This window comes from Ammospiza caudacuta, chromosome Z (assembly GCF_027887145.1).
Source record: "Ammospiza caudacuta isolate bAmmCau1 chromosome Z, bAmmCau1.pri, whole genome shotgun sequence".
In the NCBI taxonomy this organism is placed as follows: domain Eukaryota; kingdom Metazoa; phylum Chordata; class Aves; order Passeriformes; family Passerellidae; genus Ammospiza; species Ammospiza caudacuta.
The window spans coordinates 72,643,722-72,713,679 of record NC_080632.1 but is presented as its reverse complement, the minus strand read 5'-3'; the positions used below and the strand labels follow the sequence as shown (position 1 = coordinate 72,713,679).

General features: G+C 49.7%; 2 protein-coding genes across 2 annotated transcripts; both read right to left on the bottom strand.

Annotated features, from left to right (window-relative positions):
- Positions 1–23,768: 23,768 nt before the first annotated feature.
- LOC131571684 (serine/threonine-protein kinase PAK 3-like) lies at positions 23,769–38,116 on the bottom strand. The gene is made up of 16 exons (XM_058824467.1): positions 38,086–38,116; positions 37,337–37,400; positions 36,655–36,703; positions 36,233–36,345; positions 35,857–35,974; positions 30,587–30,755; positions 28,672–28,769; positions 27,938–27,974; positions 27,189–27,252; positions 26,507–26,555; positions 26,085–26,197; positions 25,709–25,826; positions 24,823–24,922; positions 24,355–24,551; positions 24,117–24,257; positions 23,769–23,870 (listed from the first exon to the last, which is right to left on the bottom strand). The coding sequence occupies exons 1-16, from the start codon at positions 38,114–38,116 to the stop codon at positions 23,769–23,771; spliced, it is 1,563 nt and encodes a 520-aa protein (XP_058680450.1).
- Positions 38,117–54,252: 16,136 nt separating this feature from the next.
- LOC131571424 (serine/threonine-protein kinase PAK 3-like) lies at positions 54,253–61,142 on the bottom strand. The gene is made up of 13 exons (XM_058824135.1): positions 61,064–61,142; positions 60,085–60,122; positions 59,520–59,646; positions 59,449–59,460; positions 58,415–58,549; positions 57,666–57,729; positions 56,984–57,032; positions 56,562–56,674; positions 56,186–56,303; positions 55,303–55,402; positions 54,835–55,031; positions 54,600–54,737; positions 54,253–54,354 (listed from the first exon to the last, which is right to left on the bottom strand). The coding sequence occupies exons 1-13, from the start codon at positions 61,140–61,142 to the stop codon at positions 54,253–54,255; spliced, it is 1,272 nt and encodes a 423-aa protein (XP_058680118.1).
- Between the last annotated feature and the right edge of the window lie 8,816 nt (positions 61,143–69,958).

Genomic DNA, 69,958 nt, shown 5'->3' with positions numbered 1-69,958 from the left:
GCTCACATTGCTCTGGTGCCTCCCAAAATGTTGCAAGGCATCTGTAGTTTTCTTTTCAAACTCATCCTGCACACTAGTCAGGTGTATCTGGCCTGGGATCCATCCTTGGCACAAACTGTTGTCCGTCCTGGGACTGAACTTCATCCTGTTGAGGATTTACTGCTTGTAAATATTAATCTCAGGATGGTTTGAATTATTTATTCCCATGTGAAAGGTGTTTTTGTCGTCCAAAAAGAACAAGAACTTCAGGCCCAGAGGAGCAGAAGTATTGGTGTGAGAGTGTTGGGAAGTGGCATCAATTCTTCGCATTGCCATTTCAATTGGATTTGTATCTTGAGTTTGATAAACCTCACGCCTGTTGATTTGAGGGAGAAGGGATTGAAGAGTATTTGACTCCCATCAGTGGCTGTAAGCAATAATGAATTTTCCCTCTTTAGCAGCAGATGATGTTTGGATAGTAGTTGTAGCTTCAGACTGATCTAGAGATTGTTTTTGTGGCTGTGTTACCAATGCCTCAGTTCCATGGTCAGTGATGCAACTGCTGTCCACTAGAAGAATCAAATATTATCATTAACACTGCTTTGGTGTTAGACAGTAAAGAATGTAGCTCAAAAGTCCAACTCTGTGCACTCAACTCCATAAATACATTCCCTGACAAATATGTTTTAGAGATGTATTGTCACAAGTAAATGTAACTAATTTAAGCTTTTCCTACAGAGGAAGAGATAATAATTTAGTAATGTATCTCCTCTTCCTGAGGCTGCTGGGTTTGTTTGTCCTTTGACATTTGAAATTAAAGGAAATGTTTTCTAAGTGTGCTCCACTTACTAATGAAGAAAACCTCCACAATGTAAACTATTAGTAACTAAGTGTCATAGAAATGTGGCAGATTCCTAGAGTTACCTGACTACATTCCCTTGAAGCACATGAGCTTGAAAGTAGAAACTGTCAGTCCCAGAGCATCAGACTCAAAGCTTGGGTGTCTGTGTTGGACATTACCCTGTGCTTGGTGTAATATTACACATGTGTTTTATGGACTAGAAACATACTGGAATGTTCTCTTAGAGTTCACTCATAGAAAAACGGTCTCATTTTTTTTCCCTTAGAAAATATGTAGCCATTGTCTCCTTGGAGCAACATAAGCGCTACAAGGATGACTTCAATGCAGAGTATGAGGAATACCGGAATTTACATTCTCTGATTGACAAGACCACAAAGAAATTCAGACAGTTTCAGGAGCAATGGAAGTCTCTGACTCCAGGCTCTGAAGCCTATCAGGTAAAGAAGGACAAAACCATGAAGACTGTGGTTCATCATCACGGCAGTGTTTTGGATCCCCTGGAGCTGCTCAGAGACACAAAGAGAACTGGTGGGATTGGCATATATGCTCAGACACTGCTTGGGCTGGGTCTGATTTTTGCAAGGCCCTGCCCAAAATGCCTATTTTGAGCTGTCTATGATGAAACAGAAAGGGAAGAGGCATCCCAAGCAGAGTCTTAGAGCATGGGCTCCTTCTGTTGCCTATTGAGAGGCTTAATTGCAGATCTTGGGTGATGCTGGTTGAGGGAGATTTGTTCTTGCAAATGTCCCAGAAGAATGGTGGCTGACAGAGAAGAAAATGTCTAGAGTCAGACAGAGTGACCTTTTAGTGTTTTACCTAAGTTTGCATTTTATGCTGGTGGAGAAAAATTCCTCATGTTTATTTTCTTGTAGAGGCTGCATCATCAAATCCTAGCAGATTATCAGCAGTTACAACAGGTACGTGTGACACCAGAGCTGCAGGGTCACAGTAACTGCTGAGTCTGCCTCAAGGCTTTTTTAAAGCAAAGGACATCAGACTCTAGACTCTGCAGAAGTGTTTGCATGCCCTAATTTTTCTTTCTCCTTCACAGGGTAGCCCCAGCTACTCTGAAATGAAGAGCAGGTGCCTGTACCTCCACAAAAAGCTGGCCCATATTCAGAGCCGCATTTCTGAATATGACCAGCAGTGAGTGGAGTACTGGCACCAGATATCTGCTTCAGCCTCATGACATCTGAAGACCCTGGATTTTTTATTTCAACTAGAAGATTAGGTTTTAGGATTTTTTAAGTTAGTATTGAACAGTAGGTTATATAAGCACTGAGCCGTAGAATATTTTTTAAAATGTTGGATTAGTTCAAAGAAGTTTAGTAAGTTTAAGAAGTTGAAAGATGATAGTGTTGAATGTTAACAATAAAGAAATCTCACTATTTATAAGTCCTTCTCTCATTGTTGATTCTATGATATTTGGAGTGGATTTCTTCTGTCAATTCTGTTCTTCAAGTCTTAAGTTTGTCCACTAGAGGGTGGAAGCCCACTACCTGTACTATGAAGTTATGCACATTTTAAGAATCGATTTTGGCTGATGGAAATTCTTTATAAGTTTTGGTGTGTTTTTTGAACTTTTTCTTGTTTATGCAAAATCTTTGCCTAAGTGGTGAAAGACATTGATATTTGGACAAGTCTGTCAGCAAATCCCTTTGGTTTGGAGGGTTACAGAGGAGTGCACATGAACTGCTCTCAGCTGTCATCTGAAGCAGCTCTCAAAACAGATTTTAAGTCATAGCCTTCCCTTGTCAGTGAGCCAAGGAATATCCAGATCTTTGCAAGAGTTTGGTAAAATACGTGGAGTGGTTTGGAGTCAAGGCACTTCAATGGGTTTTAAAGAGAAATTGGGTTCGAGTGGCCCTATGGAAATGCTGTCCATTTCTTTGCATATTTAAACCAGTCTGTCTCAACCAGCCTTTCTAGAGAGACACAGATCTTGATTCCTTTACAGATCTCTGGGAACTTGGAATAAAGACCTTTTCCTAAGTTTTTTGCCATTTATGTATTTAGCTTAAACGGTAGACTTGTTACCAGAAAAACCTTAACCTTCTTTTGGGGAAAAATATGAAATTGTCTGAGGCAGGAAAATGTTTGGGAACACTCACAGGGGGCTTTGAATGCCCCTTTCTTCCTTAGAGAGGATTCTACAAATTCTCAATTGTCTCCATGCAATGATGTTAATTCCCTACCTGAGAGATTTTCGAGTGTTTTCTGATTGAACACCTGAGCCATCGTTGCCTTTCTGTTCTCCATCAAGTGAAGTTCATTAAAATGTCACCTCTTAAGCTCTGAAATTTGGGTCCATTTTTGCCTGGGTCAGGTGTTGCTGCTGCAGCTCTGCAGTGCAGCAGCCCCAGGAACGCTGCTGTGGGGGTCATGGGGTGAATTGTGCTGGGGAGCCTCCTCATGGCCTGGTGGCTATTGCTGCATAACAGAGCATGCAGGAATGCTGTGGGTGAGGGTGGGCTGAGAGTGAGGATTTTTAATAGTTACCCCTTCATGACCTATCTTGCTTTTTATGGAATTTCTTCTAACTAATTTTACACTGCATAAAGAAGTTATATTTCCATGCTTTTACAAGTCTAATCTTCATATTCCCGGCTGACTCTATTTTCCCTTCCAGTTTCTTGTGTGTTGGGGCAGGCTGCCCTTGGGGGAAGACATATGAATGCACTGGTCCCATCCCCTTTTACTGCTGGAACAGTGTTTAGGAGTACTTGAAATGGTCCTTTCTACTTTTCTTTAAGTGCCTTGTTGTTGTGCTTTATGACATAAGACAGTCCCCAGGTTGCTTAGGATATACCCTGAGCATCCAAAGTCCTCAGGGATGCTCATACCCAAAATTTCTGCAGAGATGAGAGTACTTTTTGCAAGGAAGGTAAAAAGGGACCTAAATTCATATTTCCTATCACACAACTTTCTCTAGAAAGGATTGTAATTTGGAATTGTGTTCCATAGAGCATTTCATGTGGCATGACTTTTTCTTTAAAAGCCACTGGAATTCTGATTCTCAACAGTGGCAGGGAAAGCACTTTTGGCCACTTTAGTGAGGTTTCCTGGAAAATGTTACTCATTTGTCTTTGTAGGCTCTGATTTGCTCTGTCAATCTTGCTGCTAGGGTAAGACCTCCATGGGCTGAATAAGTTTCAATTAACTTGGACTTTTTTCATAAATTTTGTACAGTTTCAGCTATGAAATGAGAATCTCTATCCACTGGCAACCCAAAAGGAATCCTTAATCTTAGTAGTATTTTTATTTTTAACTGGAGGTATTTCTCTAGCTTTGTTGGTGTGACAAGGAAAAGCCTCAGGCCATGCAGAAAATGTGTCCATTAAACCCAATAAGTATTTAAATGTACTTCTTGTTAACTCAGAAAAATGTCCTTGTCATTAATATCTGGTACTACTTCCCTGTTTTGGGATCCAAAAAGGCAGTCTTTTGTAAAACGGTGCATTGATCTGTAAGCAGATTTTACATTTCAGTTGTCACAGTCCCTGTCAACCTAACACTAAGTAGCTGCCTTAACAAATTGTGTACTGAACCTTCAATACCCCAATGGGTTTCTTTATGTTTGTCTTCTCCAGTTTGTGTCATTATTGCTTGAGGAACTGTAACTTGTTGATTTCATGATACCACCACAATTCAGGATCAAATCAGACATGTAAGGATTTTGCTGAATGATTGTTTTCATCATGGTGTTCTGTGTGTGATTTGGAAAGGTTCACAACTTTGGAAACAATTGCCAACAAGATGCTTTGTTCTGCCACCTCTCTAGCAGTTTTGTCTGCTCATCAGTCTCCTGGGCTTTTGTGAACCTGTGAGCTTTGCAGTGCATTATTGCTACTTCAGCAGGAGACTGGATGCTCCCCAAGCTGTCCCAACTTGATTTGAGATGCTGATTCCTTACAGAAGGATTGAGGAAGACAGCAGAGTTCAAGGCAGTAGCTGTCCTTTGCACCATGTCTTTTTTTCCAGGAGTGCCAACTGGTTACTTAAGGAATACCAGAGTGCTCCCTCAGGCCTTGTTTTACACAGCTGCAGCTACTGGAGTTGGTGGGGTGCTCCTTTCTGCACTTGGAAATGAGCAGAGTCAGTGATGGGACAGGGCGGGGCATTCCCTACCTGTGCCCATTGTGAAATCCCTCTGTCCCAACTGTGTCGTGTCCCACTCCTCAGCGACATCCTGGCCAGCCTGGCACATGGAACTCCCCATTTCCAAGGACACGTGGCCATTGTCAGCAGCCTTTGGTTCTGCTGGCCTTGAGGTTCAGCTCTTGTGGACCATTTTGTCAGCTGATATCCTTCCTTACAGCAGAGGCCCTGCAATGGCATTAGGCAAGTGAGAACAGACGGATCCGACGTGCTTCATGTTGTGGGGTTAAAAATCCCCAAGGCTGGTGTTAAAACTTCTCACTGGTGTCAGTGGTGACTCTGCTTTCACCACTCAATGATGCCATGTATACTGAGAGTGGGAGGTGCCTGTGGCTGCTTGAGTAGTTTGGAACACTTATTTTATAGTAAACAGGAGTCTTGTTTTTCCATCTGTTCTTCTGTGATACAAAAGTGTACAGATATTGCAAGCTACTATTTTAGGATAACTTTTGTAATTGCTGTTTTGTTATGATGCCATGCTCCCAGTGTAGCTTATGCTTCCATAGTACACCTCTCAGCTGGCTTCTATATGTAAATGTCTTTGGAGAGGAACCACAGGTGCCTCCTGTCACTGTAGACAAGGTGGATGCAGCATGGGCTCATGTGGACAGGATGTGCTTTTTCTTCCCGTGACCAGAAGCGAGAAGAGTTGAAGAAGGGGGCTCAAGAGCAAGATTCTGCAAGGAAGCTGCTGTACTAGATCTTTTTGCCTTAATCTGACAGAAAAGCTGCCTTTTGCTAGCTGGTGTGATCTCACAAAGCAGTGACAATCTCTTGCTGTAGCCTGTTAAAAGGGAGAAGGAGTCCCTCCTCTCTCACAGGGGGAATGTCGCTTCTGGCTCACGTGTTCTGAATAAGTTATCTGTGTTTGGATTGTGTCCTAGCAAGTATACCATTACTCCCTGAATGTGTTTGCCTTTTTCCTTTCTGTCTCCATTTCTTCCTCCAGCTTTTTTTAATACATGCATTAAAAAAGATACTTTTTTTTTAAACTTAGGTTTGATTGAAGCATCATCTGTGGGTGTTTGCCTCAAGCACTTCCTAGAAATAAGTTGTGTCTTTTCACAAGAAATGAGAACACTTCAAAGATTTCTAGTCAGATCAGAACTACTGTGTTGGGCTATAGTTGAATAATATTTTGGTTTTGTTCCAGTTGTCCAGTTTGTATGCATTTGATTTCTACTTCACTCAGTGTTTTGAAAACAGTCATGCTTCTGAGAGAAGAAGAGTAGATCTTAACTCAAAAGCAGCTGTTACTCTGACAGCACAAACATCTTGTTTGTTGCCTTGAAAAAACCCAAGCAACTTGACACTGCCTCAGTTTTTGCTTGGTTAGCTGTGTTTTGTTCTACCTACTCCAGAAAGAGTGCTTAGACTTTCAGAAGACGTTTTAATTCCTGACTCAGGTCTGCAGAGATCCTCCTAAAGACGGTTTGTGCGTGCAAAATACTGTTAGTCCTTTCTAAGATGAAACATTTTTCCACTATCAGCTGAGAATTAAAGTATTCCAGGTGCATCTAGTTTGCTTTGCATTCATTATTCCTGTAGTCTGTTGCTTTGGAAGCGCCGCTAGTAAGCTTGTCCAGTCAGTAATTAAGTAGTGATGGTTTTTGTTCTTCCTCCCCTAGAAATCCAAGCACTTAATTATACTGCACTGCCTTCTTGTGGGCACTGATCTTCTCCAGAATACTATTCAGGATGCCACCACATGTAGGTAACTTAAAATAATATCCTTAGACTTTAAAAAGATGGAAAACTAAATGAGGCTTTAAGTTTAGGGCAAGATAATTGTCAGGTTAAATAACTTTGTGGTTATGACGTGCACAGTAGTAATTCTCTTCAGATTTATGTTTGCATTGCTTTCTGTTTTTCTTTAGGATAGCACTGGTTGCAGTGATCTTTAGTTCTACTACCTGGCTGTCTTAGCATGGAGAAAGTTCCCTTCTGAGAATACTTGCTCATTCTGTTTTGAGTATAATATCCTCACTGAAATTTTTACACTGATTCCTGTCTCTCCCAGGTCACTGGTAATGCTTAACACAGTCAGTACTTCCAAAGCTTATCATTGTATTTTAGCAGTCTCATCAGTAAGGTGTCATTTAGCAGGTGTAACAATATTTTGGTCAATTAAAATACAGTCAGACACAATGTAAGCAGAGAACACTTGAATATTTATTCCAGTTTCAATTCCAACCAATCTGACCACAAGGCAGTTGATTCAAGCAGTCAGCAAATATTTTTAGGAGCTTGCTTTGACATTTTCAAACTACCATAATGAACAGGAATCAAAATTCAGCTTTGTTTTGACAGGTGTTGCATTAATGCTGGACCACACTTTTGCTTTCTGCTAAAAGAGAGAATGGATCTGAATTAATCATTTATCAACAGATTCTGTAGCTTGATGTCATTTTCATGAAGACACTATGGTTAGTTAATGGAACTATTAGAAACAAAATCAGGAGTTCAAAAACTGCGCCATTTTATTTCAGAGGTCTTTGCTTATATTTGTACAATACATTGAATAGCTCTCCATTTTCTGCAAAACCTAATATATCTTTCATTACTTTTTTCTATAAACTTGTATAAGGTCACATTCTCTTGAAGCCTTCTAGAAGCTCAAAATAAGCATTACAAATGAAATATTTGTTGTTTTCACAGGAAAACAGTTACAAGAAAATACAAAAATATACCTATTTAATTCATTATGAAAAAATACTTCAAGCAGATTGAATGCAATCTTCATACATCAGTACTTAATACTGATACTTAATATTTTAGCTGTTTTCTTTTTTTTAATAATGTATTTAAACAAAATTTAAAACTACATTTAAATGCAGCAAAATACTGCAGTTTTATCCCAATAATGGGTTTTCAAAACCCAGAGTAACTTTTTAAAATCTAATTGAAACCTATAAATATTAGTCAGTATTTGGTTTGGGTCGTTGGTTGGTTTTGTGTGCTTCTTTTAATGGATCCTCATATTTTGTTTTCAGTACTGATTAAAAAGAGTGGCCTGCAGCAGCCATTAAGTGCAAAGGGATTTGGCAAGTCCTCCTGTCACCTGCATTCCCCTGGCATTCCATTTGGTGAAGAACTTGATGTGGCAGCAGCCCCTGCACAGGAAGAAGAAAACACAAGTTATAAGGATTTATAAATAAGCAGTTAAAATGTTTTTCCATTCAGTAAGCACTGGTGTATTGTCATGATTTAGGAATGTTACTCCTCAGTTCAGTGCCCCACTGAGGCTCTCCCAAACTGTGCACAGTTTTTTGACCATACCAGAGGCTGATGCACAGTAAGAAATATGACACCTACTCAATACTACAGTGCTCTCTGGTCCAGGGGTCTATGAGACTACTTTTGCAATTAATTCCATTGTCTTGTCTGACTCAGCTTTTTCTGGGGCTCCACATCATCACAGGCCTTGCTTTTCAAGGCCCAAGATGGTGTTTGGGCACAGGGTACATCTCCAGTCACCCCATGGTGGATTCCACCCCTGTCAGCACATAGCGCTTGCCTTCACTGGTTTGGGGAAGTGCAGTCTAACTAGCCAGGGCTCCCCATATTTGTCTTTTGGGCATTGTTGCCCATACCACAGAGGCTTTAGTTGGCCTGCTTGATTGCAGTGCATGTTTCACAGCTAAGGGTAATCTGGGAGATAGTGTCCATGGTTAAGTCCACCCCTCAGTCCTGAGCCCATCTGTATTGTTACATCTCTTCTCTGATGACCTGAAGCATCATGGGCCCAATGAGCCAGAAATAATTCACCCTTATGTTCCCAGTTCAGATCCACCTGAGACACTTTGATCTTGGCAACCCAATCCACCTGTCCATTGCTGTGATGTTTTTCAGTAGCCCAGCTCACAGCTGCATGTAAAAGCACATCTATGTGATGTGCTTTTACAGCCAGCTTTTCTCTCCAAGCAGTGATGTCTTTCGGCAGCCCAGACGGGTTAACCTCTGTTCTACTAAAGTTTCTATTTTTCCATTGATCCACCCACCCCTACATAGTGTTCAGTAGTCAGTGTAGAGGAAGGGCACTGACCATTTCTCATGTTTAGTGATATCTAAAGCCATCTGGATGGCTTTCAGGTCTGCAAATTTACTTGATCCACCTTGTTGTGTAGTAGCTTCTGCAACTTGCCATGTAGTACTCCATATAGCAGCTTCCTATTTTTGATTTATACCCAAGATATGGTATTGGAATAATAATACCAATATAACCGAATGGGACCTGGCTGACCTTGTCTGGCCCTTGCTGCTTGACCAAAAGGCAGCAACTGTGGTGCTTTCACCTCACAGACACCTTTGGCTAGCTGGATGCTGCAGCTGAGCACTTGAAGGCAAGTCCAGGCTTGCAGGAGCTCAGGTTTACCTTTGGCAGAGAAGCTTCAAGGCGACGGTGAAGGAAAAGGAGTCGGGTTCTGTTGGAGGGCTTTGATCCAGAGCTTTATTCCTGGCCCACAGGCCTCTGAACCCAGCAACAGCTCCAACAGAACTCCTTGAATTGTGTCGCTGCTGTTCCTTTTAACCCCGGGGAGAAGGGGTGGGAAGGGGTAGGGATCCCACCAACCAGGTAGGGGGGGAAGTCTTAAGGGACAAATGGCACCTGGATGGCCCAATGTCCTCCAGGGGTGGAGGCATCTTTTGAACTCTGCTGATCACTGGACGCCCTTTCTGGAATGCCAAGATTGACAGACAGCACTCAGCAGGGGTCATGGTGTGGAAAGGAGGGATGATTGACACACCTGGCAGGGAATTATCAGGGAGGAACCTGGGGTATCTGAGGCAAACCATGACATCACACTGCAACAATACGGCAGGAGCTGTCAATGGTGAGGCCGTTTTCCTTTTTCTGGTAGCTGATTATATGATGGAGCCTCCTCAGTACGTCACCTTTTCATCCTCCTCTGATGATGATAGTCCAAAATGTTTGTCTTCCTTGATTTCCAACATTCCTAGGTGGCTGGTATTTCCTATTGAGCTTGCTGAGTGATCATCACAACTCACTTACTCCATGTAGCATCACTGCCATGATGTGTGGCAGTGGCAGGGACTTTCTTTTTAACATCCAGCCCAGCACTGGCAGTCACGGTGCCAGGAGGAGCTGTGCTTGGGTGCCAATCACTTCCAAAGCACCTCAAAACCCTTCATAAGCTGCCAGGATCTCTTTTTCATGTGGGGTATAACATGCCTTAGATCTCTTGTATCTCTGAGTCCCGAACCCCGCTGGTCATCCTGAAGTCTCCCTGGGTACTTTTTGCCAGAGACTCCAGGAAAGACCATTCTCCCTATCTGCAGTGTAGAGCAAATTTTTCGCATGTGCTCCTATCCTGACTGGCCCAAAGGTTACTGCATGAAGAATCTCCTGTGTAGATCACTCAAAAGCCTGTTATTTTTCAGAACCCCCCGTTAAATTATTCTTCTTCCATGTCACATAATATTGAGAGGGCTTACAATCTGATTGTAATCTATAACATGCATCCTCCAGAAACCTGTAGGGGCTAGGAAAACCTGTGCTTGCTTTCTGCTGGTTGGTGGGTACATAGCTGCTTTTTTGTTTACCACATCCATTGTAATCTGATGACATCCCTCTTGCCATTTTACTTCTAAAAGCTGAATTTCCTCGGCAGATCCATTGAGTTTACTTTGTTTTATGGCAAAACCATCCTTCAGGAGGATCTGGATTTTCTTCTCCCCTTTCTCAAGAACCTCCTTTGCTGTGTTGCCCCATATAATATCATTGATGCACTGCAAGTGTTCTGGAGCCTTGCCTTTTTCTAGTGCAGCCTGGATCAGCCCATGGCAAATAGTGGGGCTGTGTTTCCACCCCTGGGGCAACAGTCTATTGTCAGTCTCCACTCTCCATTGAGCTTACACATTGGCCTTATAGGACTAGTAAAGGGCCAGCGAATCTCGCTGGCTCTCCAGCTCTCAAATCATCTCCTGGATGGGGGTCACAGAGTCCTGGTTGGTGTGGTATTGCCAACAATGCACTGTTGTAGTAGCCATCAGTACCTGTTGTTCTTCAACCCTCAGCAATCCCACAGCAAAGGGTCATCTGAGAGACCAGGTAAGATCATCCTTGAGAGAATAGCTTTCCCTCACACTTGACACAAACTGTCTCCAGTGGCTGAGAGTTTCTGTGCTCTTCCCAATCATCTTGTCAATGCCCATATTCCAAGACAGAGATCCCAGCTGCTTGGCTTCACCGCCATCCAGTTTCATATCAAGGGCCATGGCATTCCAGAATTAGAGCAGCCAGGTCACCAGGGGCTCTCCTGACTAGAGGCTGAAATCTATTTGTATATCTCATAGCTCACCTGAGGACTGGGATTGGGTGATTATCTCTGGCCCTGCCTCTTCCTCTTGTTTTGAGGGCTCTGCTTCCTCTTCATCCCTCATGCAGTCAACTGATTATATGTTGGATTTCTTTTTCTGTATAGAGTTGACTGCTACTGGCTGTTCCTCTGGTTCAGCAGCAGTTTGTGTGGCCATGGTGCCTGCTGGTCTGCTTCCTTTCTCCACCCCTGGGAATGATGTCTGTTGTTGAGCAGTGTCCAGTAAACAGTAGCCAGGACAGAATGCATTGTGTAAGTTCGTGCCTCTCTGGAGCTTTGACACATTTCACCACTTTATCAGGTTGTTAAAGTGATAACCTAAACTACCCATGTAGTTGTTCATGGATGAACTGCTAAACTATTGGAGAAGTCCTCCCAAAACTGGCTTGTGTCCTCCTACATTCCATGCCCCTCATTACCATCCTACTTCAGGGCAGATCTCTGAATAACCTCCCTAGAAATCTTTCTTGGCTCTAAATATGGTGTGCACTGCACTGAGGAGACCTAGCAGACCTAGCAATAAGAACATACTTTCCTTAACATCTAAAGGGAATTCAGAATTCCTAAAAGCTGTTATAATAGGCGTGAAGGGGTAAAAGGAGGCAAAAGGTTGGGGAAAATCATCCTCCTCTTTCCTCTCTTTGGATGCTTTTAATAATTGGCTCCCAAGGGTAGCACCTTAGTTAAGGGTAGGAGAGCAATACTGAATTCACATCCCAAATGACCCTTGATATTATCATGTTATGAGCTAATATCAGAGAGTGCAACGGAGCAATCCTGATCCCTCTCCATGCATTGAAAAAGAAACACAATGGGCACACAGTACATATATGGAAACGTATTTAGTTTCTATTTTGGTACTGGGAGGGATACAGGGATGGCTTCTGTGAGAGGCTGCTGGAACCTTCCTTGCTGTCTGGCAGAGACAATTCCAGCTAGATCCAGGACAGGTGTGTCACTAGGCAAGGCTGGGCCAATCATAAATCACGGTAATGACTCTGCAAAAACATATTCAAGAAGAAGGAAAAAAAAAACTTTTTGCACAGATGCAACTGTGGCCAGAGAAGAGCAGAAGAATATTTGAGAGGAACAACTCTGCAGACACCAAGGTAAACAGGGAAGGAGGTGGGGAGCAGTGATCCACCTGCAGTCTGCGGAGGAGCGTCAGGCTCAGGTGAATGCCAAGAAGAGGCTGTGAATTCACAGGAGGCCTCTGCTGAAGCAGGTTCCTGGAAGGGACCCACAGACCCATGGAGAGAGGAACCCATGCTGGAGCAGATTTCCTGGTAGGACTTGTGACCCTTTGGAGGATCCATGTTAGAGCAGCCTGTTCTTGAAGTACGCAGTGGAAGAGTAATCCCTGTTGCAGCAGTTTGTGAAGAGCTGTTGTTGACGGGATAGTGTCGCATTGGAGGAGTTCATGGAGAACTGTCTCCAGTGGGAGGGACCTCATGCTGGAGCAGAAGAAGGATGCCTCTCCCTGAGCAGCAGCAGAAACACACAATGAACTAACTGAACTGTCCATTCCCTGTCTCCCTGTCATGCTGAAGGGAAGGACATAGAGCTGGGAAGGTGGAAGAGGTGGGAGGCAGGTGTTTTTGTTTTATTTCTTATTATCCTTCTCTGATTTTGTTAGTAATAAATTCCATTAATATCCCTAATTCTAGCTGGTTTTGCCTGTGACAGTATTTGGTGAGTGATCTCTCCTGGTCCTCAGTTCATGAACCTTTTGTTATATTTTCTCTCTCCTGTGTAGCTGCAGAGGGGATGATAGAGAGGCTTTGGCGGCACCCAGTCATGCTCCACCCACCATGGAGTTAGGTAGCACACGCACATGAGTAGGCGCAGCAGCATTGTGACCACTGGCTCTGTACCTAATACAACTAATGCTTAGATCAAATCGTTTCCAGCTCACACTGGCCAGATCTGTTATTATCTCAACCCTTCAAGCCCTACACTGGGAGACAAATAAGGCTTTTGTGGTTTAGGAATGATACTCTCCAGTTCAGTGCCCCCACTGAGACTTTACCAAACTACACACTGTTCTCTCTTGCTCCCCCATGCTGCTGCAGCATGCTGGAGAGGAGTATTGGAGGCATGAAAGGCAATGGTTATTGGTTAAGATAAGAACAACTTACTTGAAACAGCAATGAGATACAAAACCAAATGGTAACAGCAACAATAGTAATGTCAGAGGGTATATGAAAAAAAGAAATTCCATGGGAAAAAAAACAACCTGGATAATAAACAATATTAGACAGCTCCCTTTGCCACATTTTCTTGACTGGACAAACTCCTTCTCTCCAGAATAGAGTCCCTTTTCCTTGCTCCTGGTGTAAAATACAAAGTTGTGTTTTGTGTCAGGTACAAACAGGCAACGTGTGTATTTGTGAATGCGAAATGTGTGGGCCCTGACAATGGGAGAGCAGTGAATTCTAATAATAACTGAGGGAAATAAAGCATGGAAAAAGAACCTATATTTTGAATCTATCTCTTGTTTGCAATTAACCCTGGTTGATTTAGGAGCATTGGAACTAAAGTGTTAAGGATGTTGCTTTTTGCTTGCATTTAATCCATAAAAAGCTCTGCAATAATAACCTTTTGAAGTATAATTTTAGAATATTACTTGTATCATTGAAACTATAGCTTTGGAATATATATATAAAGGAAACATGCTTATCTCACACCTTATTGAAGCAGAGAAAAACAGCTTGAGAAAGGAAGATGAACATCACCTCAAGGATTTATGGTTTTGACCAAAGGGAAGCTGGACATCACTGTTATGAGATTTATAGTCTCTGCAATTAAAAGGTGGACCCACATCTGGGTCCATCTGGGTGGAGCTGGACTCCACCAGATGGGATTTGTCTTTCTTCTTTTGGAAACTGGACCATCACCATCTGGGGATACTCTTTTTGAGATACATCCCAAGAAACTAAGATCACAATAGTGTATAGAATTTTGATGTAATAATTTGGAATGAAAATTCCTGATGAGTAAGAATTGGAAATAGAAAGTACTGAAAAAGCTGATGAGTACCCCTATAAATACCTGTAACCCTCAACTATTGGTGTGCAGTTGGAGGGAAAACTTCCGCCACTGTACCCAGCACTGTATTGCTCATACTTTACCATATTAAATAATAATTGATTGCTGCTTGAATATTGGCCTAGTCAAGCTTCTTATTCATAACACTGGCAGTGATGTGAGGCAGTAGGGAATAACCTAGCCATGCTTTCTCCTGGCTACTGCAAAAGATGAACCCTCTCCTGGCTAAAATGTACTGACTTCAGTATTTAATGCCTAGTGATGAAAAAAAAAGCCTCTTTCCCCAATTTTGGCACTGTTGCCCCTTAAAGCCCTGACTGACCGGCCGTGCAGGTCAAGAGTCCAGCCAGAGGATGCCAGAACCTATTCCTGACCCACCAGCAAGTCAACTATTCTCATTCTTTCCTCTGGGAGTCGGCATAGATAGGACCCTGTCCCACCACTGATTCTGTACCTCCTCTGGCAACCAAGTAGCAACTGCAGTTCCCTTGCAATGACTGCAGCCATGAAATTGTACTATGATTTCACTCGTTCTTCATGTACTCATGGACTCTTAAATGCATGCATGAACAAGGCATGGAGAAAATTATCCTTTTAACACTCTTGGCACAAGGCACACTAGAACATTTCCTGCAGTAAGATATGTGGCAGCCTGAGAAAAATTAGACATTTTATTGATTGTGTATCTTACACTCTTGAAATAAATCCCTAATCCTTAGTGGAAAGCACTAAGTAAGCACACAGGCAATGCTACAGGAAATGTATCTAACTTGACAAAAAATGAGAAGTTATTAAAACCCATTCTTTCTTTGCTGCTTAGAAAAGTTTTTTTCCTGTATATTGTTTCCTGTATAAAATAGTTCTGCCTTAACAGAATTAACTAGAATGACTGCCTTGTTCATGTTTCTCCCCTTACATCATCATTGGGTATCTGATCTGGACCTTCTAAAGGTCATAAATAACTGTATCCACTGTTTTCAGAAAAACAGTAATCATAAACATACTAACAGCAGTTATCTCCCTAAAGATTACCCAACTCTTGTTAAAACCTTAGTAAGATGACATGCAAGTTAGCTCTCTAAAGATGTATTTTAGTACCCAGCACTTACTTTCCAGCTCTTTTTTTTTCTTTAAACGCTTTGTCCGGTCAATGGCAGCCAACTCAGCTTTCAGCAGCCGGTAGCGTTTCCGGATTTCCTGCATTTTTGCTTGGAGAACTGTTATGCGCTCGGTGCTGCTCAAATTTTGCAAGTCAGCTGCAAGTTAAACAATTTCTGTTAATTATTGCATTGCAGTAGTTCCCAAGACTTCTGAGGCTTTGATGAAGGGGAAGGTACTCAAATCTTAGTGATGTGCTTTGAGGTAGCAGGCAGCAAAGCTGAGAAACAGAAACTGCTGTTTATTATCGCTATCTTGCCTGACACAAACACACTGAAACTTCTTCTTACAAGAAACACGAAACAAGTCTTGGTTCATTATGGCAAAATGGAAGAGGAAGATTTAAACATTTAAAATCTTAGAGGCAGAGCAAGAAACAGAGAACAAGGAGTAAAACAGCAAGAAAGGAAAACTATCAGGATGTATGGCAAAATTAAGCAAACTGGGGATGGAGTGATTTTAGAAGTAAAAAATGCTCAAAACCAGAAAATTCCAAAAGCCTTCTTATAGTATACCACAAGACCACAAGAGGCATGCTTCAAAAAAGATACTTACATACTTGAAAACTCCATTTGCAACCTTTGGGCAAATGACTATCATGTTCTTTTAGATCAGACTTCCTCTCTCCACTTTGCCCACATTTTCCTGTGGGAAGGTAGATTGTTACAAAACAACTTTCCCACCCAACCCAAAGCTTACCAGGAGCTGTCTTACTCTAACATGACAGAATCCATCCTGGTGTAGCAGCTTGGCACACAGCTCTCTGCACCATGGGTGCCCAGGTACAGGACCTCAAACCAGGTCTGTAATGGGACCCCACTAATTCTGGCATGCTGGGAAAGGGAAACCTTGCACTGGAAACACCGGCCAGTTAGTTGTTGTGCACATAGACTCAGATCTGTTCTGTGGATTTATGGGAACCATAGTCCTACAGACCTAGAAGGCTGATAAAAGTAGGAGACTGTGGCTCCACAATCCATCCCAAAAACTGGCAGGTGTTTAACTGAATGTGTGTGTGGGTGAACATAGGGAGGTAGGGTAGGGACACACTTCCTGGAAGGAGATTCTTGAATACGATCCAGCTGCTCAAGGTTCGTATAGCCATAGTCCACTCTACTCTCCAACTGGATCACGACAGCAGTGCACTTATTGCTTTAGAATCACAGCCATAAATAAATTGCCTGCATCAGAAAATAAGGCAAAGAGGCACTGTAATGTGTTCATGTAGGTGCCAAAATTATCCACATGTTTCTACTTATGGAGCTATATAGTCTTTAAAAGACTTTGCAAGACTGATTATTACGTCCTAGCTCCTATTCACCTTTTTTAATATTAATTTCAAACAACTTTCACACATTTTATTTCACACTGAGCTGCTGTACTTACTACTTTTGTTCTTCTTTTTGTTCACAGATGTTTTGAGGCTTGTTTTCTGCTTTTTGGAGGAGCTGTCTCTTCCCTGAGCATTTTGAAGGGTTTTTTGTCCTCTAAACACTATAAAGGAGGAAAAAGACCCCAAAAAGTAGACAGAAATAGAAATAACAACAACAACAATTTTAAAAAAGCCTGCATTTCTCTGCATTTTTCTCAAAGTATGTACATCTACAATTAACAAATCGATAGAGATATATTTTTTGATGGCTGCCTATTGACCTTGTTCAAACTCTTGCCTTTGTTGAACGAAACACATTTTATTGCATTCTTTTAGAACAACATTTCCAGATGAATTATAGTAACACACCTTAAGGGCATTTTGAGGAAATTCAGTTAATTGTTAACTTAAGTCTGTTGCAATGAAAAAAACAAGGAGTATAGTCAGGCAACCATTATCTTCCTCAGTGTTTTTCAGGCACTACATCACAGTCAACACATCTTTGTTGATGTATTTTTGATGAACAGCAAAAGAGCCAGTCACTTTCACAAAAAAGCTTTTGAATCCAGCCTTGCCAGCAGTTAAAATGCAGGCAGCAATACACTGACATCATGTGCACAAGTGTTGGTTGTGTTTATTGTCCTCTTCTCTCTGGTGGTCTCAGGATGAATCTCAAAATCACACAAATGTGAAACCCAGCTAAGAAGGTCAATGTTTGATATCAGCTTGACTTCCATTTTTCAAAACATTAACTTCACAAGGGGCAATGGTTTCCCAAACATGCAATAACGGCACTTTCTCCCACAAATTAAATAGCTTACAGAGAATCAGGTTTTGTGCAAGAAACAGCATCTTCTACTTATAAGCAGGGCACTCAAAATGCTTTCATCTTGCTACAAGAAATATTCCTTACACACTGTATTACAGATTGTTTTGGGCCTTTCTTTTCAAGTCCAGTATAAAACATCATTCTTATATACTTTTTTCCTCATTGAAACCATCACAATTCCTAACAAAAGGCCAAGAAACTTCCTGGCAGTTGTATTTTTTTTTTCACTAGATGATTGCACCTTTTCCACACATTTGAAGTAGACAGTAGGCTACTATTTCCTACAAAAATTCACTTCCCAGCAGCAGAACTATAACAGAATGAAGATACATGCGCAATGGTAAAATGAAAGTAGCTTAGGTTGAAGACAGTTCTTTTTACCCTTTCCTTTACCATTTTCAGCATGCTCTGGCTCTGATTGATTACCACTACTGGAGCTGACCCTGGCATCAAAATCTTTTGAAGAAATATTTTGGTGAGACTGGAGATCTTGCATCTGCCCTGCAGTATTCTGTGCCTCTGCCGTGCCATGCATTTCATTTGTGGTGCTTTGTTTCCCTTCTTGATTTGGTGGCAGACTCCCAGAGACAATGACAGTGGATTGATGGTTACTGTGCTCTGCTACAGCTACAACGGAAGGTGACTCAAGAGTTGGAGCACTGTTTTCCACTAAAAACTCCTCTTCCTTTTCTCCATCACTTTTATTCTAGGTGAAAGAAGAAATGAAAAACTTTTCTCATTTGAGCAATTACAAGATTGCCATCTTAAAATTATGCAGTGCTTGCATTTGTTAAACATTCAATGTGTAGAGGAAAGCTCTCCTCTTTACTTAAAAGTCTACAAGTACCTTCCTATGGTCCATGCTGAGACCTTTCTGTTGGAGACACAAACTTTTTCAACACCCAGAGAGATGTGAGAACAAACACAGCCCTAGAGTGCTGTAGGAGCAGTGGGGCCGCAGGGTGACAGGCACAGCACTGCAGCCGTTGGGCAGTTGGGCAGTTTGTGGCCGTTGGGCAGTTGGGCTCTTCCTTGGCACAGCGGTTCCAGAGGTTCCACCATGCTGCAGGGAAAGTAGAGGGGGAAGGTGAGGCAGCAGGAGCACTGACTCCTGTGGCAGAAGGAAATTCTTCCTTGTAGCCCACCACCTGAGGAACCTAACCTATGCCTAAATATCAGTTAAAAAAAAAGAAATAATTTTGAAGAAAAGGCTCTGAAATAAAATTATATGGATACACATGAGTCCTGTTTGCTCTCCAGAATCAGCCAAGGGAACTCCCAGATTTCACCCCATCAAGTTGGCTTCCAACACCGATGAAATGGATTCTTCTCATTGGTTTTCCATTAAGTCATGCATAACGAAAAGAAAAAGAAAAAGAAAAAGAAAAAGAAAAAGAAAAAGAAAAAGAAAAAGAAAAAGAAAAAGAAAAAGAAAAAGAAAAAGAAAAAGAAAAAGAAAAAGAAAAAGAAAAAGAAAAAGAAAAAGAAAAAGTAAAAGAAAAAGAAAAAGTAAAAGAAAAAGAAAAAGAAAAAGAAGTGAACATCCCAAAATCTGTATGGGAAAAGTTTTCATTTCTAAAAGGCTGGGAAACCACTTTTCCTGCCATGTATTTATACACCAATCAAAAAGAAGCAGAATGGAGTATACTTAAGAATGTATCGAGCCAATATTGTTAGCAACAAGGGCATAAAAGGGAGTGAAACTACATTTATATTCTTTTATTCTAATTTTTGGTACATTCCTTTGGTCTGCCTTTATCATTCATCATACCTAAATGCAGAACTAAATTGTACATATTCATGGTTTATAGCATTTGTAAGAGAACCTACTAGGAAAAAAAAAAAGAAAATCAGGAGTCATATAAAATGGAATTTGGATTTGAATAAAGCAGTCATTTGTGTACTTTTCAGTCTGCTAAGTTTCAGCTAGGATTCAATTCTCCATGTGTTGGGACACAAAGGATGAAGGCTTTATTACACTGACAGGTAAGAGGAAAAGGTGTGTTTTTTCCAGTTAGCACGGAACAGTAGAGTCGCACGCTAAACACACCACCCAAATGAAAATTCAGATGGATTGTGGATCTCTAGCAGAGAGATACATAGTATATAGTATATATACTATATACTATATATACTATAGATAGAGTGTATATATATATAGGGTATATATACTTCATATATATACCTTAAAAATTAAACAAAAAGATAAATTCTTACAACTAGATAAAGTGTGGCCAGGTAATAAAAATAAACACTTCTGAGCCTGAATGTCTGCAAAGTGGGTATTTGGGGTGGCAAGCAGTGACTTCACTTGAAGTCACTAACTTTCAAGTCACTGACTTTGCACTAAGACTTTTAAATTCTTTTTCAGTTCAAGGCTTCCATTTTAGATCAGAATGATACAAAACAGACACTGCTCCCTGTCACAGACATCTTTTATTAAAAATCTTTTCTTCGGATTTGTCCTTCTGAGAAGCGGGGAGGCCTCAGGAACAAAATGCAAACAATGGTTATCTGCTTCTGTGGAATGCAACAGGTGGATCTTTGATGGGCCCATGTTTCTAATTAAGGGCCAATCACAGTCAGCTGGCTTGGACTTTCTGTCCGAGACACAAGCCTTTGTTATGATTCCTTCTTTTTCTATTCTTAGCTAGTCTTCTGATGAAATCCTTTCTTCTACTCTTTTAGTATAGTTTTAATATAATATGTATCATAAAATAATAAATCAAGCCTTCTGAAACATGGAGTCAGATCCTCATCTCTTACCTCTTCCTTGGACCCCTGTGAACACGGTCACAACTCCCTAATAGCAAGAAATTAACAGTAGGCATCTTATGATACAAGGCTGGGCCTGCTGAATCCAAACCTAAAGAGGATTCTCAGAGAATGCCTTGTGGATCCTCCACAGAATTCCTAGAGGGAAAACAAGGAAGAAGGAGAATTTTTCAGGCTGCTATATTTATACTCAAAAAGGTACCACATTCTCAGGATGACAAGGGACCGCAAGGAAATAGCAAGCCTTGGCAAATTCACGGATAAGTTCCAGAAATCCTCTGTATAGCTCATAACATGAAAGAAAAAAATTCTTTTTGGCTGTGATCAAAGAAAGGAGGAGAGTTAGTTTCAAATCCAAATACTGGAATATTAGATGAGGGCCACATTTTAAACTTTAGTTTATTTTAAAACAATTTCCCTTTTTCCCTCTCTCCCCATCCCAACATACACTAACATTCAGATCGTGAAATTACATGATATGTGTTCATTTTTTATTTCAGTGGCTGACTCTAAAGCAAAAAACTTGTATATTGGTAAATGCAGGAAAAGGAAGACAGCTCTCAGGGACTGACAGAAGGCCCACACAGTATGCATCTCCAAATGAGCACCTTGAGACAAGCAATGACGAATTAGAGAATAGGATAGATATTGTTGCGAGAGAAATGGAATTAGAAAACAGTTTGAAAAGATACCCTTGCAAATAAGACTAGAAAAATTACAGATATACAACTATGAAGTATGTACTGTATACAGAACCATAAGGAGTAGTTTTAGATTACTAGTTTTAAGGCACCTATAGCATGGCAAAAGAAAAAGCAAAATAGGACACGAAAGTCTTATAATGTATTCTAATTGAGTAAGAGTCAGATATTAGTTGTGATAGAGTGAATTAAAACGTCTCTAAGGTCTAACCCTCCTCATGGGATTAAAAATAGAATACAAGTTTGTAAAATGACTCACACTTACCCCATCTCTGGGTCAAGAAACAAGTCTTGTCTGGCTGGTAACTTTTCAACAAGCTGAGAAAGAAATTAGTAGCTGGACATGCAGATTTCTGAAGAGAGGAAAGAAAAGTGTTGACAAGAATAAACCTAAGTTTTCAATGCCTGAAACACTCAAAAATAACATGTTTTGGGATAGTGTACCATATGTTAGACAGAGTTAAAACAAACCACAACTCATTAGTATCTGGACTTCATTGCCCACTCTGCTTAGAGATGTTGCTTGAAGGCACTTGGTGTCAAGGATCCAGTTCCTGTAGATCACTGTCGACGTAGATCAAAATCCTCCCAACAAATCAGTGTCAAAACCAGCAAGAGTGAGACTTTTGTCCTTGGCAGTAGCTTCCAGGTGCTCCTGGAAGTCCCCAGGCCTTGACACAAAGATGTGTATTCAACGGAGGGAGAGAAGCATCATGCTTAGCTCTAAATGTGACCTTTGCTAGCAGATCCTACTAGCAGGCAATAAATTACATTTGTTCTGCACTTCGGCAGAGCCAAGATGGGAATCAAAATCTAGATCACAGGAGAAGATCACACGAGCCTCAGCTTTTCCAGAAGAGGAAAAATACAAAGGATAGTAAATTTGCGTTGGGTTTACAGGCTATTTTTGCAGATCGATAGACAAGGGATGAAGCTTAAAAGATGAGAGCAAAGGAAAATCAACAGATATGCTGAAAGTGAGTGAAGAGTAAGGGGACCTCAAATTAACTGAAAAGCTGCACAGAAAGCTTCTCTACTTTGTGCACTTGCCTCAAGTTTTCAATGGCAAAATCTAGGAGTACTTCAAACTTATTTTTATTAATTCTAGAAGAAAGACAATCAAAACGGTGTACTTCTGCTTACAGTATCAAGTAAAGCACAGGAAGCCATTAGAGTAAGAAAAAATGTGTTCAGACGGCTGAGGCAGCCTTAGGGGTAGGAGGAATGGGGAGGCGTGGAAATACGGCCTGTGGGCAACATTCAAGGAGCATCCAGTCCCTGAGCAGTCCCTCACAGTGGGTATGCCAGCAGATGGAGGCGAAATGGAGCCACAGCTGGGTGGGAAAAGGGCCGGGGTGGGGAGCCGTGCTCAGCAGGGGCTCCTGCATCAAATTGCACAATGACAGGTGTGCTATGCTGTGTGCATGTTTCCAACACCTGGCAACAGCAGGCTGGCCCAGATGCGGGAAAAGGCCAAGGAGGCAGCAGAGTGGGAATGGGGCTCTGCAGGAGGCCCTGGTGGTTGCACACCCCTGTGGAGGATGAGGCTGGCCCAGAGGGTCCCTGGGAGTCTGGGGTGAAAAGCGGGGAAAAGAGAAGCAGGGAGGAAATGCCAGATGCTGCCGCTGTGAGAATGCCATTCCATCCCACAGGTGACATAGTGAGAGGAGGGTGGCAACAAAATGGTGATTGCTGCTGATCAGCCTGACATCTGATCAAGACAAGAGGCCCAGAAAGGACTGCACATCTGCCTCCTAGTGCTGTCCTGAATGGCAGCTCATTACCTGGTGTTCATTACCTGTAGGTGTCTCAGCTTCCCACAGGCATGCCACACTTCAGGTAAGCAAAGCTGCTTACCTCACTATGTTCTTTGGGCCTCTGAAAGGGACTGTCCACTTAGCTACAGCCTGGCAAGGAAGGGAGTCTTACAACACTCTGGATATTTTCGACTTTTATTGACACTCGGGCTGAAACAAAGTATCCCCTCGCTGCTTCTTCATCTTCATCATTCTGTCCTGCAGGTGGCCTGCTCAGGCTGACAGCTCGGAGCGCCTGCAGGCTCCAGTTCTGCTGCAGCCCAGCTTTTCCTCTCACTGCTTAATTCTTATTATGACAATTCTTTCATTTCTACTTCAAAGCTTCCCTAAATTAACAACACTCTATCCTAAGCTAAACAATCCTCTACTATCCAAGCTGTCTACGTTCTATAGTTCTTAAAAGTTGATCCCTATATTTCCTAATTTTTTTCAATTTTCATCTTTTGCAGAAAGAAAAACAACAGATCTTTAAATTGAATCTAACAACATATCTAACCTATCCTAACCTAACCTAACCTAATCTAATCCAACCTATGCTACCTAACCCAACCTAACCTAACAGCTAACCTAACAGCTAACCTAACAGCTAAACTGAGCAAATATCTACACTATCATGTTTCCTAGCTACGGCACAGCTCCTCTTCAACCTCGGGGGATGGCTGAAGCTCTGCCTAAAGATGACACATCCCCTTTTCCCTCCTCTTGGCTGGCGGGGCATCAGGGCCTCCTCAGGCGCAGGTGTCTCCTCTCCAGTCTTCCTGCACTTGCTTGGCTGAGATGATCAGAGCAGCCAGGCTGGAGGCAGGATCGCCTGAGGTCACGAAGGGATGCTGCCCAGAGGAAAAAGAACAAAGCAAGGAACTCTTACTTTCCAGGATCACTTGAGCCTGCGGGCTCAAGCAGGATTCCCTGGCTACCAGCAAGACACACAAAGAGCACTGAGGGCAGCATGTCCCCCTGCGCCTTCCTGTCCTGGCAGCTTTCTGTGCCACGTGGCCCACACTCCTCCTCCTCCTCCTCATCCCTTCATGCAGGTGTCCTCAGCTGCCAGGGCTTTTTGCCCCTTTGCTTTTTCTTACCTGTAGGAGCTCCTGGGCAGACCAGCGCCTGTCCTCATCTGCCTGCAGGCAGCAGCGGAGGAAGTCGCGCAGGAGAGCCGAGTGGTGCCTGAGGTTCTGCAGTTTTGGGGGCCCGTTCCTTTCTAGCAGTTCAAAAACCTACAGCACATGGATGCAAGAGGACACTCCACCTGCTCCTTTGCTAGCCACACACAGCTCTCTCCACACAGAGCCCTCTTGCTAAGCTGCACCTTACCCGGAGACGGGCTTCCCGCTGGTAAGGAGCTTCCCCTTCCACCATTTCCAGCCCCATGATCCCCAGGGACCAGATGTCCACTTTGGGGCCGTAGGCTTCTCCTCTCACCACCTCCGGTGCCATCCAGCTGGGAGTGCCGACGCTGGAGCTGCGCTTGCTGTGCTCAGGGCTGAGCTGAGCACAGAGGCCAAAGTCACCTGAGGACAAAAACAAAGCCTGTCAAAGCCAGCTACCACTGGCAAAGCAGCCAAAACCATTGCCCTGACCAGGCCATGCTGAATCTAACTGAAAAAGCAGCTGAGCTCTCCTTCCACGTGCCTGGAGCCAGGCAAATAAGGCATCGGCTGCTTCAAAAACACCCTGACGATTCACGCACTGGCCAAGCCGCGCTTCTGCCCCAGTGGCCGTCACCAAAATGCAAGCGCACGGCATATGCTGGACGTGCTGCAGCCCAGCAGGGATACCCACCCAACTTGACGGATCCGTCCGTGCCCACCAGGACGTTGCAACTTTTGATGTCTCTGTGGATGACTTGGCGGGAATGAAGGAAATGCAGTCCTTGCAGGCACTGAGAGAGAAAAAGGAGGGAGGGAAAGTTAACCTGCAGGATCTGATTTCATCCCACCCGCAAGGAAAGAGCTCAAGGGGATTGGCGGCTTTCTCAGGGAATTGTGAGCGAGGGCAAAACATCACGCTGCTGTCACCATGAAGAGCTTGCTGCTTCAACACTCTTGGAAGTTTTTTCTAGATTTCCAAGCAAAGGCATCTGGGCTCCCAAAAGTTCCACCGGCCTTGGGTAGGAAGCGCGCCACCTTTGGCTGGGAGGCGGCACGGCAAAGAATTTTGGGGAAGCCTAGTGGCAGCAGAAGAGGAAGCTGCTGGTGACAGCAGCACCTTCGAGCTGTTCCACAATGCATCGCCATGCAGGCTGCAATGCTAGCCTTTGAAGCTGAGGACAGCTCTTTGCCCTTAGCTTGAAATTCTGCCACCCGCATGCTGCCTTCCAGTGGCAAGCAATGTAGGACAGACAGACAGGCTCCAGGCAAACATTCCCAGGCAAAGCTGAGAAGAGGAAGAAAGAGAAATTGAGCCAGTGAGCGAGCACCAAGGCCAGAGGACAGACAGGATGGAAGAGTGCAAGAACAGAGCCTGAGGAGTGCGAGGGCACCGGCAGGCAGTACACTTCCCATGCTCTTTCTTCTCCTGTGTGGCGTGACAGTAGCAGCAGCAGCAGCAGCAGCAGCAGCAGCAGCAGCAAAAGAAAGGTGAGAGCAAGAAATCTCGGCTCTCCTTAAGCTCCAGCTGACAAGCAGCATCCGGGCAGTCTTGGGCAAGCACAAGCGGGATCCCTCACCTCCCGACAGACAGCGCCTATCTGTCCTTCCTCCAGGTACACTGCCCTCAGCACATCAAACAAGGTGCCGCCGTCCATGAACTCCATGGCCAGCCAGAGCTCCGCATCCACCAGGTAGCTGAAAGAAGAAAACCACGGCATGGAGCAACAGAATGGGCATAGCTTCAGTCACCCCAGGGCCTGAGACAGGTTTTTGCAGCTGCTCTCCAAGCTACGGGTGCCACAAGAGACTATTGAACACCAGCTCCACCTCCTCCCACGCTCTGGACACACGCAGAGAAATCATCCCCAGCTCTGTTCTCTGCCAGCGACCAAAGGGCATCGTCTCTTTGCGCTTGCACCAGCTAAAGCTTCATTGACACCAGAATATGCCAACCTGTTTAAGTAGGTAACGATATTGGGACTCCTGTTGTCCCTCATGGCCAGGATTTCATTGGCAGCCAGCTCCTCGGACATCTCCTCCTCGAGTGACATGATCTTGATTGCCACCTGCAATGACATTGGCCACCGGTACCTTGACAAGACGCACCCCGCTCGAGATCACAAGGAGCATGGAGCGAGTGCTGGTGCAATGAGGCAGCACACTGGGCCAAAGTGCCTTGTCACTAGACAGCAGAGCTTAGCAGAAGCACCAAAAGCCATCCCAAATGCATTCTGCCCCCTGAGCCTAGACTGTATTTCAGAAGAACAGCCCCTGCTGCAGACATGGAGCTGCCACCCAAACCTCCAAGCACAGCTCACAGCAGCGGGCAAAGCGCTCCAGAGCTGCAAAATGGCGTGGGGCTCTTGGCACTTTACCTGTTGTCCGCTGCTGGTGTCAAGGGCTTTATAAACAGCTCCAAACCCTCTAGAAAGACAAAAGCAGCAGAAAGAGACCTTTATCCCTCTGGCAGTGAAAGCAAGCCCAGGCAGCAGATCTCCCCAGGCTGCCTGGACGCCTTCCTTAGAAAAAATGCCTGGCTGCAGCATCTCTTCGGCCAACAGCATGTTAGCCCGTGAGCCCTCTGCCATGCGGGGCAGGCTGTCCAAGGGAACACTAAGGTGCAGCATGAAGACCAAGGGCCGCTGGAAATCTCCAAGGCGCACACCCTGCCAGGTCATTTCAGAACCTAAGGGGAACTCTCTCCTTGTGCAAGTGTGCATGCATGTGTGTGTCAAAAAAGGGAGAACAATTTGAGTCAGAAGACTGTCCTTGACAATCTGACCCTTCTTGGATGGCAAGGTGCTCTTTCAGGCCACAAAGCTGCAGGGCCAGGGCTTCTCCCAGCTCCTGCTCCTCACTGCTGCAAGCAAGACACTGCCAGCATCAACTTGTCTTTGATGAGGCCTTTGCATTGCTCTGACCGAGCAGTCCAGGCAGGCGACACGAGGTCAAGCCGGAGCCTGACCATGATTGGAGCTTGCCTGACTTCACGCTTGATATTGCACCAGCCAAAGACCTGGCCCACACTTTTGTAAAATGAGCTGACGTCACGCTTACCCTCGCCCGAGTTCCTCAAATGCCGTGTATTTGCCCGTTGGCCGGCCCGGACTCACGATGCTCCCTGAAAGACAAAAGCAGTGCAGGCCGCTCACTCGCACACAGAGACGCCGCTGCCCAGAGCGTCCCAAAGGCAGCCCCACTGCCCGCAGCTCTGGGCCCTTTGCGGTCCCGCGGCTTCCAGCTGCTGAGACCAGCAAGTGGGAGGGCCATCTTCTCCACCTTTCATCAGGTGGCCTTTCCAAGAAGGCCTTGATTTCTTTCAAGAGCAGCATCTCACGCGATAAGCCAAAATGATGAGCCCTTAAGAAGGGGGCCCTAAGAGGTAAGCAAGGGCCTTTGCTGCCTCCGCAGTCACACCCACCATCACTGGCAGGTCCACTGCCAGGGGCACAAAGTGTCTGGGCCGGAGGAGGAGTAAGAACCAGAGCCAGAAAACACCTGGGGCCAGACAGCTCCCTGGGCAATAGTCACTTGCTATGTGCCAGCCTTCTGCTCAAGCAGAAACAATCTCTGCTTTTGCCTTTGGCCCAGAAGGCAGCCCAGGCAGGGCCAAGCCAGGCCCAGCCGCCCTCACAGGCAGCAGGGATTCCCTGGGTGCTGCCACGCTTCCTCAGAGCAGTACAACACCTTCTGCAGAGAGGCCTAAGTGCCTCTGAGACTGAGGGCCAGCATCTGGCGCAGCCTACACCCAGACACTCGCACAAGACCCTGCTCTGGCAGACAAGAAATGCACCAGACGGACGTACTCAGTGTCTTCAGGCCCTGCTCTTCCCTCATCTCGGGCTGCTGGGCTGCGCTGCTGCAGGAAGTGCCGGCAGCTGGGCTTGAGCTGGCTGCTGCAGGCCATGCTGGTCCGGCGGCACCAGGTTGAATGGCAGAGCCTGTCTTGCGCTGGGACAAGAAAGGATTGCCCGTCAGAAGGGTGGCTGGCACTCATGCCCCCCCCTAAGCGCACAGCAAAAGCAAGGCCTTGGGAAGGTGCTGCCAGCCACGGCCAGGCCTCTCCAGCTGGAGCAGTTCCCATGTCCCCTTCTCAAAGGCACCTTCGGGAGAAGCCCAAAGGCTACTTGGATCCAGCCCCTCCCGACCACCTCCATGCTCCACGTGTTCAGCTTTTCTGCAAGACACTGGCAACAAGGTATTGATGGGGCTGCCAAATCCACAAAGAGATCAGAGCAGGGCCCCAGAGCCTCGCTGCTTTCCTCCTCCTGTCTTTTCCTGGGCCGGAATGAAATCAGCCCGGAGTTGGCAGGCAACAGTCTGCTCAGAAGCCTGCAGCGTGTCCCTTCTCTGATCTGTTTCACGGATTTCCCTTCTCTATGGCAGCCTTTAGAGAGCGGCCCTTGGGAGCCGCCTTCCAGCCCTGCCCAGACCCACCCGCCCTTTTACAATGCAGGGCTGCCGAGGATTCTCCTCTCCAAACTCTGCTCTGACCGGCTGGAAGTGAAGCACAGCCTGAAGCTAATTAGTCCACGGAGACAGCAGGTCCCTTCCTGGGGCCAGTGTCTGCCAGGTACCCTGCAAGGCTGTCAACTGCGTATTTGGGCCGCGCTGTCCGCTGACCACAGGCAGCCTGCACTGACAACGGGCACAAGGGGCTGACTCCTGCACTGAGAGTCACTCAATGCTGCCTCCTGTCTGATCCCAAGAGACACTCTGGCGCCCTCTCAGCATCCCAGCTTCAATGTCAAACTTCAGAACCCATTGGCCAGGGCTCCCCAGCTTGCCTGAAGCCGCACTACGTCACAGCAGGCACACGGCTGCCAGCATCTTCAGCCACGAGCAACAAGGGCTGCTCCAAAACGGGTAGCCTGGCCCTGCGCCAAAGGCAGTGCCAAGCTCAGCTGTCACTTACTGGCTCTGCAAGTTCAGGCTGTGAAGGGACAGCGGCTGAAGGCTTCATCTTCCTTTGCTCCTCTTCATCCTCTTCCTCAATGACAGAGGCAGCCAGAGGAGCTGCTGACCCTGCTGTTGTGCCCTGCAGGCAGACAGAAGTGAGAGAGATGGGCAAAAGCCAGTGCCTTAGGAGCTGCTTTCTATTGAGCTGGGAAAGGACCCAGAAGAAGGGCAAATCATAGACTTTGATACAAGTGGGCCTCTGAGTCACGCAAAGCCGAGGAAGCTGGCTGAACGAGCTGCTACTCCATCTTGCTGTGCATTTGAGCTTCCCTGCTGCCTAGAAGCAGCAAGATGCCTTGGAGCTGTCCCTTTTGCCTTTCATCTCTTGAAAGGCTTTTCACTGGAAAATCAGCAAACAGCCAGTGCTCCCTTTGCTACTGCTGATGCCACCGGGCAGCTGGCCTTTCCTTCAGCCTCCCACGCCGGCACTCCACACTCGGCTGCAACAGGCCAAGCTGGCAGAATTGCTGCACAATTCTCACACGCCAGCAACGTCTCAGCTTCCTTTGCCACTCACCAAAGGACAGGCTTGTCTCCATCCGCGTGTCAGGTGACCTGCAGCCAGCAAGGCAAAAGGAAGCAGAGGCCCTTAGAAAAGTGCCTGTGCTGGCCACTCCCACAGCACAAGGCAGTCCCAACACAGAGCATTTCCCTTTCCCAACATGCCTCCAGGAGCAACAGCTCTTTCCCACAGCAAGCAAGAGAACAAGAAGGACGCTAGAGGAGCCTCTGGCTACATTTGGGCCTCTTTTGCCAAGAGAGAAATAGGAAGACGGTGCTGGAAATGCCCGCTGCTCTTCAAAACTTTGAGCTTCTCTTGTGCCTAACAGCTCAAGCTACATTCCCCTCTTCCCTTTCCTGCATTTTCCATATACATTCTTTCAAATTGCATGCCCTAATTCCCATCCCTTGGCTGAAGATGATAGCCCAGCAAAGCTTCCACAAAGGGTCCCTTCCCTGTGGCAGCTCCCTGCTGAAGCAGCCCAGGAACAGCTGCTGGGCTCAGCAGCAAACCCTCCCTGCACTGGAGTTTGTGCTGCATGGCCAAGGCAATCGCAGTCTTGGCACAGCATCAAAGGCTCAAGTCATGCAGCCAAGGCCTCTAAGGGGTAGAATATGGAGCAAAAGGTGCTTTCCTTCACTCCTGGAGAGAACCACTGAGTTGGTAGAAATACTTCTGAGGATCTGCCCTCAGAGTCTGCAATATGCAGCTTGTCTTGCTTGAAGCAGCAAGCTGAGGAAATGACAGACTCCGCAGCCGCGCACTCTCCCGGGGAGGGAAGGCAACCGCTGCAGGTTGCATGGCAAATAGTCTGCACGCGCTACCCAGTACAGATGCCCCCTTTGTAGCTGATGCTGCTGGCAGGACATTGACCAAAGCAGTGGCACCTTCACGGCCATTTTGTTCCCAAAGAAACTGGGCCACTGCTGCGGCATAAAGAGCAGAGCCAAGCAAAAGTCGGGCAATGCCAGCCCCAGGAGAAACCTTTACTTACGAGTCAGCTGGGTCAGGTAGTAGCCAGAATAGACAACAGAAAAGATGGTGCAAACGGCGGCACAGACTTGCCCAATCATTTTGGCAGTGCTGTGCGCGTTTGCACGCTGAGTGCCAGCCAAGGGAAAGCCAAGACTCCTCTCGGGGTGCAGGCCGTCTGCTGAGAGCTCCTTGAGCACAAGGATCCTCCTGCAGGGAGCCAGCGGAAGAGCTGCTCTGGACGACCAGGCCTGGCGCGCACCGGGACAACGCTGTGCTGACAGCACTGTGACGTGGCACCTCTGGCTTGACCTCACAATGGCAGCTGCTCTGTGGTTTTCTTGTGCCCAGCAAGACAACCTTGTGTACAGCTGATGCAAAAGAAAAGCCTGGGAAATTCTCCTCACTCACAAAGGCAGTGCTCAAGGCATGCCAGGGGAACTCAGAAAATGCGCCAATCCAAGCGGCATCCAAGCAATGCAAGCAAACATGACTCTTGGTCCCAAAAGCTTTGACTGAAAGCAAGTCTGCTTCTTCTAGGTGGCATCCTAGCTGGTTTGGAAAGCCTAACTTCTTCAGTGACATTTAGATGGCAAACGAAGCAAAGATAATAAATTTCCAGGACTATTGTAGGCTGCAGTTGCTCCTTGAGCACGCGGGTGCATCCTGACCTATGGAGGGGCTTGACAGCTGGCCTGCAAGCAAAGCTGAGTTCATGGAAGAAATAGCAGTTGATGGTTTTTGAGTGTATCCATAGCAAGGAAGAAGACAAGGCCGTCAGCATGGAAACCCATTAGAAGGGATTCAGGAAAAGTTGCGTATGCTAGACTAGGTGCCGAAGTAGATGTGCATACGTGCCTTATAAATTTCTGTAAAACTTTTGCCAGTTGTATTGACGTTAATTGCTTTGCACCAATGGATAGAAGAAGTTATTGTGATGTAGTTAGTGACTTGAGATCACGCTTTGTTAAGAGTGTATAAGCTGGAGAACATGCAGAATAAAACAAACAAACCTTTTTCTTCTTGGACCCTGATCACGTGTGTATGCCACGTCCGGCCTAACGGTGACGCTTGCCCCATCTCTGGGTCAAGAAACAAGTCTTGTCTGACTGGTAACTTTTCAACAAGCTGAGAAAGAAATTAGTAGCTGGACATGCAGATTTCTGAAGAGAGGAAAGAAAAGTGTTGACAAGAATAAACCTAAGTTTTCAATGCCTGAAACACTCAAAAATAACATGTTTTGGGATAGTGTACCATATGTTAGACAGAGTTAAAACAAACCACAACTCATTAGTATCTGGACTTCATTGCCCACTCTGCTTAGAGATGTTGCTTGAAGGCACTTGGTGTCAAGGATCCAGTTCCTGTAGATCACTGTCGACGTAGATCAAAATCCTCCCAACAAATCAGTGTCAAAACCAGCAAGAGTGAGACTTTTGTCCTTGGCAGTAGCTTCCAGGTGCTCCTGGAAGTCCCCAGGCCTTGACACAAAGATGTGTATTCAACGGAGGGAGAGAAGCATCATGCTTAGCTCTAAATGTGACCTTTGCTAGCAGATCCTACTAGCAGGCAATAAATTACATTTGTTCTGCACTTCGGCAGAGCCAAGATGGGAATCAAAATCTAGATCACAGGAGAAGATCACACGAGCCTCAGCTTTTCCAGAAGAGGAAAAATACAAAGGATAGTAAATTTGCGTTGGGTTTACAGGCTATTTTTGCAGATCGATAGACAAGGGATGAAGCTTAAAAGATGAGAGCAAAGGAAAATCAACAGATATGCTGAAAGTGAGTGAAGAGTAAGGGGACCTCAAATTAACTGAAAAGCTGCACAGAAAGCTTCTCTACTTTGTGCACTTGCCTCAAGTTTTCAATGGCAAAATCTAGGAGTACTTCAAACTTATTTTTATTAATTCTAGAAGAAAGACAATCAAAACGGTGTACTTCTGCTTACAGTATCAAGTAAAGCACAGGAAGCCATTAGAGTAAGAAAAAATGTGTTCAGACGGCTGAGGCAGCCTTAGGGGTAGGAGGAATGGGGAGGCGTGGAAATACGGCCTGTGGGCAACATTCAAGGAGCATCCAGTCCCTGAGCAGTCCCTCACAGTGGGTATGCCAGCAGATGGAGGCGAAATGGAGCCACAGCTGGGTGGGAAAAGGGCCGGGGTGGGGAGCCGTGCTCAGCAGGGGCTCCTGCATCAAATTGCACAATGACAGGTGTGCTATGCTGTGTGCATGTTTCCAACACCTGGCAACAGCAGGCTGGCCCAGATGCGGGAAAAGGCCAAGGAGGCAGCAGAGTGGGAATGGGGCTCTGCAGGAGGCCCTGGTGGTTGCACACCCCTGTGGAGGATGAGGCTGGCCCAGAGGGTCCCTGGGAGTCTGGGGTGAAAAGCGGGGAAAAGAGAAGCAGGGAGGAAATGCCAGATGCTGCCGCTGTGAGAATGCCATTCCATCCCACAGGTGACATAGTGAGAGGAGGGTGGCAACAAAATGGTGATTGCTGCTGATCAGCCTGACATCTGATCAAGACAAGAGGCCCAGAAAGGACTGCACATCTGCCTCCTAGTGCTGTCCTGAATGGCAGCTCATTACCTGGTGTTCATTACCTGTAGGTGTCTCAGCTTCCCACAGGCATGCCACACTTCAGGTAAGCAAAGCTGCTTACCTCACTATGTTCTTTGGGCCTCTGAAAGGGACTGTCCACTTAGCTACAGCCTGGCAAGGAAGGGAGTCTTACAACACTCTGGATATTTTCGACTTTTATTGACACTCGGGCTGAAACAAAGTATCCCCTCGCTGCTTCTTCATCTTCATCATTCTGTCCTGCAGGTGGCCTGCTCAGGCTGACAGCTCGGAGCGCCTGCAGGCTCCAGTTCTGCTGCAGCCCAGCTTTTCCTCTCACTGCTTAATTCTTATTATGACAATTCTTTCATTTCTACTTCAAAGCTTCCCTAAATTAACAACACTCTATCCTAAGCTAAACAATCCTCTACTATCCAAGCTGTCTACGTTCTATAGTTCTTAAAAGTTGATCCCTATATTTCCTAATTTTTTTCAATTTTCATCTTTTGCAGAAAGAAAAACAACAGATCTTTAAATTGAATCTAACAACATATCTAACCTATCCTAACCTAACCTAACCTAATCTAATCCAACCTATGCTACCTAACCCAACCTAACCTAACAGCTAACCTAACAGCTAACCTAACAGCTAAACTGAGCAAATATCTACACTATCATGTTTCCTAGCTACGGCACAGCTCCTCTTCAACCTCGGGGGATGGCTGAAGCTCTGCCTAAAGATGACACATCCCCTTTTCCCTCCTCTTGGCTGGCGGGGCATCAGGGCCTCCTCAGGCGCAGGTGTCTCCTCTCCAGTCTTCCTGCACTTGCTTGGCTGAGATGATCAGAGCAGCCAGGCTGGAGGCAGGATCGCCTGAGGTCACGAAGGGATGCTGCCCAGAGGAAAAAGAACAAAGCAAGGAACTCTTACTTTCCAGGATCACTTGAGCCTGCGGGCTCAAGCAGGATTCCCTGGCTACCAGCAAGACACACAAAGAGCACTGAGGGCAGCATGTCCCCCTGCGCCTTCCTGTCCTGGCAGCTTTCTGTGCCACGTGGCCCACACTCCTCCTCCTCCTCATCCCTTCATGCAGGTGTCCTCAGCTGCCAGGGCTTTTTGCCCCTTTGCTTTTTCTTACCTGTAGGAGCTCCTGGGCAGACCAGCGCCTGTCCTCATCTGCCTGCAGGCAGCAGCGGAGGAAGTCGCGCAGGAGAGCCGAGTGGTGCCTGAGGTTCTGCAGTTTTGGGGGCCCGTTCCTTTCTAGCAGTTCAAAAACCTACAGCACATGGATGCAAGAGGACACTCCACCTGCTCCTTTGCTAGCCACACACAGCTCTCTCCACACAGAGCCCTCTTGCTAAGCTGCACCTTACCCGGAGACGGGCTTCCCGCTGGTAAGGAGCTTCCCCTTCCACCATTTCCAGCCCCATGATCCCCAGGGACCAGATGTCCACTTTGGGGCCGTAGGCTTCTCCTCTCACCACCTCCGGTGCCATCCAGCTGGGAGTGCCGACGCTGGAGCTGCGCTTGCTGTGCTCAGGGCTGAGCTGAGCACAGAGGCCAAAGTCACCTGAGGACAAAAACAAAGCCTGTCAAAGCCAGCTACCACTGGCAAAGCAGCCAAAACCATTGCCCTGACCAGGCCATGCTGAATCTAACTGAAAAAGCAGCTGAGCTCTCCTTCCACGTGCCTGGAGCCAGGCAAATAAGGCATCGGCTGCTTCAAAAACACCCTGACGATTCACGCACTGGCCAAGCCGCGCTTCTGCCCCAGTGGCCGTCACCAAAATGCAAGCGCACGGCATATGCTGGACGTGCTGCAGCCCAGCAGGGATACCCACCCAACTTGACGGATCCGTCCGTGCCCACCAGGACGTTGCAACTTTTGATGTCTCTGTGGATGACTTGGCAGGAATGAAGGAAATGCAGTCCTTGCAGGCACTGAGAGAGAAAAAGGAGGGAGGGAAAGTTAACCTGCAGGATCTGATTTCATCCCACCCGCAAGGAAAGAGCTCAAGGGGATTGGCGGCTTTCTCAGGGAATTGTGAGCGAGGGCAAAACATCACGCTGCTGTCACCATGAAGAGCTTGCTGCTTCAACACTCTTGGAAGTTTTTTCAAGATTTCCAAGCAAAGGCATCTGGGCTCCCAAAAGTTCCACCGGCCTTGGGTAGGAAGCGCGCCACCTTTGGCTGGGAGGCGGCACGGCAAAGAATTTTGGGGAAGCCTAGTGGCAGCAGAAGAGGAAGCTGCTGGTGACAGCAGCACCTTCGAGCTGTTCCACAATGCATCGCCATGCAGGCTGCAATGCTAGCCTTTGAAGCTGAGGACAGCTCTTTGCCCTTAGCTTGAAATTCTGCCACCCGCATGCTGCCTTCCAGTGGCAAGCAATGTAGGACAGACAGACAGGCTCCAGGCAAACATTCCCAGGCAAAGCTGAGAAGAGGAAGAAAGAAAAATTGAGCCAGTGAGCGAGCACCAAGGCCAGAGGACAGACAGGATGGAAGAGTGCAAGAACAGAGCCTGAGGAGTGCGAGGGCACCGGCAGGCAGTACACTTCCCATGCTCTTTCTTCTCCTGTGTGGCGTGACAGTAGCAGCAGCAGCAGCAGCAGCAGCAGCAGCAGCAGCAAAAGAAAGGTGAGAGCAAGAAATCTCGGCTCTCCTTAAGCTCCAGCTGACAAGCAGCATCCGGGCAGTCTTGGGCAAGCACAAGCGGGATCCCTCACCTCCCGACAGACAGCGCCTATCTGTCCTTCCTCCAGGTACACTGCCCTCAGCACATCAAACAAGGTGCCGCCGTCCATGAACTCCATGGCCAGCCAGAGCTCCGCATCCACCAGGTAGCTGAAAGAAGAAAACCACGGCATGGAGCAACAGAATGGGCATAGCCTCAGTCACCCCAGGGCCTGAGACAGGTTTTTGCAGCTGCTCTCCAAGCTACGGGTGCCACAAGAGACTGTTGAACACCAGCTCCACCTCCTCCCACGCTCTGGACACACGCAGAGAAATCATCCCCAGCTCTGTTCTCTGCCAGCGACCAAAGGGCATCGTCTCTTTGCGCTTGCACCAGCTAAAGCTTCATTGACACCAGAATATGCCAACCTGTTTAAGTAGGTAACGATATTGGGACTCCTGTTGTCTCTCATGGCCAGGATTTCATTGGCAGCCAGCTCCTCGGACATCTCCTCCTCGAGTGACATGATCTTGATTGCCACCTGCAATGACATTGGCCACCGGTACCTTGACAAGACGCACCCCGCTCGAGATCACAAGGAGCATGGAGCGAGTGCTGGTGCAATGAGGCAGCACGCTGGGCCAAAGTGCCTTGTCACTAGACAGCAGAGCTTAGCAGAAGCACCAAAAGCCATCCCAAATGCATTCTGCCCCCTGAGCCTAGACTGTATTTCAGAAGAACAGCCCCTGCTGCAGACATGGAGCTGCCACCCAAACCTCCAAGCACAGCTCACAGCAGCGGGCAAAGCGCTCCAGAGCTGCAAAATGGCGTGGGGCTCTTGGCACTTTACCTGTTGTCCGCTGCTGGTGTCAAGGGCTTTATAAACAGCTCCAAACCCTCTAGAAAGACAAAAGCAGCAGAAAGAGACCTTTATCCCTCTGGCAGTGAAAGCAAGCCCAGGCAGCAGATCTCCCCAGGCTGCCTGGACGCCTTCCTTAGAAAAAATGCCTGGCTGCAGCATCTCTTCGGCCAACAGCATGTTAGCCCGTGAGCCCTCTGCCATGCGGGGCAGGCTGTCCAAGGGAACACTAAGGTGCAGCATGAAGACCAAGGGCCGCTGGAAATCTCCAAGGCGCACACCCTGCCAGGTCATTTCAGAACCTAAGGGGAACTCTCTCCTTGTGCAAGTGTGCATGCATGTGTGTGTCAAAAAAGGGAGAACAATTTGAGTCAGAAGACTGTCCTTGACAATCTGACCCTTCTTGGATGGCAAGGTGCTCTTTCAGGCCACAAAGCTGCAGGGCCAGGGCTTCTCCCAGCTCCTGCTCCTCACTGCTGCAAGCAAGACACTGCCAGCATCAACTTGTCTTTGATGAGGCCTTTGCATTGCTCTGACCGAGCAGTCCAGGCAGGCGACACGAGGTCAAGCCGGAGCCTGACCATGATTGGAGCTTGCCTGACTTCACGCTTGATATTGCACCAGCCAAAGACCTGGCCCACACTTTTGTAAAATGAGCTGACGTCACGCTTACCCTCGCCCGAGTTCCTCAAATGCCGTGTATTTGCCCGTTGGCCGGCCCGGACTCACGATGCTCCCTGAAAGACAAAAGCAGTGCAGGGCGCTCACTCGCACACAGAGACGCCGCTGCCCAGAGCGTCCCAAAGGCAGCCCCACTGCCCGCAGCTCTGGGCCCTTTGCGGTCCCGCGGCTTCCAGCTGCTGAGACCAGCAAGTGGGAGGGCCATCTTCTCCACCTTTCATCAGGTGGCCTTTCCAAGAAGGCCTTGATTTCTTTCAAGAGCAGCATCTCACGCGATAAGCCAAAATGATGAGCCCTTAAGAAGGGGGCCCTAAGAGGTAAGCAAGGGCCTTTGCTGCCTCCGCAGTCACACCCACCATCACTGGCAGGTCCACTGCCAGGGGCACAAAGTGTCTGGGCCGGAGGAGGAGTAAGAACCAGAGCCAGAAAACACCTGGGGCCAGACAGCTCCCTGGGCAATAGTCACTTGCTATGTGCCAGCCTTCTGCTCAAGCAGAAACAATCTCTGCTTTTGCCTTTGGCCCAGAAGGCAGCCCAGGCAGGGCCAAGCCAGGCCCAGCCGCCCTCACAGGCAGCAGGGATTCCCTGGGTGCTGCCACGCTTCCTCAGAGCAGTACAACACCTTCTGCAGAGAGGCCTAAGTGCCTCTGAGACTGAGGGCCAGCATCTGGCGCAGCCTACACCCAGACACTCGCACAAGACCCTGCTCTGGCAGACAAGAAATGCACCAGACGGACGTACTCAGTGTCTTCAGGCCCTGCTCTTCCCTCATCTCGGGCTGCTGGGCTGCGCTGCTGCAGGAAGTGCCGGCAGCTGGGCTTGAGCTGGCTGCTGCAGGCCATGCTGGTCCGGCGGCACCAGGTTGAATGGCAGAGCCTGTCTTGCGCTGGGACAAGAAAGGATTGCCCGTCAGAAGGGTGGCTGGCACTCATGCCCCCCCCTAAGCGCACAGCAAAAGCAAGGCCTTGGGAAGGTGCTGCCAGCCACGGCCAGGCCTCTCCAGCTGGAGCAGTTCCCATGTCCCCTTCTCAAAGGCACCTTCGGGAGAAGCCCAAAGGCTACTTGGATCCAGCCCCTCCCGACCACCTCCATGCTCCACGTGTTCAGCTTTTCTGCAAGACACTGGCAACAAGGTATTGATGGGGCTGCCAAATCCACAAAGAGATCAGAGCAGGGCCCCAGAGCCTCGCTGCTTTCCTCCTCCTGTCTTTTCCTGGGCCGGAATGAAATCAGCCCGGAGTTGGCAGGCAACAGTCTGCTCAGAAGCCTGCAGCGTGTCCCTTCTCTGATCTGTTTCACGGATTTCCCTTCTCTATGGCAGCCTTTAGAGAGCGGCCCTTGGGAGCCGCCTTCCAGCCCTGCCCAGACCCACCCGCCCTTTTACAATGCAGGGCTGCCGAGGATTCTCCTCTCCAAACTCTGCTCTGACCGGCTGGAAGTGAAGCACAGCCTGAAGCTAATTAGTCCACGGAGACAGCAGGTCCCTTCCTGGGGCCAGTGTCTGCCAGGTACCCTGCAAGGCTGTCAACTGCGTATTTGGGCCGCGCTGTCCGCTGACCACAGGCAGCCTGCACTGACAACGGGCACAAGGGGCTGACTCCTGCACTGAGAGTCACTCAATGCTGCCTCCTGTCTGATCCCAAGAGACACTCTGGCGCCCTCTCAGCATCCCAGCTTCAATGTCAAACTTCAGAACCCATTGGCCAGGGCTCCCCAGCTTGCCTGAAGCCGCACTACGTCACAGCAGGCACACGGCTGCCAGCATCTTCAGCCACGAGCAACAAGGGCTGCTCCAAAACGGGTAGCCTGGCCCTGCGCCAAAGGCAGTGCCAAGCTCAGCTGTCACTTACTGGCTCTGCAAGTTCAGGCTGTGAAGGGACAGCGGCTGAAGGCTTCATCTTCCTTTGCTCCTCTTCATCCTCTTCCTCAATGACAGAGGCAGCCAGAGGAGCTGCTGACCCTGCTGTTGTGCCCTGCAGGCAGACAGAAGTGAGAGAGATGGGCAAAAGCCAGTGCCTTAGGAGCTGCTTTCTATTGAGCTGGGAAAGGACCCAGAAGAAGGGCAAATCATAGACTTTGATACAAGTGGGCCTCTGAGTCACGCAAAGCCGAGGAAGCTGGCTGAACGAGCTGCTACTCCATCTTGCTGTGCATTTGAGCTTCCCTGCTGCCTAGAAGCAGCAAGATGCCTTGGAGCTGTCCCTTTTGCCTTTCATCTCTTGAAAGGCTTTTCACTGGAAAATCAGCAAACAGCCAGTGCTCCCTTTGCTACTGCTGATGCCACCGGGCAGCTGGCCTTTCCTTCAGCCTCCCACGCCGGCACTCCACACTCGGCTGCAACAGGCCAAGCTGGCAGAATTGCTGCACAATTCTCACACGCCAGCAACGTCTCAGCTTCCTTTGCCACTCACCAAAGGACAGGCTTGTCTCCATCCGCGTGTCAGGTGACCTGCAGCCAGCAAGGCAAAAGGAAGCAGAGGCCCTTAGAAAAGTGCCTGTGCTGGCCACTCCCACAGCACAAGGCAGTCCCAACACAGAGCATTTCCCTTTCCCAACATGCCTCCAGGAGCAACAGCTCTTTCCCACAGCAAGCAAGAGAACAAGAAGGACGCTAGAGGAGCCTCTGGCTACATTTGGGCCTCTTTTGCCAAGAGAGAAATAGGAAGACGGTGCTGGAAATGCCCGCTGCTCTTCAAAACTTTGAGCTTCTCTTGTGCCTAACAGCTCAAGCTACATTCCCCTCTTCCCTTTCCTGCATTTTCCATATACATTCTTTCAAATTGCATGCCCTAATTCCCATCCCTTGGCTGAAGATGATAGCCCAGCAAAGCTTCCACAAAGGGTCCCTTCCCTGTGGCAGCTCCCTGCTGAAGCAGCCCAGGAACAGCTGCTGGGCTCAGCAGCAAACCCTCCCTGCACTGGAGTTTGTGCTGCATGGCCAAGGCAATCGCAGTCTTGGCACAGCATCAAAGGCTCAAGTCATGCAGCCAAGGCCTCTAAGGGGTAGAATATGGAGCAAAAGGTGCTTTCCTTCACTCCTGGAGAGAACCACTGAGTTGGTAGAAATACTTCTGAGGATCTGCCCTCAGAGTCTGCAATATGCAGCTTGTCTTGCTTGAAGCAGCAAGCTGAGGAAATGACAGACTCCGCAGCCGCGCACTCTCCCGGGGAGGGAAGGCAACCGCTGCAGGTTGCATGGCAAATAGTCTGCACGCGCTACCCAGTACAGATGCCCCCTTTGTAGCTGATGCTGCTGGCAGGACATTGACCAAAGCAGTGGCACCTTCACGGCCATTTTGTTCCCAAAGAAACTGGGCCACTGCTGCGGCATAAAGAGCAGAGCCAAGCAAAAGTCGGGCAATGCCAGCCCCAGGAGAAACCTTTACTTACGAGTCAGCTGGGTCAGGTAGTAGCCAGAATAGACAACAGAAAAGATGGTGCAAACGGCGGCACAGACTTGCCCAATCATTTTGGCAGTGCTGTGCGCGTTTGCACGCTGAGTGCCAGCCAAGGGAAAGCCAAGACTCCTCTCGGGGTGCAGGCCGTCTGCTGAGAGCTCCTTGAGCACAAGGATCCTCCTGCAGGGAGCCAGCGGAAGAGCTGCTCTGGACGACCAGGCCTGGCGCGCACCGGGACAACGCTGTGCTGACAGCACTGTGACGTGGCACCTCTGGCTTGACCTCACAATGGCAGCTGCTCTGTGGTTTTCTTGTGCCCAGCAAGACAACCTTGTGTACAGCTGATGCAAAAGAAAAGCCTGGGAAATTCTCCTCACTCACAAAGGCAGTGCTCAAGGCATGCCAGGGGAACTCAGAAAATGCGCCAATCCAAGCGGCATCCAAGCAATGCAAGCAAACATGACTCTTGGTCCCAAAAGCTTTGACTGAAAGCAAGTCTGCTTCTTCTAGGTGGCATCCTAGCTGGTTTGGAAAGCCTAACTTCTTCAGTGACATTTAGATGGCAAACGAAGCAAAGATAATAAATTTCCAGGACTATTGTAGGCTGCAGTTGCTCCTTGAGCACGCGGGTGCATGCTGACCTATGGAGGGGCTTGACAGCTGGCCTGCAAGCAAAGCTGAGTTCATGGAAGAAATAGCAGTTGATGGTTTTTGAGTGTATCCATAGCAAGGAAGAAGACAAGGCCGTCAGCATGGAAACCCATTAGAAGGGATTCAGGAAAAGTTGCGTATGCTAGACTAGGTGCCGAAGTAGATGTGCATACGTGCCTTATAAATTTCTGTAAAACTTTTGCCAGTTGTATTGACGTTAATTGCTTTGCACCAATGGATAGAAGAAGTTATTGTGATGTAGTTAGTGACTTGAGATCACGCTTTGTTAAGAGTGTATAAGCTGGAGAACATGCAGAATAAAACAAACAAACCTTTTTCTTCTTGGACCCTGATCACGTGTGTATGCCACGTCCGGCCTAACGGTGACGCTTGCCCCATCTCTGGGTCAAGAAACAAGTCTTGTCTGACTGGTAACTTTTCAACAAGCTGAGAAAGAAATTAGTAGCTGGACATGCAGATTTCTGAAGAGAGGAAAGAAAAGTGTTGACAAGAATAAACCTAAGTTTTCAATGCCTGAAACACTCAAAAATAACATGTTTTGGGATAGTGTACCATATGTTAGACAGAGTTAAAACAAACCACAACTCATTAGTATCTGGACTTCATTGCCCACTCTGCTTAGAGATGTTGCTTGAAGGCACTTGGTGTCAAGGATCCAGTTCCTGTAGATCACTGTCGACGTAGATCAAAATCCTCCCAACAAATCAGTGTCAAAACCAGCAAGAGTGAGACTTTTGTCCTTGGCAGTAGCTTCCAGGTGCTCCTGGAAGTCCCCAGGCCTTGACACAAAGATGTGTATTCAACGGAGGGAGAGAAGCATCATGCTTAGCTCTAAATGTGACCTTTGCTAGCAGATCCTACTAGCAGGCAATAAATTACATTTGTTCTGCACTTCGGCAGAGCCAAGATGGGAATCAAAATCTAGATCACAGGAGAAGATCACACGAGCCTCAGCTTTTCCAGAAGAGGAAAAATACAAAGGATAGTAAATTTGCGTTGGGTTTACAGGCTATTTTTGCAGATCGATAGACAAGGGATGAAGCTTAAAAGATGAGAGCAAAGGAAAATCAACAGATATGCTGAAAGTGAGTGAAGAGTAAGGGGACCTCAAATTAACTGAAAAGCTGCACAGAAAGCTTCTCTACTTTGTGCACTTGCCTCAAGTTTTCAATGGCAAAATCTAGGAGTACTTCAAACTTATTTTTATTAATTCTAGAAGAAAGACAATCAAAACGGTGTACTTCTGCTTACAGTATCAAGTAAAGCACAGGAAGCCATTAGAGTAAGAAAAAATGTGTTCAGACGGCTGAGGCAGCCTTAGGGGTAGGAGGAATGGGGAGGCGTGGAAATACGGCCTGTGGGCAACATTCAAGGAGCATCCAGTCCCTGAGCAGTCCCTCACAGTGGGTATGCCAGCAGATGGAGGCGAAATGGAGCCACAGCTGGGTGGGAAAAGGGCCGGGGTGGGGAGCCGTGCTCAGCAGGGGCTCCTGCATCAAATTGCACAATGACAGGTGTGCTATGCTGTGTGCATGTTTCCAACACCTGGCAACAGCAGGCTGGCCCAGATGCGGGAAAAGGCCAAGGAGGCAGCAGAGTGGGAATGGGGCTCTGCAGGAGGCCCTGGTGGTTGCACACCCCTGTGGAGGATGAGGCTGGCCCAGAGGGTCCCTGGGAGTCTGGGGTGAAAAGCGGGGAAAAGAGAAGCAGGGAGGAAATGCCAGATGCTGCCGCTGTGAGAATGCCATTCCATCCCACAGGTGACATAGTGAGAGGAGGGTGGCAACAAAATGGTGATTGCTGCTGATCAGCCTGACATCTGATCAAGACAAGAGGCCCAGAAAGGACTGCACATCTGCCTCCTAGTGCTGTCCTGAATGGCAGCTCATTACCTGGTGTTCATTACCTGTAGGTGTCTCAGCTTCCCACAGGCATGCCACACTTCAGGTAAGCAAAGCTGCTTACCTCACTATGTTCTTTGGGCCTCTGAAAGGGACTGTCCACTTAGCTACAGCCTGGCAAGGAAGGGAGTCTTACAACACTCTGGATATTTTCGACTTTTATTGACACTCGGGCTGAAACAAAGTATCCCCTCGCTGCTTCTTCATCTTCATCATTCTGTCCTGCAGGTGGCCTGCTCAGGCTGACAGCTCGGAGCGCCTGCAGGCTCCAGTTCTGCTGCAGCCCAGCTTTTCCTCTCACTGCTTAATTCTTATTATGACAATTCTTTCATTTCTACTTCAAAGCTTCCCTAAATTAACAACACTCTATCCTAAGCTAAACAATCCTCTACTATCCAAGCTGTCTACGTTCTATAGTTCTTAAAAGTTGATCCCTATATTTCCTAATTTTTTTCAATTTTCATCTTTTGCAGAAAGAAAAACAACAGATCTTTAAATTGAATCTAACAACATATCTAACCTATCCTAACCTAACCTAACCTAATCTAATCCAACCTATGCTACCTAACCCAACCTAACCTAACAGCTAACCTAACAGCTAACCTAACAGCTAAACTGAGCAAATATCTACACTATCATGTTTCCTAGCTACGGCACAGCTCCTCTTCAACCTCGGGGGATGGCTGAAGCTCTGCCTAAAGATGACACATCCCCTTTTCCCTCCTCTTGGCTGGCGGGGCATCAGGGCCTCCTCAGGCGCAGGTGTCTCCTCTCCAGTCTTCCTGCACTTGCTTGGCTGAGATGATCAGAGCAGCCAGGCTGGAGGCAGGATCGCCTGAGGTCACGAAGGGATGCTGCCCAGAGGAAAAAGAACAAAGCAAGGAACTCTTACTTTCCAGGATCACTTGAGCCTGCGGGCTCAAGCAGGATTCCCTGGCTACCAGCAAGACACACAAAGAGCACTGAGGGCAGCATGTCCCCCTGCGCCTTCCTGTCCTGGCAGCTTTCTGTGCCACGTGGCCCACACTCCTCCTCCTCCTCATCCCTTCATGCAGGTGTCCTCAGCTGCCAGGGCTTTTTGCCCCTTTGCTTTTTCTTACCTGTAGGAGCTCCTGGGCAGACCAGCGCCTGTCCTCATCTGCCTGCAGGCAGCAGCGGAGGAAGTCGCGCAGGAGAGCCGAGTGGTGCCTGAGGTTCTGCAGTTTTGGGGGCCCGTTCCTTTCTAGCAGTTCAAAAACCTACAGCACATGGATGCAAGAGGACACTCCACCTGCTCCTTTGCTAGCCACACACAGCTCTCTCCACACAGAGCCCTCTTGCTAAGCTGCACCTTACCCGGAGACGGGCTTCCCGCTGGTAAGGAGCTTCCCCTTCCACCATTTCCAGCCCCATGATCCCCAGGGACCAGATGTCCACTTTGGGGCCGTAGGCTTCTCCTCTCACCACCTCCGGTGCCATCCAGCTGGGAGTGCCGACGCTGGAGCTGCGCTTGCTGTGCTCAGGGCTGAGCTGAGCACAGAGGCCAAAGTCACCTGAGGACAAAAACAAAGCCTGTCAAAGCCAGCTACCACTGGCAAAGCAGCCAAAACCATTGCCCTGACCAGGCCATGCTGAATCTAACTGAAAAAGCAGCTGAGCTCTCCTTCCACGTGCCTGGAGCCAGGCAAATAAGGCATCGGCTGCTTCAAAAACACCCTGACGATTCACGCACTGGCCAAGCCGCGCTTCTGCCCCAGTGGCCGTCACCAAAATGCAAGCGCACGGCATATGCTGGACGTGCTGCAGCCCAGCAGGGATACCCACCCAACTTGACGGATCCGTCCGTGCCCACCAGGACGTTGCAACTTTTGATGTCTCTGTGGATGACTTGGCAGGAATGAAGGAAATGCAGTCCTTGCAGGCACTGAGAGAGAAAAAGGAGGGAGGGAAAGTTAACCTGCAGGATCTGATTTCATCCCACCCGCAAGGAAAGAGCTCAAGGGGATTGGCGGCTTTCTCAGGGAATTGTGAGCGAGGGCAAAACATCACGCTGCTGTCACCATGAAGAGCTTGCTGCTTCAACACTCTTGGAAGTTTTTTCAAGATTTCCAAGCAAAGGCATCTGGGCTCCCAAAAGTTCCACCGGCCTTGGGTAGGAAGCGCGCCACCTTTGGCTGGGAGGCGGCACGGCAAAGAATTTTGGGGAAGCCTAGTGGCAGCAGAAGAGGAAGCTGCTGGTGACAGCAGCACCTTCGAGCTGTTCCACAATGCATCGCCATGCAGGCTGCAATGCTAGCCTTTGAAGCTGAGGACAGCTCTTTGCCCTTAGCTTGAAATTCTGCCACCCGCATGCTGCCTTCCAGTGGCAAGCAATGTAGGACAGACAGACAGGCTCCAGGCAAACATTCCCAGGCAAAGCTGAGAAGAGGAAGAAAGAAAAATTGAGCCAGTGAGCGAGCACCAAGGCCAGAGGACAGACAGGATGGAAGAGTGCAAGAACAGAGCCTGAGGAGTGCGAGGGCACCGGCAGGCAGTACACTTCCCATGCTCTTTCTTCTCCTGTGTGGCGTGACAGTAGCAGCAGCAGCAGCAGCAGCAGCAGCAGCAGCAGCAAAAGAAAGGTGAGAGCAAGAAATCTCGGCTCTCCTTAAGCTCCAGCTGACAAGCAGCATCCGGGCAGTCTTGGGCAAGCACAAGCGGGATCCCTCACCTCCCGACAGACAGCGCCTATCTGTCCTTCCTCCAGGTACACTGCCCTCAGCACATCAAACAAGGTGCCGCCGTCCATGAACTCCATGGCCAGCCAGAGCTCCGCATCCACCAGGTAGCTGAAAGAAGAAAACCACGGCATGGAGCAACAGAATGGGCATAGCCTCAGTCACCCCAGGGCCTGAGACAGGTTTTTGCAGCTGCTCTCCAAGCTACGGGTGCCACAAGAGACTGTTGAACACCAGCTCCACCTCCTCCCACGCTCTGGACACACGCAGAGAAATCATCCCCAGCTCTGTTCTCTGCCAGCGACCAAAGGGCATCGTCTCTTTGCGCTTGCACCAGCTAAAGCTTCATTGACACCAGAATATGCCAACCTGTTTAAGTAGGTAACGATATTGGGACTCCTGTTGTCTCTCATGGCCAGGATTTCATTGGCAGCCAGCTCCTCGGACATCTCCTCCTCGAGTGACATGATCTTGATTGCCACCTGCAATGACATTGGCCACCGGTACCTTGACAAGACGCACCCCGCTCGAGATCACAAGGAGCATGGAGCGAGTGCTGGTGCAATGAGGCAGCACGCTGGGCCAAAGTGCCTTGTCACTAGACAGCAGAGCTTAGCAGAAGCACCAAAAGCCATCCCAAATGCATTCTGCCCCCTGAGCCTAGACTGTATTTCAGAAGAACAGCCCCTGCTGCAGACATGGAGCTGCCACCCAAACCTCCAAGCACAGCTCACAGCAGCGGGCAAAGCGCTCCAGAGCTGCAAAATGGCGTGGGGCTCTTGGCACTTTACCTGTTGTCCGCTGCTGGTGTCAAGGGCTTTATAAACAGCTCCAAACCCTCTAGAAAGACAAAAGCAGCAGAAAGAGACCTTTATCCCTCTGGCAGTGAAAGCAAGCCCAGGCAGCAGATCTCCCCAGGCTGCCTGGACGCCTTCCTTAGAAAAAATGCCTGGCTGCAGCATCTCTTCGGCCAACAGCATGTTAGCCCGTGAGCCCTCTGCCATGCGGGGCAGGCTGTCCAAGGGAACACTAAGGTGCAGCATGAAGACCAAGGGCCGCTGGAAATCTCCAAGGCGCACACCCTGCCAGGTCATTTCAGAACCTAAGGGGAACTCTCTCCTTGTGCAAGTGTGCATGCATGTGTGTGTCAAAAAAGGGAGAACAATTTGAGTCAGAAGACTGTCCTTGACAATCTGACCCTTCTTGGATGGCAAGGTGCTCTTTCAGGCCACAAAGCTGCAGGGCCAGGGCTTCTCCCAGCTCCTGCTCCTCACTGCTGCAAGCAAGACACTGCCAGCATCAACTTGTCTTTGATGAGGCCTTTGCATTGCTCTGACCGAGCAGTCCAGGCAGGCGACACGAGGTCAAGCCGGAGCCTGACCATGATTGGAGCTTGCCTGACTTCACGCTTGATATTGCACCAGCCAAAGACCTGGCCCACACTTTTGTAAAATGAGCTGACGTCACGCTTACCCTCGCCCGAGTTCCTCAAATGCCGTGTATTTGCCCGTTGGCCGGCCCGGACTCACGATGCTCCCTGAAAGACAAAAGCAGTGCAGGCCGCTCACTCGCACACAGAGACGCCGCTGCCCAGAGCGTCCCAAAGGCAGCCCCACTGCCCGCAGCTCTGGGCCCTTTGCGGTCCCGCGGCTTCCAGCTGCTGAGACCAGCAAGTGGGAGGGCCATCTTCTCCACCTTTCATCAGGTGGCCTTTCCAAGAAGGCCTTGATTTCTTTCAAGAGCAGCATCTCACGCGATAAGCCAAAATGATGAGCCCTTAAGAAGGGGGCCCTAAGAGGTAAGCAAGGGCCTTTGCTGCCTCCGCAGTCACACCCACCATCACTGGCAGGTCCACTGCCAGGGGCACAAAGTGTCTGGGCCGGAGGAGGAGTAAGAACCAGAGCCAGAAAACACCTGGGGCCAGACAGCTCCCTGGGCAATAGTCACTTGCTATGTGCCAGCCTTCTGCTCAAGCAGAAACAATCTCTGCTTTTGCCTTTGGCCCAGAAGGCAGCCCAGGCAGGGCCAAGCCAGGCCCAGCCGCCCTCACAGGCAGCAGGGATTCCCTGGGTGCTGCCACGCTTCCTCAGAGCAGTACAACACCTTCTGCAGAGAGGCCTAAGTGCCTCTGAGACTGAGGGCCAGCATCTGGCGCAGCCTACACCCAGACACTCGCACAAGACCCTGCTCTGGCAGACAAGAAATGCACCAGACGGACGTACTCAGTGTCTTCAGGCCCTGCTCTTCCCTCATCTCGGGCTGCTGGGCTGCGCTGCTGCAGGAAGTGCCGGCAGCTGGGCTTGAGCTGGCTGCTGCAGGCCATGCTGGTCCGGCGGCACCAGGTTGAATGGCAGAGCCTGTCTTGCGCTGGGACAAGAAAGGATTGCCCGTCAGAAGGGTGGCTGGCACTCATGCCCCCCCCTAAGCGCACAGCAAAAGCAAGGCCTTGGGAAGGTGCTGCCAGCCACGGCCAGGCCTCTCCAGCTGGAGCAGTTCCCATGTCCCCTTCTCAAAGGCACCTTCGGGAGAAGCCCAAAGGCTACTTGGATCCAGCCCCTCCCGACCACCTCCATGCTCCACGTGTTCAGCTTTTCTGCAAGACACTGGCAACAAGGTATTGATGGGGCTGCCAAATCCACAAAGAGATCAGAGCAGGGCCCCAGAGCCTCGCTGCTTTCCTCCTCCTGTCTTTTCCTGGGCCGGAATGAAATCAGCCCGGAGTTGGCAGGCAACAGTCTGCTCAGAAGCCTGCAGCGTGTCCCTTCTCTGATCTGTTTCACGGATTTCCCTTCTCTATGGCAGCCTTTAGAGAGCGGCCCTTGGGAGCCGCCTTCCAGCCCTGCCCAGACCCACCCGCCCTTTTACAATGCAGGGCTGCCGAGGATTCTCCTCTCCAAACTCTGCTCTGACCGGCTGGAAGTGAAGCACAGCCTGAAGCTAATTAGTCCACGGAGACAGCAGGTCCCTTCCTGGGGCCAGTGTCTGCCAGGTACCCTGCAAGGCTGTCAACTGCGTATTTGGGCCGCGCTGTCCGCTGACCACAGGCAGCCTGCACTGACAACGGGCACAAGGGGCTGACTCCTGCACTGAGAGTCACTCAATGCTGCCTCCTGTCTGATCCCAAGAGACACTCTGGCGCCCTCTCAGCATCCCAGCTTCAATGTCAAACTTCAGAACCCATTGGCCAGGGCTCCCCAGCTTGCCTGAAGCCGCACTACGTCACAGCAGGCACACGGCTGCCAGCATCTTCAGCCACGAGCAACAAGGGCTGCTCCAAAACGGGTAGCCTGGCCCTGCGCCAAAGGCAGTGCCAAGCTCAGCTGTCACTTACTGGCTCTGCAAGTTCAGGCTGTGAAGGGACAGCGGCTGAAGGCTTCATCTTCCTTTGCTCCTCTTCATCCTCTTCCTCAATGACAGAGGCAGCCAGAGGAGCTGCTGACCCTGCTGTTGTGCCCTGCAGGCAGACAGAAGTGAGAGAGATGGGCAAAAGCCAGTGCCTTAGGAGCTGCTTTCTATTGAGCTGGGAAAGGACCCAGAAGAAGGGCAAATCATAGACTTTGATACAAGTGGGCCTCTGAGTCACGCAAAGCCGAGGAAGCTGGCTGAACGAGCTGCTACTCCATCTTGCTGTGCATTTGAGCTTCCCTGCTGCCTAGAAGCAGCAAGATGCCTTGGAGCTGTCCCTTTTGCCTTTCATCTCTTGAAAGGCTTTTCACTGGAAAATCAGCAAACAGCCAGTGCTCCCTTTGCTACTGCTGATGCCACCGGGCAGCTGGCCTTTCCTTCAGCCTCCCACGCCGGCACTCCACACTCAGCTGCAACAGGCCAAGCTGGCAGAATTGCTGCACAATTCTCACACGCCAGCAACGTCTCAGCTTCCTTTGCCACTCACCAAAGGACAGGCTTGTCTCCATCCGCGTGTCAGGTGACCTGCAGCCAGCAAGGCAAAAGGAAGCAGAGGCCCTTAGAAAAGTGCCTGTGCTGGCCACTCCCACAGCACAAGGCAGTCCCAACACAGAGCATTTCCCTTTCCCAACATGCCTCCAGGAGCAACAGCTCTTTCCCACAGCAAGCAAGAGAACAAGAAGGACGCTAGAGGAGCCTCTGGCTACATTTGGGCCTCTTTTGCCAAGAGAGAAATAGGAAGACGGTGCTGGAAATGCCCGCTGCTCTTCAAAACTTTGAGCTTCTCTTGTGCCTAACAGCTCAAGCTACATTCCCCTCTTCCCTTTCCTGCATTTTCCATATACATTCTTTCAAATTGCATGCCCTAATTCCCATCCCTTGGCTGAAGATGATAGCCCAGCAAAGCTTCCACAAAGGGTCCCTTCCCTGTGGCAGCTCCCTGCTGAAGCAGCCCAGGAACAGCTGCTGGGCTCAGCAGCAAACCCTCCCTGCACTGGAGTTTGTGCTGCATGGCCAAGGCAATCGCAGTCTTGGCACAGCATCAAAGGCTCAAGTCATGCAGCCAAGGCCTCTAAGGGGTAGAATATGGAGCAAAAGGTGCTTTCCTTCACTCCTGGAGAGAACCACTGAGTTGGTAGAAATACTTCTGAGGATCTGCCCTCAGAGTCTGCAATATGCAGCTTGTCTTGCTTGAAGCAGCAAGCTGAGGAAATGACAGACTCCGCAGCCGCGCACTCTCCCGGGGAGGGAAGGCAACCGCTGCAGGTTGCATGGCAAATAGTCTGCACGCGCTACCCAGTACAGATGCCCCCTTTGTAGCTGATGCTGCTGGCAGGACATTGACCAAAGCAGTGGCACCTTCACGGCCATTTTGTTCCCAAAGAAACTGGGCCACTGCTGCGGCATAAAGAGCAGAGCCAAGCAAAAGTCGGGCAATGCCAGCCCCAGGAGAAACCTTTACTTACGAGTCAGCTGGGTCAGGTAGTAGCCAGAATAGACAACAGAAAAGATGGTGCAAACGGCGGCACAGACTTGCCCAATCATTTTGGCAGTGCTGTGCGCGTTTGCACGCTGAGTGCCAGCCAAGGGAAAGCCAAGACTCCTCTCGGGGTGCAGGCCGTCTGCTGAGAGCTCCTTGAGCACAAGGATCCTCCTGCAGGGAGCCAGCGGAAGAGCTGCTCTGGACGACCAGGCCTGGCGCGCACCGGGACAACGCTGTGCTGACAGCACTGTGACGTGGCACCTCTGGCTTGACCTCACAATGGCAGCTGCTCTGTGGTTTTCTTGTGCCCAGCAAGACAACCTTGTGTACAGCTGATGCAAAAGAAAAGCCTGGGAAATTCTCCTCACTCACAAAGGCAGTGCTCAAGGCATGCCAGGGGAACTCAGAAAATGCGCCAATCCAAGCGGCATCCAAGCAATGCAAGCAAACATGACTCTTGGTCCCAAAAGCTTTGACTGAAAGCAAGTCTGCTTCTTCTAGGTGGCATCCTAGCTGGTTTGGAAAGCCTAACTTCTTCAGTGACATTTAGATGGCAAACGAAGCAAAGATAATAAATTTCCAGGACTATTGTAGGCTGCAGTTGCTCCTTGAGCACGCGGGTGCATCCTGACCTATGGAGGGGCTTGACAGCTGGCCTGCAAGCAAAGCTGAGTTCATGGAAGAAATAGCAGTTGATGGTTTTTGAGTGTATCCATAGCAAGGAAGAAGACAAGGCCGTCAGCATGGAAACCCATTAGAAGGGATTCAGGAAAAGTTGCGTATGCTAGACTAGGTGCCGAAGTAGATGTGCATACGTGCCTTATAAATTTCTGTAAAACTTTTGCCAGTTGTATTGACGTTAATTGCTTTGCACCAATGGATAGAAGAAGTTATTGTGATGTAGTTAGTGACTTGAGATCACGCTTTGTTAAGAGTGTATAAGCTGGAGAACATGCAGAATAAAACAAACAAACCTTTTTCTTCTTGGACCCTGATCACGTGTGTATGCCACGTCCGGCCTAACGGTGACGCTTGCCCCATCTCTGGGTCAAGAAACAAGTCTTGTCTGACTGGTAACTTTTCAACAAGCTGAGAAAGAAATTAGTAGCTGGACATGCAGATTTCTGAAGAGAGGAAAGAAAAGTGTTGACAAGAATAAACCTAAGTTTTCAATGCCTGAAACACTCAAAAATAACATGTTTTGGGATAGTGTACCATATGTTAGACAGAGTTAAAACAAACCACAACTCATTAGTATCTGGACTTCATTGCCCACTCTGCTTAGAGATGTTGCTTGAAGGCACTTGGTGTCAAGGATCCAGTTCCTGTAGATCACTGTCGACGTAGATCAAAATCCTCCCAACAAATCAGTGTCAAAACCAGCAAGAGTGAGACTTTTGTCCTTGGCAGTAGCTTCCAGGTGCTCCTGGAAGTCCCCAGGCCTTGACACAAAGATGTGTATTCAACGGAGGGAGAGAAGCATCATGCTTAGCTCTAAATGTGACCTTTGCTAGCAGATCCTACTAGCAGGCAATAAATTACATTTGTTCTGCACTTCGGCAGAGCCAAGATGGGAATCAAAATCTAGATCACAGGAGAAGATCACACGAGCCTCAGCTTTTCCAGAAGAGGAAAAATACAAAGGATAGTAAATTTGCGTTGGGTTTACAGGCTATTTTTGCAGATCGATAGACAAGGGATGAAGCTTAAAAGATGAGAGCAAAGGAAAATCAACAGATATGCTGAAAGTGAGTGAAGAGTAAGGGGACCTCAAATTAACTGAAAAGCTGCACAGAAAGCTTCTCTACTTTGTGCACTTGCCTCAAGTTTTCAATGGCAAAATCTAGGAGTACTTCAAACTTATTTTTATTAATTCTAGAAGAAAGACAATCAAAACGGTGTACTTCTGCTTACAGTATCAAGTAAAGCACAGGAAGCCATTAGAGTAAGAAAAAATGTGTTCAGACGGCTGAGGCAGCCTTAGGGGTAGGAGGAATGGGGAGGCGTGGAAATACGGCCTGTGGGCAACATTCAAGTAGCATCCAGTCCCTGAGCAGTCCCTCACAGTGGGTATGCCAGCAGATGGAGGCGAAATGGAGCCACAGCTGGGTGGGAAAAGGGCCGGGGTGGGGAGCCGTGCTCAGCAGGGGCTCCTGCATCAAATTGCACAATGACAGGTGTGCTATGCTGTGTGCATGTTTCCAACACCTGGCAACAGCAGGCTGGCCCAGATGCGGGAAAAGGCCAAGGAGGCAGCAGAGTGGGAATGGGGCTCTGCAGGAGGCCCTGGTGGTTGCACACCCCTGTGGAGGATGAGGCTGGCCCAGAGGGTCCCTGGGAGTCTGGGGTGAAAAGCGGGGAAAAGAGAAGCAGGGAGGAAATGCCAGATGCTGCCGCTGTGAGAATGCCATTCCATCCCACAGGTGACATAGTGAGAGGAGGGTGGCAACAAAATGGTGATTGCTGCTGATCAGCCTGACATCTGATCAAGACAAGAGGCCCAGAAAGGACTGCACATCTGCCTCCTAGTGCTGTCCTGAATGGCAGCTCATTACCTGGTGTTCATTACCTGTAGGTGTCTCAGCTTCCCACAGGCATGCCACACTTCAGGTAAGCAAAGCTGCTTACCTCACTATGTTCTTTGGGCCTCTGAAAGGGACTGTCCACTTAGCTACAGCCTGGCAAGGAAGGGAGTCTTACAACACTCTGGATATTTTCGACTTTTATTGACACTCGGGCTGAAACAAAGTATCCCCTCGCTGCTTCTTCATCTTCATCATTCTGTCCTGCAGGTGGCCTGCTCAGGCTGACAGCTCGGAGCGCCTGCAGGCTCCAGTTCTGCTGCAGCCCAGCTTTTCCTCTCACTGCTTAATTCTTATTATGACAATTCTTTCATTTCTACTTCAAAGCTTCCCTAAATTAACAACACTCTATCCTAAGCTAAACAATCCTCTACTATCCAAGCTGTCTACGTTCTATAGTCCTTAAAAGTTGATCCCTATATTTCCTAATTTTTTTCAATTTTCATCTTTTGCAGAAAGAAAAACAACAGAGCTTTAAATTGAACCTAACAACATATCTAACCTAACCTAACCTATCCTATCCTAACCTAACGTAACCTAACCTAACCTAAACTAACCTAATCTAATCCAACCTAATGCTAACCTAACCCAACCTAACCTAACAGCTAACCTAACAGCTAACCTAACAACTAAACTGAGCAAATATCTACACTATCATGTTTCCTAGCTACGGCACAGCTCCTCTTCAACCTCGGGGGATGGCTGAAGCTCTGCCTAAAGATGACACATCCCCTTTTCCCTCCTCTTGGCTGGCGGGGCATCAGGGCCTCCTCAGGCGCAGGTGTCTCCTCTCCAGTCTTCCTGCACTTGCTTGGCTGAGATGATCAGAGCAGCCAGGCTGGAGGCAGGATCGCCTGAGGTCACGAAGGGATGCTGCCCAGAGGAAAAAGAACAAAGCAAGGAACTCTTACTTTCCAAGGATCACATCCTCGCGGGCTCAAGCAGGATTCCCTGGCTACCAGCAAGACACACAAAGAGCGCTGAGGGCAGCATGTCCCCCTGCGCCTTCCTGTCCTGGCAGCTTTCTGTGCCATGTGGCCCACACTCCTCCTCCTCTTCATCCCTTCATGCAGGTGTCCTCAGCTGCCAGGGCTTTTTCCCCCTTTGCTTTTTCTTACCTGTAGGAGCTCCTGGGCAGACCAGCGCCTGTCCTCATCTGCCTGCAGGCAGCAGCGGAGGAAGTCGCGCAGGAGAGCCGAGTGGTGCCTGGGGTTCTGCAGTTTTGGAGGCCCGTTCCTTTCTAGCAGTTCAAAAACCTACAGCACATGGATGCAAGAGGACACTCCACCTGCTCCTTTGCTAGCCACACACAGCTCTCTCCACACAGAGCCCTCTTGCTAAGCTGCACCTTACCCGGAGACGGGCTTCCCGCTGGTAAGGAGCTTCCCCTTCCACCATTTCCAGCCCCATGATCCCCAGGGACCAGATGTCCACTTTGGGGCCGTAGGCTTCTCCTCTCACCACCTCCGGTGCCATCCAGCTGGGAGTGCCGACGCTGGAGCTGCGCTTGCTGTGCTCAGGGCTGAGCTGAGCACAGAGGCCAAAGTCACCTGAGGACAAAAACAAAGCCTGTCAAAGCCAGCTACCACTGGCAAAGCAGCCAAAACCATTGCCCTGACCAGGCCATGCTGAATCTAACTGAAAAAGCAGCTGAGCTCTCCTTCCACGTGCCTGGAGCCAGGCAAATAAGGCATCGGCCGCTTCAAAAACACCCTGACGATTCACGCACTGGCCAAGCCGCGCTTCTGCCCCAGTGGCCGTCACCAAAATGCAAGCGCACGGCATATGCTGGACGTGCTGCAGCCCAGCAGGGATACCCACCCAACTTGACGGATCCGTCCGTGCCCACCAGGACGTTGCAACTTTTGATGTCTCTGTGGATGACTTGGCGGGAATGAAGGAAATGCAGTCCTTGCAGGCACTGAGAGAGAAAAAGGAGGGAGGGAAAGTTAACCTGCAGGATCTGATTTCATCCCACCCGCAAGGAAAGAGCTCAAGGGGATTGGCGGCTTTCTCAGGGAATTGTGAGCGAGGGCAAAACATCACGCTGCTGTCACCATGAAGAGCTTGCTGCTTCAACACTCTTGGAAGTTTTTTCTAGATTTCCAAGCAAAGGCGTCTGGGCTCCCAAAAGTTCCACCGGCCTTGGGTAGGAAGCGCGCCACCTTTGGCTGGGAGGCGGCACGGCAAAGAATTTTGGGGAAGCCTAGTGGCAGCAGAAGAGGAAGCTGCTGGTGACAGCAGCACCTTCGAGCTGTTCCACAATGCATCGCCATGCAGGCTGCAATGCTAGCCTTTGAAGTTGAGGACAGCTCTTTGCCCTTAGCTTGAAATTCTGCCACCCGCATGCTGCCTTCCAGTGGCAAGCAATGTAGGACAGACAGACAGGCTCCAGGCAAACATTCCCAGGCAAAGCTGAGAAGAGGAAGAAAGAGAAATTGAGCCAGTGAGCGAGCACCAAGGCCAGACGACAGACAGGATGGAAGAGTGCAAGAACAGAGCCTGAGGAGTGCGAGGGCACCGGCAGGCAGTACACTTCCCATGCTCTTTCTTCTCCTGTGTGGCGTGACAGCAGCAGCAGCAGCAGCAGCAGCAGCAGCAGCAGCAAAAGAAAGGTGAGAGCAAGAAATCTCGGCTCTCCTTAAGCTCCAGCTGACAAGCAGCATCCGGGCAGTCTTGGGCAAGCACAAGCGGGATCCCTCACCTCCCGACAGACAGCGCCTATCTGTCCTTCCTCCAGGTACACTGCCCTCAGCACATCAAACAAGGTGCCGCCGTCCATGAACTCCATGGCCAGCCAGAGCTCCGCATCCACCAGGTAGCTGAAAGAAGAAAACCACGGCATGGAGCAACAGAATGGGCATAGCCTCAGTCACCCCAGGGCCTGAGACAGGTTTTTGCAGCTGCTCTCCAAGCTACGGGTGCCACAAGAGACTATTGAACACCAGCTCCACCTCCTCCCACGCTCTGGACACACGCAGAGAAATCATCCCCAGCTCTGTTCTCTGCCAGCGACCAAAGGGCATCGTCTCTTTGCGCTTGCACCAGCTAAAGCTACATTGACACCAGAATATGCCAACCTGTCTAAGTAGGTAACGATATTGGGACTCCTGTTGTCCCTCATGGCCAGGATTTCATTGGCAGCCAGCTCCTCGGACATCTCCTCCTCGAGTGACATGATCTTGATTGCCACCTGCAATGACATTGGCCACCGGTACCTTGACAAGACGCACCCCGCTCGAGATCACAAGGAGCATGGAGCGAGTGCTGGTGCAATGAGGCAGCACACTGGGCCAAAGTGCCTTGTCACTAGACAGCAGAGCTTAGCAGAAGCACCAAAAGCCATCCCAAATGCATTCTGCCCCCTGAGCCTAGACTGTATTTCAGAAGAACAGCCCCTGCTGCAGACATGGAGCTGCCACCCAAACCTCCAAGCACAGCTCACAGCAGCGGGCAAAGCGCTCCAGAGCTGCAAAATGGCGTGGGGCTCTTGGCACTTTACCTGTTGTCCGCTGCTGGTGTCAAGGGCTTTATAAACAGCTCCAAACCCTCTAGAAAGACAAAAGCAGCAGAAAGAGACCTTTATCCCTCTGGCAGTGAAAGCAAGCCCAGGCAGCAGATCTCCCCAGGCTGCCTGGACGCCTTCCTTAGAAAAAATGCCTGGCTGCAGCATCTCTTCGGCCAACAGCATGTTAGCCCGTGAGCCCTCTGCCATGCGGGGCAGGCTGTCCAAGGGAACACTAAGGTGCAGCATGAAGACCAAGGGCCGCTGGAAATCTCCAAGGCGCACACCCTGCCAGGTCATTTCAGAACCTAAGGGGAACTCTCTCCTTGTGCAAGTGTGCATGCATGTGTGTGTCAAAAAAGGGAGAACAATTTGAGTCAGAAGACTGTCCTTGACAATCTGACCTTTCTTGGATGGCAAGGTGCTCTTTCAGGCCACAAAGCTGTAGGGCCAGGGCTTCTCCCAGCTCCTGCTCCTCACTGCTGCAAGCAAGACACTGCCAGCATCAACTTGTCTTTGATGAGGCCTTTGCATTGCTCTGACCGAGCAGTCCAGGCAGGCGACACGAGGTCAAGCCGGAGCCTGACCATGATTGGAGCTTGCCTGACTTCACGCTTGATATTGCACCAGCCAAAGACCTGGCCCACACTTTTGTAAAATGAGCTGACGTCACGCTTACCCTCGCCCGAGTTCCTCAAATGCCGTGTATTTGCCCGTTGGCCGGCCCGGACTCACGATGCTCCCTGAAAGACAAAAGCAGTGCAGGCCGCTCACTCGCACACAGAGACGCCGCTGCCCAGAGCGTCCCAAAGGCAGCCCCACTGCCCGCAGCTCTGGGCCCTTTGCGGTCCCGCGGCTTCCAGCTGCTGAGACCAGCAAGTGGGAGGGCCATCTTCTCCACCTTTCATCAGGTGGCCTTTCCAAGAAGGCCTTGATTTCTTTCAAGAGCAGCATCTCACGCGATAAGCCAAAATGATGAGCCCTTAAGAAGGGGGCCCTAAGAGGTAAGCAAGGGCCTTTGCTGCTTCCGCAGTCACACCCACCATCACTGGCAGGTCCACTGCCAGGGGCACAAAGTGTCTGGGCCGGAGGAGGAGTAAGAACCAGAGCCAGAAAACACCTGGGGCCAGACAGCTCCCTGGGCAATAGTCACTTGCTACGTGCCAGCCTTCTGCTCAAGCAGAAACAATCTCTGCTTTTGCCTTTGGCCCAGAAGGCAGCCCAGGCAGGGCCAAGCCAGGCCCAGCCGCCCTCACAGGCAGCAGGGACTCCCTGGGTGCTGCCACGCTTCCTCAGAGCAGTACAACACCTTCTGCAGAGAGGCCTAAGTGCCTCTGAGACTGAGGGCCAGCATCTGGCGCAGCCTACACCCAGACACTCGCACAAGACCCTGCTCTGGCAGACAAGAAATGCACCAGACGGACGTACTCAGTGTCTTCAGGCCCTGCTCTTCCCTCATCTCGGGCTGCTGGGCTGCGCTGCTGCAAGAAGTGCCGGCAGCGGGGCTTGAGCTGGCTGCTGCAGGCCATGCTGGTCCGGCGGCACCAGGTTGAATGGCAGAGCCTGTCTTGCGCTGGGACAAGAAAGGATTGCCCGTCAGAAGGGTGGCTGGCACTCATGCCCCCCCCTAAGCGCACAGCAAAAGCAAGGCCTTGGGAAGGTGCTGCCAGCCACGGCCAGGCCTCTCCAGCTGGAGCAGTTCCCATGTCCCCTTCTCAAAGGCACCTTCGGGAGAAGCCCAAAGGCTACTTGGATCCAGCCCCTCCCGACCACCTCCATGCTCCACGTGTTCAGCTTTTCTGCAAGACACTGGCAACAAGGTATTGATGGGGCTGCCAAATCCACAAAGAGATCAGAGCAGGGCCCCAGAGCCTCGCTGCTTTCCTCCTCCTGTCTTTTCCTGGGCCGGAATGAAATCAGCCCGGAGTTGGCAGGCAACAGTCTGCTCAGAAGCCCGCAGCGTGTCCCTTCTCTGATCTGTTTCACGGATTTCCCTTCTCTATGGCAGCCTTTAGAGAGCGGCCCTTGGGAGCCGCCTTCCAGCCCTGCCCAGACCCACCCGCCCTTTTACAATGCAGGGCTGCCGAGGATTCTCCTCTCCAAACTCTGCTCTGACCGGCTGGAAGTGAAGCACAGCCTGAAGCTAATTAGTCCACGGAGACAGCAGGTCCCTTCCAGGGGCCAGTGTCTGCCAGGTACCCTGCAAGGCTGTCAACTGCGTATTTGGGCCGCGCTGTCCGCTGACCACAGGCAGCCTGCACTGACAACGGGCACAAGGGGCTGACTCCTGCACTGAGAGTCACTCAATGCTGCCTCCTGTCTGATCCCAAGAGACACTCTGGCGCCCTCTCAGCATCCCAGCTTCAATGTCAAACTTCAGAACCCATTGGCCAGGGCTCCCCAGCTTGCCTGAAGCCGCACTACGTCACAGCAGGCACACGGCTGCCAGCATCTTCAGCCACGAGCAACAAGGGCTGCTCCAAAACGGGTAGCCTGGCCCTGCGCCAAAGGCAGTGCCAAGCTCAGCTGTCACTTACTGGCTCTGCAAGTTCAGGCTGTGAAGGGACAGCGGCTGAAGGCTTCATCTTCCTTTGCTCCTCTTCATCCTCTTCCTCAATGACAGAGGCAGCCAGAGGAGCTGCTGACCCTGCTGTTGTGCCCTGCAGGCAGACAGAAGTGAGAGAGATGGGCAAAAGCCAGTGCCTTAGGAGCTGCTTTCTATTGAGCTGGGAAAGGACCCAGAAGAAGGGCAAATCATAGACTTTGATACAAGTGGGCCTCTGAGTCACGCAAAGCCGAGGAAGCTGGCTGAACGAGCTGCTACTCCATCTTGCTGTGCATTTGAGCTTCCCTGCTGCCTAGAAGCAGCAAGATGCCTTGGAGCTGTCCCTTTTGCCTTTCATCTCTTGAAAGGCTTTTCACTGGAAAATCAGCAAACAGCCAGTGCTCCCTTTGCTACTGCTGATGCCACCGGGCAGCTGGCCTTTCCTTCAGCCTCCCACGCCGGCACTCCACACTCAGCTGCAACAGGCCAAGCTGGCAGAATTGCTGCACAATTCTCACACGCCAGCAACGTCTCAGCTTCCTTTGCCACTCACCAAAGGACAGGCTTGTCTCCATCCGCGTGTCAGGTGACCTGCAGCCAGCAAGGCAAAAGGAAGCAGAGGCCCTTAGAAAAGTGCCTGTGCTGGCCACTCCCACAGCACAAGGCAGTCCCAACACAGAGCATTTCCCTTTCCCAACATGCCTCCAGGAGCAACAGCTCTTTCCCACAGCAAGCAAGAGAACAAGAAGGACGCTAGAGGAGCCTCTGGCTACATTTGGGCCTCTTTTGCCAAGAGAGAAATAGGAAGACGGTGCTGGAAATGCCCGCTGCTCTTCAAAACTTTGAGCTTCTCTTGTGCCTAACAGCTCAAGCTACATTCCCCTCTTCCCTTTCCTGCATTTTCCATATACATTCTTTCAAATTGCATGCCCTAATTCCCATCCCTTGGCTGAAGATGATAGCCCAGCAAAGCTTCCACAAAGGGTCCCTTCCCTGTGGCAGCTCCCTGCTGAAGCAGCCCAGGAACAGCTGCTGGGCTCAGCAGCAAACCCTCCCTGCACTGGAGTTTGTGCTGCATGGCCAAGGCAATCGCAGTCTTGGCACAGCATCAAAGGCTCAAGTCATGCAGCCAAGGCCTCTAAGGGGTAGAATATGGAGCAAAAGGTGCTTTCCTTCACTCCTGGAGAGAACCACTGAGTTGGTAGAAATACTTCTGAGGATCTGCCCTCAGAGTCTGCAATATGCAGCTTGTCTTGCTTGAAGCAGCAAGCTGAGGAAATGACAGACTCCGCAGCCGCGCACTCTCCCGGGGAGGGAAGGCAACCGCTGCAGGTTGCATGGCAAATAGTCTGCACGCGCTACCCAGTACAGATGCCCCCTTTGTAGCTGATGCTGCTGGCAGGACATTGACCAAAGCGGTGGCACCTTCACGGCCATTTTGTTCCCAAAGAAACTGGGCCACTGCTGCGGCATAAAGAGCAGAGCCAAGCAAAAGTCGGGCAATGCCAGCCCCAGGAGAAACCTTTACTTACGAGTCAGCTGGGTCAGGTAGTAGCCAGAATAGACAACAGAAAAGATGGTGCAAACGGCGGCACAGACTTGCCCAATCATTTTGGCAGTGCTGTGCGCGTTTGCACGCTGAGTGCCAGCCAAGGGAAAGCCAAGACTCCTCTCGGGGTGCAGGCCGTCTGCTGAGAGCTCCTTGAGCACAAGGATCCTCCTGCAGGGAGCCAGCGGAAGAGCTGCTCTGGACGACCAGGCCTGGCGCGCACCGGGACAACGCTGTGCTGACAGCACTGTGACGTGGCACCTCTGGCTTGACCTCACAATGGCAGCTGCTCTGTGGCTTTCTTGTGCCCAGCAAGACAACCTTGTGTACAGCTGATGCAAAAGAAAAGCCTGGGAAATTCTCCTCACTCACAAAGGCAGTGCTCAAGGCATGCCAGGGGAACTCAGAAAATGCGCCAATCCAAGCGGCATCCAAGCAATGCAAGCAAACATGACTCTTGGTCCCAAAAGCTTTGACTGAAAGCAAGTCTGCTTCTTCTAGGTGGCATCCTAGCTGGTTTGGAAAGCCTAACTTCTTCAGTGACATTTAGATGGCAAACGAAGCAAAGATAATAAATTTCCAGGACTATTGTAGGCTGCAGTTGCTCCTTGAGCACGCGGGTGCATGCTGACCTATGGAGGGGCTTGACAGCTGGCCTGCAAGCAAAGCTGAGTTCATGGAAGAAATAGCAGTTGATGGTTTTTGAGTGTATCCATAGCAAGGAAGAAGACAAGGCCGTCAGCATGGAAACCCATTAGAAGAGATTCAGGAAAAGTTGCGTATGCTAGACTAGGTGCCAAAGTAGATGTGCATACGTGCCTTATAAATTTCTGTAAAACTTTTGCCAGTTGTATTGACGTTAATTGCTTTGCACCAATGGATAGAAGAAGTTATTGTGATGTAGTTAGTGACTTGAGATCACGCTTTGTTAAGAGTGTATAAGCTGGAGAACATGCAGAATAAAACAAACAAACCTTTTTCTTCTTGGACCCTGATCACGTGTGTATGCCACGTCCGGCCTAACGGTGACGCTTGCCCCATCTCTGGGTCAAGAAACAAGTCTTGTCTGACTGGTAACTTTTCAACAAGCTGAGAAAGAAATTAGTAGCTGGACATGCAGATTTCTGAAGAGAGGAAAGAAAAGTGTTGACAAGAATAAACCTAAGTTTTCAATGCCTGAAGCACTCAAAAATAACATGTTTTGGGATAGTGTACCATATGTTAGACAGAGTTAAAACAAACCACAACTCATTAGTATCTGGACTTCATTGCCCACTCTGCTTAGAGATGTTGCTTAAAGGCACTTGGTGTCAAGGATCCAGTTCCTGTAGATCACTGTCGACATAGATCAAAATCCTCCCAACAAATCAGTGTCAAAACCAGCAAGAGTGAGACTTTTGTCCTTGGCAGGAGCTTCCAGGTGCTCCTGGAAGTCCCCAGGCCTTGACACAAAGAGGTGTATTCAACGGAGGGAGAGAAGCATCATGCTTAGCTCTAAATGTGACCTTTGCTAGCAGATCCTACTAGCAGGCAATAAATTACATTTGTTCTGCACTTCGGCAGAGCCAAGATGGGAATCAAAGTCTAGATCACAGGAGAAGATCACACGAGCCTCAGCTTTTCCAGAAGAGGAAAAATACAAAGGATAGTAAATTTGCGTTGGGTTTACAGGCTATTTTTGCAGATCGATAGACAAGGGATGAAGCTTAAAAGATGAGAGCAAAGGAAAATCAACAGATATGCTGAAAGTGAGTGAAGAGTAAGGGGACCTCAAATTAACTGAAAAGCTGCACAGAAAGCTTCTCTACTTTGTGCACTTGCCTCAAGTTTTCAATGGCAAAATCTAGGAGTACTTCAAACTTATTTTTATTAATTCTAGAAGAAAGACAATCAAAACGGTGTACTTCTGCTTACAGTATCAAGTAAAGCACAGGAAGCCATTAGAGTAAGAAAAATTGTGTTCAGACGGCTGAGGCAGCCTTAGGGGTAGGAGGAATGGGGAGGCGTGGAAATCAGGCCTGTGGGCAACATTCAAGGAGCATCCAGTCCCTGAGCAGTCCTTCACAGTGGGTATGCCAGCAGATGGAGGCGAAATGGAGCCACAGCTGGGTGGGAAAAGAGCCGGGGTGGGGAGCCGTGCTCAGCAGGGGCTCCTGCATCAAATTGCTCAATGACAGGTGTGCTATGCTGTGTGCATGTTTCCAACACCTGGCAACAGCAGGCTGGCCCAGAGGTGGGAAAAGGCCAAGGAGGCAGCAGAGTGGGAATGGGGCTCTGCAGGAGGCCCTGGTGGTTGCACACCCCTGTAGGGGATGAGGCTGGCCCAGAGGGTCCCTGGGGGTCTGGGGTGAAAAGCGGGGAAAAGAGAAGCAGGGAGGAAATGCCAGATGCTGCCGCTGTGAGAATGCCATTCCATCCCACAGGTGACATAGTGAGAGGAGGGTGGCAACAAAATGGTGATTGCTGCTGATCAGCCTGACATCTGATCAAGACAAGAGGCCCAGAAAGGACTGCACATCTGCCTCCTAGTGCTGTCCTGAATGGCAGCTCATTACCTGGTGTTCATTACCTGTAGGTGTCTCAGCTTCCCACAGGCATGCCACACTTCAGGTAAGCAAAGCTGCTTACCTCACTATGTTCTTTGGGCCTCTGAAAGGGACTGTCCACTTAGCTACAGCCTGGCAAGGAAGGGAGTCTTACAACACTCTGGATATTTTCGACTTTTATTGACACTCGGGCTGAAACAAAGTATCCCCTCGCTGCTTCTTCATCTTCATCATTCTGTCCTGCAGGTGGCCTGCTCAGGCTGACAGCTTGGAGCGCCTGCAGGCTCCAGTTCTGCTGCAGCCCAGCTTTTCCTCTCACTGCTTAATTCTTATTATGACAATTCTTTCATTTCTACTTCAAAGCTTCCCTAAATTAACAACACTCTATCCTAAGCTAAACAATCCTCTACTATCCAAGCTGTCTACGTTCTATAGTCCTTAAAAGTTGATCCCTATAGTTCCTAATTTTTTTCAATTTTCATCTTTTGCAGAAAGAAAAACAACAGAGCTTTAAATTGAACCTAACAACATATCTAACCTAACCTAACCTAACCTCATCTAATCCAACCTACTGCTAACCTAACCCAACCTAACCTAACAGCTAACCTAACAGCTAACCTAACAGCTAAACTGAGCAAATATCTACACTATCATGTTTCCTAGCTACGGCACAGCTCCTCTTCAACCTCGGGGGATGGCTGAAGCTCTGCCTAAAGATGACACATCCCCTTTTCCCTCCTCTTGGCTGGCGGGGCATCAGGGCCTCCTCAGGCGCAGGTGTCTCCTCTCCAGTCTTCCTGCACTTGCTTGGCTGAGATGATCAGAGCAGCCAGGCTGGAGGCAGGATCGCCTGAGGTCACGAAGGGATGCTGCCCAGAGGAAAAAGAACAAAGAAAGGAACTCTTACTTTCCAGGATCACATCCTCGCGGGCTCAAGCAGGATTCCCTGGCTACCAGCAAGACACACAAAGAGCACTGAGGGCAGCATGTCCCCCTGCGCCTTCCTGTCCTGGCAGCTTTCAGTGCCATGTGGCCCACACTCCTCCTCCTCCTCATCCCTTCATGCAGGTGTCCTCAGCTGCCAGGGCTTTTTGCCCCTTTGCTTTTTCTTACCTGTAGGAGCTCCTGGGCAGACCAGCGCCTGTCCTCATCTGCCTGCAGGCAGCAGTGGAGGAAGTCGCGCAGGAGAGCCGAGTGGTGCCTGGGGTTCTGCAGTTTTGGGGGCCCGTTCCTTTCTAGCAGTTCAAAAACCTACAGCACATGGATGCAAGAGGACACTCCACCTGCTCCTTTGCTAGCCACACACAGCTCTCTCCACACAGAGCCCTCTTGCTAAGCTGCACCTTACCCGGAGACGGGCTTCCCGCTGGTAAGGAGCTTCCCCTTCCACCATTTCCAGCCCCATGATCCCCAGGGACCAGATGTCCACTTTGGGGCCGTAGGCTTCTCCTCTCACCACCTCCGGTGCCATCCAGCTGGGAGTGCCGACGCTGGAGCTGCGCTTGCTGTGCTCAGGGCTGAGCTGAGCACAGAGGCCAAAGTCACCTGAGGACAAAAACAAAGCCTGTCAAAGCCAGCTACCACTGGCAAAGCAGCCAAAACCATTGCCCTGACCAGGCCATGCTGAATCTAACTGAAAAAGCAGCTGAGCTCTCCTTCCACGTGCCTGGAGCCAGGCAAATAAGGCATCGGCTGCTTCAAAAACACCCTGACGATTCACGCACTGGCCAAGCCGCGCTTCTGCCCCAGTGGCCGTCACCAAAATGCAAGCGCACGGCATATGCTGGACATGCTGCAGCCCAGCAGGGATACCCACCCAACTTGACGGATCCGTCCGTGCCCACCAGGACGTTGCAACTTTTGATGTCTCTGTGGATGACTTGGCGGGAATGAAGGAAATGCAGTCCTTGCAGGCACTGAGAGAGAAAAAGGAGGGAGGGAAAGTTAACCTGCAGGATCTGATTTCATCCCACCCGCAAGGAAAGAGCTCAAGGGGATTGGCGGCTTTCTCAGGGAATTGTGAGCGAGGGCAAAACATCACGCTGCTGTCACCATGAAGAGCTTGCTGCTTCAACACTCTTGGAAGTTTTTTCTAGATTTCCAAGCAAAGGCGTCTGGGCTCCCAAAAGTTCCACCGGCCTTGGGTAGGAAGCACGCCACCTTTGGCTGGGAGGCGGCACGGCAAAGAATTTTGGGGAAGCCTAGTGGCAGCAGAAGAGGAAGCTGCTGGTGACAGCAGCACCTTCGAGCTGTTCCACAATGCATCGCCATGCAGGCTGCAATGCTAGCCTTTGAAGCTGAGGACAGCTCTTTGCCCTTAGCTTGAAATTCTGCCACCCGCATGCTGCCTTCCAGTGGCAAGCAATGTAGGACAGACAGACAGGCTCCAGGCAAACATTCCCAGGCAAAGCTGAGAAGAGGAAGAAAGAGAAATTGAGCCAGTGAGCGAGCACCAAGGCCAGAGGACAGACAGGATGGAAGAGTGCAAGAACAGAGCCTGAGGAGTGCGAGGGCACCGGCAGGCAGTACACTTCCCATGCTCTTTCTTCTCCTGTGTGGCGTGACAGCAGCAGCAGCAGCAGCAGCAGCAGCAGCAGCAAAAGAAAGGTGAGAGCAAGAAATCTCGGCTCTCCTTAAGCTCCAGCTGACAAGCAGCATCCGGGCAGTCTTGGGCAAGCACAAGCGGGATCCCTCACCTCCCGACAGACAGCGCCTATCTGTCCTTCCTCCAGGTACACTGCCCTCAGCACATCAAACAAGGTGCCGCTGTCCATGAACTCCATGGCCAGCCAGAGCTCCGCATCCACCAGGTAGCTGAAAGAAGAAAACCACGGCATGGAGCAACAGAATGGGCATAGCCTCAGTCACCCCAGGGCCTGAGACAGGTTTTTGCAGCTGCTCTCCAAGCTACGGGTGCCACAAGAGACTGTTGAACACCAGCTCCACCTCCTCCCACGCTCTGGAGACACGCAGAGAAATCATCCCCAGCTCTGTTCTCTGCCAGCGACCAAAGGGCATCGTCTCTTTGCGCTTGCACCAGCTAAAGCTACATTGACACCAGAATATGCCAACCTGTCTAAGTAGGTAACGATATTGGGACTCCTGTTGTCCCTCATGGCCAGGATTTCATTGGCAGCCAGCTCCTCGGACATCTCCTCCTCGAGTGACATGATCTTGATTGCCACCTGCAATGACATTGGCCACCGGTACCTTGACAAGACGCACCCCGCTCGAGATCACAAGGAGCATGGAGCGAGTGCTGGTGCAATGAGGCAGCACGCTGGGCCAAAGTGCCTTGTCACTAGACAGCAGAGCTTAGCAGAAGCACCAAAAGCCATCCCAAATGCATTCTGCCCCCTGAGCCTAGACTGTATTTCAGAAGAACAGCCCCTGCTGCAGACATGGAGCTGCCACCCAAACCTCCAAGCACAGCTCACAGCAGCGGGCAAAGCGCTCCAGAGCTGCAAAATGGCGTGAGGCTCTTGGCACTTTACCTGTTGTCTGCTGCTGGTGTCAAGGGCTTTATAAACAGCTCCAAACCCTCTAGAAAGACAAAAGCAGCAGAAAGAGACCTTTATCCCTCTGGCAGTGAAAGCAAGCCCAGGCAGCAGATCTCCCCAGGCTGCCTGGACGCCTTCCTTAGAAAAAATGCCTGGCTGCAGCATCTCTTCGGCCAACAGCATGTTAGCCCGTGAGCCCTCTGCCATGCGGGGCAGGCTGTCCAAGGGAACACTAAGGTGCAGCATGAAGACCAAGGGCCGCTGGAAATCTCCAAGGCGCACACCCTGCCAGGTCATTTCAGAACCTAAGGGGAACTCTCTCCTTGTGCGGGTGTGCATGCATGTGTGTGTCAAAAAAGGGAGAACAATTTGAGTCAGAAGACTGTCCTTGACAATCTGACCTTTCTTGGATGGCAAGGTGCTCTTTCAGGCCACAAAGCTGTAGGGCCAGGGCTTCTCCCAGCTCCTGCTCCTCACTGCTGCAAGCAAGACACTGCCAGCATCAACTTGTCTTTGATGAGGCCTTTGCATTGCTCTGACCGAGCAGTCCAGGCAGGCGACACGAGGTCAAGCCGGAGCCTGACCATGATTGGAGCTTGCCTGACTTCACGCTTGATATTGCACCAGCCAAAGACCTGGCCCACACTTTTGTAAAATGAGCTGACGTCACGCTTACCCTCGCCCGAGTTCCTCAAATGCCGTGTATTTGCCCGTTGGCCGGCCCGGACTCACGATGCTCCCTGAAAGACAAAAGCAGTGCAGGCCGCTCACTCGCACACAGAGACGCCGCTGCCCAGAGCGTCCCAAAGGCAGCCCCACTGCCCGCAGCTCTGGGCCCTTTGCGGTCCCGCGGCTTCCAGCTGCTGAGACCAGCAAGTGGGAGGGCCATCTTCTCCACCTTTCATCAGGTGGCCTTTCCAAGAAGGCCTTGATTTCTTTCAAGAGCAGCATCTCACGCGATAAGCCAAAATGATGAGCCCTTAAGAAGGGGGCCCTAAGAGGTAAGCAAGGGCCTTTGCTGCCTCCGCAGTCACACCCACCATCACTGGCAGGTCCACTGCCAGGGGCACAAAGTGTCTGGGCCGGAGGAGGAGTAAGAACCAGAGCCAGAAAACACCTGGGGCCAGACAGCTCCCTGGGCAATAGTCACTTGCTAGGTGCCAGCCTTCTGCTCAAGCAGAAACAATCTCTGCTTTTGCCTTTGGCCCAGAAGGCAGCCCAGGCAGGGCCAAGCCAGGCCCAGCCGCCCTCACAGGCAGCAGGGACTCCCTGGGTGCTGCCACGCTTCCTCAGAGCAGTACAACACCTTCTGCAGAGAGGCCTAAGTGCCTCTGAGACTGAGGGCCAGCATCTGGCGCAGCCTACACCCAGACACTCGCACAAGACCCTGCTCTGGCAGACAAGAAATGCACCAGACGGACGTACTCAGTGTCTTCAGGCCCTGCTCTTCCCTCATCTCGGGCTGCTGGGCTGCGCTGCTGCAAGAAGTGCCGGCAGCGGGGCTTGAGCTGGCTGCTGCAGGCCATGCTGGTCCGGCGGCACCAGGTTGAATGGCAGAGCCTGTCTTGCGCTGGGACAAGAAAGGATTGCCCGTCAGAAGGGTGGCTGGCACTCATGCCCCCCCCTAAGCGCACAGCAAAAGCAAGGCCTTGGGAAGGTGCTGCCAGCCACGGCCAGGCCTCTCCAGCTGGAGCAGTTCCCATGTCCCCTTCTCAAAGGCACCTTCGGGAGAAGCCCAAAGGCTACTTGGATCCAGCCCCTCCCGACCACCTCCATGCTCCACGTGTTCAGCTTTTCTGCAAGACACTGGCAACAAGGTATTGATGGGGCTGCCAAATCCACAAAGAGATCAGAGCAGGGCCCCAGAGCCTCGCTGCTTTCCTCCTCCTGTCTTTTCCTGGGCCGGAATGAAATCAGCCCGGAGTTGGCAGGCAACAGTCTGCTCAGAAGCCCGCAGCGTGTCCCTTCTCTGATCTGTTTCACGGATTTCCCTTCTCTATGGCAGCCTTTAGAGAGCGGCCCTTGGGAGCCGCCTTCCAGCCCTGCCCAGACCCACCCGCCCTTTTACAATGCAGGGCTGCCGAGGATTCTCCTCTCCAAACTCTGCTCTGACCGGCTGGAAGTGAAGCACAGCCTGAAGCTAATTAGTCCACGGAGACAGCAGGTCCCTTCCAGGGGCCAGTGTCTGCCAGGTACCCTGCAAGGCTGTCAACTGCGTATTTGGGCCGCGCTGTCCGCTGACCACAGGCAGCCTGCACTGACAACGGGCACAAGGGGCTGACTCCTGCACTGAGAGTCACTCAATGCTGCCTCCTGTCTGATCCCAAGAGACACTCTGGCGCCCTCTCAGCATCCCAGCTTCAATGTCAAACTTCAGAACCCATTGGCCAGGGCTCCCCAGCTTGCCTGAAGCCGCACTACGTCACAGCAGGCACACGGCTGCCAGCATCTTCAGCCACGAGCAACAAGGGCTGCTCCAAAACGGGTAGCCTGGCCCTGCGCCAAAGGCAGTGCCAAGCTCAGCTGTCACTTACTGGCTCTGCAAGTTCAGGCTGTGAAGGGACAGCGGCTGAAGGCTTCATCTTCCTTTGCTCCTCTTCATCCTCTTCCTCAATGACAGAGGCAGCCAGAGGAGCTGCTGACCCTGCTGTTGTGCCCTGCAGGCAGACAGAAGTGAGAGAGATGGGCAAAAGCCAGTGCCTTAGGAGCTGCTTTCTATTGAGCTGGGAAAGGACCCAGAAGAAGGGCAAATCATAGACTTTGATACAAGTGGGCCTCTGAGTCACGCAAAGCCGAGGAAGCTGGCTGAACGAGCTGCTACTCCATCTTGCT

Bases quoted from the DNA above. Each gene is read 5' to 3' on its own strand.
- LOC131571684 (XM_058824467.1), bottom strand. From the start codon at position 38,116: ATGAGGGAAGAGCAGGGCCTGAAGACACTGA. The intron at 27,975-28,671 runs GTCTCCGTGGAC...GCAGCCCAGCAG, and splicing joins GCCCCAGGAAGGGACCTGCT to CCCGAGATGAGGGAAGAGCA. The intron at 26,198-26,506 runs GTAAAGTGCCAA...ATGTCATTGCAG, and splicing joins ACACCAGCAGCGGACAACAG to GTGGCAATCAAGATCATGTC.
- LOC131571424 (XM_058824135.1), bottom strand. From the start codon at position 61,142: ATGATTGGGCAAGTCTGTGCCGCCGTTTGCACCATCTTTTCTGTTGTC. The intron at 60,123-61,063 runs GTAAGTAAAGGT...TGCTGGCTGCAG, and splicing joins CTACCTGACCCAGCTGACTC to GTCACCTGACACGCGGATGG. The intron at 54,355-54,599 runs GTAAGAAAAAGC...TCCTCTGGGCAG, and splicing joins CTGCCCAGGAGCTCCTACAG to CATCCCTTCGTGACCTCAGG.